Source organism: Euleptes europaea, chromosome 9 (assembly GCF_029931775.1).
Source record: "Euleptes europaea isolate rEulEur1 chromosome 9, rEulEur1.hap1, whole genome shotgun sequence".
Taxonomy (NCBI): Eukaryota; Metazoa; Chordata; class Lepidosauria; order Squamata; family Sphaerodactylidae; genus Euleptes; species Euleptes europaea.
Window position 1 is genome coordinate 52,584,636 of NC_079320.1, and position 55,309 is coordinate 52,639,944.

Consider the following 55,309-nt stretch of genomic DNA (forward strand, 5'->3'; position numbering starts at 1 on the left):
TTAACTCATTACAGAGAGACATGAGGCTATGGCGCTGAGTACAGCTGCTTCTTCCATGTGGCAAGCAAGCACACACACAGGCTCTGTCCTCTGTTATTGTAAGGAATAAAGCTGGCAAAGAGGAGAGAAATGAAATTTGATTTATCTACCTAAGTCATTCATTATCTCCTTTCCGGCAATTTGCCTGTGCTTGGTGGGTAGACAAAGATATTCCATTTGAGCAATGAAGTAAATGGTCTTCATTGGGAGAAGCCCCCCCTTATGTCCTGAAAGTCTGTAATCCTAATCCTCAATATGAGAGGACTCTTTGCCGTCACTTGATGGCTAGGAAATTGCAAATAGTGCTGGCTTAGATGCTTTTTCATCTGCTTTTACTCCATGTATTTCAGGGTCTGGCACTATAAAGTACACAGGTTTTCCCATACCCTATGTGAATCGGCTATGAGCAAACAGAAAACCAAGATCTGTGTGCTTGTACTTCTTGCCAGTGTGGTGTAGTGGTTAAGAGCGGCAGGCTCTAATCTGGAGAACCGGGTTTGATTCCCCACCCCTCCACATGAGCTGCGGACGCTAATCTGGTGAACCGGGTTTGATTCCCCACTCCTCCACATGAAGCCTGCTGGGTGACCTTAGTCACAGTTCTCTCAGAACTGTCTCAATCCCACCTGCCTCACAAGGTGCCTGTTGTTCTATTCCAGCTGATATAAAACGTAGTTAATGGATGGCAGTTCTTGGAAGGCTGGATATACTGTAAGCATGATTTGTGTATGTTTTTCTTCTTGATAATAAATAAAAAAATTATTTTAAAAAAGGTGCCTGTTGTGGGGCGAGGGGAAGGCAATTGTAAGCCGCTTTGAGACTCCTTATGGTAGAGTAAAACAGGGTATAAAAACCAACTCTTCTTCTTCTTTTCTATTACCTGAGGTAATGCCCTAACCAAGTGATAGGAAAATCCAGCATAGCTCAATTCAAAATAAAAGGTAAAGGTCCCCTGTGCAAGCACCGGGTCATTCCTGACCCATGGGGTGGCGTCACATCCCGACATTTCCTAGGCAGACTTTGTTTACAGGGTGGTTTGCCAGTGCCTTCCCCAGTCATCTTCTCTTTACCCCCAACAAGCTGGGTACTTATTTTACCAACCTCGGAAGGATGGAAGGCTGAGTCAACCTTGAGCCAGCTACCTGAAACCAGCTTCCGTCGGGATCAAACTCAGGTCATGAGCAGAGCTTGGATTGAAGTACTGCAGCTTACCTCTCTGCGCCATGGGGCTCTTCCAATTCAAAATAGGCTTGAGGAAAACAATGTCCCCCCTCCCATTTTTTATGAGGCCTATTGGAAGTTTGGTCTTGCCACTTCTACTACCAGTGTTTGGGGAGGGGCCGTGGCTCAGTGGTAGAGCATCTGCTTGGCATGCAGAAGGTCCCAGGTTCTATCCCTGGCATCTCCAGTTAAAGGGACTAGGCAAGCAGGTGATGTGAAAGACCTCTACCTGAGACCCTGGAGAGCTGCTGCCAGTCTGAGTAGGCAATACTGACGTTGATGGACCAAGGGTCCGATTCAGTAGAAGGCAGCTTCATGTATGTTCATGTGTTATCTTTGAGAACACATTGAAGCCTGAGAGGCCCACTCTTCAATTCTTTCTCAAAGCCAACCTCCAGATACTAGCTGGAAATCTCCTGCTATTACAACTGATCTCTAGCCGAAAGAGATCAGTTTCTCTGGAGACAATGGCCGCTTTGGCAATTGGACTCTATGGCATTGAAGACCCTCCCCTCCCCAAACCCCGCCCTCCTCACGCTCTGCCACCAAAATCTCCAGGTATTTCCCAACCCGGATCTGGCAACCTTACTTACCTGGCAGTGGCAAAGACAAAAAGCAGTGGGGAAGAACGGAAGGCTTGTGACAATGCCTCCGTTCACCCCAGATGCACAATGATCAAGCTTCCTAATTGGTGGATGAAACAGTCCTTAAGAAACTTGCACATTATAAAATATAATCAGTTTCATATATAATCTTATATAATCAGAGTGTTATTGTCAATGAGTGTTAGATGAGCTGTATTAGTTTTTCACCAACATGTCTTTCCCATAAAAATAACACTGTTACAATCATAACACTGTAACAATCATAGAGCCCCGTGGCACAGAGTGGTAAGCTGCAGTATTGCAGTTCAAGCTCTGCTCATGACCTGAGTTCGATCCCAACAAGTTGGTTTCAGGTAGCTGGCTCAGGGTTGACTCAGCCTTCAATCCTTCCGAGGTCGGCGAAATGAGTACCCAGCTTGCTGGGGGTAAAGGGAAGATGACTGGGGAAGGCACTGGCAAACCACCCCGTAAACAAAAGTCTGCCTAGAAAATGTCGGGATGTGACGTCACCCCATGGGTCAGGAATGATCCGGTGCTTGCACAAGGGACCTTTACCTTTTACTAACAATAATAAAGCAAGGAGAATAAATATGTAGTTCATAATGTCCCACCGCAAAATTTTGGTGTGTTAAAATGCAATAAACTTCTTGAACAAAATCATCAGTAGTTGACGAATGGTCTTTCTTCCTCCTCCCTATTCTTATAAAATTCTTATAAAATAGATGGCAAGGAGATTTACTGTCGCCTCTATTATCTAGAATTGGTTTTGAAGCAGTTTGTCAGGAATTATTAACTGTAATCTGGTCAAGTTAAAACTTGTGATATAAATAATCAAGAAAGTGAAGCAAATCTCTTTACTAGTGTTTGATGCTGAAGTCAGAATGAGGAAGGCATACTGCAGACTCCCATGATAAAATTAATGAGGCTTGAAAAAGGACACAGCAACTCTTACCTTTCTGGCAGGATGACAGCCAGGAGTAGCAATGTTGGTCAAACTCACCCATCCTGCAATTTGTAACTGTATCAAAAGATGACCATATTATTTCACTCACTTCCATGGGTGTTGCCAAGCCTTAAAGGATGTCTAAACAACTTGGCACATAATACTTGAGACACTCCTTGGTATTGGTTACAACCCTGAAAGATCATCAGGCCTTGGCACCAAGAATCGTTTTTGATTGTATCAACCCTGTTGGCTTTATTACTATACTGAAATCTTCCGGTTGGATCTAACTTTATCCACTATTGGAAACCACTTCTGTCTACAGAATGGAACTTTCTTGCCTGCTCCCTCCTGCTGGAGCCCACTGATCCCCACTCAGGCTGTTCCTGGGGTACAGGAGACCCCCCACCCCCAGACCAACATGAGGGGAAAATTAGGGGTCAGCAAGAAGGGTGAATTGGTGGGAAGTACCCTTCCTGCTCCACTGGCATGAAATTTTACACTGGATCCAACCTTTCAGCGTACGGAACGATAGAGCTAAATAAGTAAGAGCTAAATCTTTAAAAGTAAGAAAATAAAAATATAAAGACTAAAGGGTTCAACTAGATCAGTGTTTTGTTTCCAGCAATAGTCAGCCAAATGCTTCTGGGGAACTCACAGACAGGACATGAATGCCACCGTTCTCTCTTATCATTTGTCCCCCCTAGCAACTGGTATTCAGAAGTTCTAGTAAGACGAGAAAGAACAAATTCTCTGTAGCCATTTTCTCCACATAGTGCATATTTTTATGAGACCTCTATCATGCCAGCCTTAAGTCATCTCTCCCCCCCTAAAATAAAAAGCCCCAAATGCTTGAGCTGTTCCTCTTAGTGAAAGTGCTCTAATCCCTTGCTCGTTGTCAGATGTCCTTTTCTATATACTTTTTAAAGCTCTCCACTTTATCCTTTTTGAACTGGGGTAAGTAGGAGCCCCGCGGAACAGAGGGTTAAGCTGCAGTACTGCAGTCAAAAGCTCTGCTCACAACCTGAGTTCGATCCCGACGGAAGTTGGTTTCAGGTAGCCGGCTCAAGGTTGACTCAGCCTTCCATCCTTTGTAAAATGAGTACCCAGCTTGCTGGGGGTAAAGGGGAGATGACTGGGGAAGGCACTGGCAAACCACCCCATAAAACAAAGTCTGCCTTGGAAATGTCGGGATGTGACGTCACCCCATGGGTCAGGAATGACCCGGTGCTTGCACAGGGGACCTTTACCTTTTTAAGTAGAACTGTACATAGTATTCTGTGACTCCACCATAGATTTACATGATTATGTTACTGGCAGTTTTATTTTTGTTTTGTAATACTCTTAGATTTCACACTGAGTTGATGTTTTCATTGCACTACCACCACCACCCCAAACATAACTTTTCCTGGTTAACCACAGCGACTATATATCTTATCACTGATATAGACAAACTGGCACTTTCTTTCCCCTGGTTCCAGCGCTCGTCAAAGGACCCTAAGATCAATCAGGCAGGGAAACGATTAGCCACTTTGGCACTTGAACAGAACCTGGTCTTTCTGAATGGTGTAGTCTCCCCAGATAAATCAGGGGACTTCACATGTTATACACCAAGAGGCACTAGTGCCATAGACCACTTCTTGATCTCTCACGAATTTTCCCCGCTGGTGCAGGACCTTTATGTGGGGGACTACATGGGGGGTGATCACCTCCCATTGCACCTTACTCTCAAAATATCTGCTAGTGGTAGAACGGGAATGCCGGTGATAAGGCTGGAGGAGGATGACATACGGAGGATTAGAGGAAGTCGCAAAAATCCCCCAGTTATTTCCATGCAGGTGGTTGAAATCCAAGACATTTTAGACGCCGGAAGTTCCTCTTCATTGTCACCTTTGGTGGATTTCACACTGCCTCAATCTACACTTTATCTTGAGCTACTTAATTTTTTTGTGGATTGTTGCACATTAGTAAGAAAAATTACAAAAGATCGCCTGTCAAGACCCAAGAATTGGAGTCGGTCAAATCATTGGTTTGACGCTGACTGTCTCTTGGCTAAGAGGTCTATTCAAGTCAAACTGTAGTGTTACAGGTGCCATAGGAAACGAGAAGATCTGGTGGAATTTTTTCCGCATGAAAAAAGCTTATAAAGACCTAATCAAGAGGAAAAAGGAAGTTGAGGCCATCCAGGATTGGGAAAAGCTTGCTGCCATTGTGGAGGCTGGAGACGTGAAGGCCTTCTGGAGGCTTGTTAATCCGGTGCGCCAACTTGGTTCATCTGCGGCTATCCCCCCAATAAGATGGATGGAACATTTTTCAACTTTATACTGGTCCTCTGAATGCCAAGTAGAGGAGGAGGAAATCAAGGGGTTGCTGGCCTTAGCACCAGATTGGCCACGGGTCTCCCCAAAGTCCGTGCTGGAGCAACTCAACCGGATGAAGCAGCGAGGAAAAGCAGTAGGGCCGGACTTGATCCCCTTAGAGACGTGTTGGCGAACCTATGGCATGCGTGCCGCAGCCGGCACACCGAGCCCTCTCTGTGGGCAAGCGCGGACCCGTCTTGTCTGCCTAGGGCTGTGCCGTGTTGCCATGGTGTTGCGGCCGCAGCTCAGCTGTTTGTCGGGGCGCCCCGCCTGTCTTTAGTTTGGACTGGGAGGCTGTGGCCGAGCACCTTGCCAGCCCCCCCTCTCAGTTGAGCTGCGGGGCAGCTCAGCTGTCTGTCGGGCCCCCTGCCCGTCTTCAGTTTGTCTGGGGCCCCGCCCGTCTAAAAAAGCATTTAGAAAATTCTACAACATTTGCAGACAATCCTACAAGCCATCAGGAAATCTACAAAGAATTTTCTAGCATTGTAGCAGCTGCAAAGGTGAATTTTAGTAACAGATTTTTACAGTTCCGTAAGATGGAGACAACCCTGTGTTTTCTTACTTCTCCAGATAAAGCCAAATTTGAAGAACTTGATCTTTCCTGCCTACACTGGTTAGATTTAGAAAATCTGGAAATGGAGCTAATAGAATTTCAAGAAAGCTCTATCTGGAAAAATAAATTCTATGACCTGCGTGAAACACTTGAGAAGATAGAAGGGATGCCAAAGGACAGCACAGTTAGTTCTGAAAATGAAATCCTTAAAGTGTGGAATTCTCTGCCAAATAATTTTAAGTCAATGAAAGCACTTGGGATCGCTTTCCTTACTTTGTTTGGATCATCTTATGCTTGTGAGCAGCTGTTTTCAGCTTTGAATTATATCAAATCTGACACCAGAAACAGGCTAACAGATGACCTGAGTGCTGCATGTGTTGATCTCAAACTTACAAAGTATGAGCCAAGGGTAGACAAATTATCAGCATGCACACAACAGCAAAAACCACATTAATTGTTCAAAAAATTTGACGACGTCCTCAAAGATGTCACAAAAATGGTGAATTACATCATGACTTGTGCTCTGAAACTGTCGACAGTTTCAAGCACTTCTTGGGGAGGTTCAGGCACAGTATAATTGTTTACTTATGTACAATAATGTCCGGTGGCTGAGCAGAGGACGAGTCCTGGAGAGATGCATGCCAAATGCAAACTTTTACCTTTCAATAAAAAGTTGTTTGTATCATTGAAAGCTCTGTTATTGTGTTTTTCTTTTAACGCAAAATATGTGAATGTATGAGTTGTTTTTTTCTAAACTAAAACCTCAGTATTCAGGTTAAATTGCCATATTGGCACTTGGCGATAAATAAGTGGGTTTTGGGTTGCAGTTTGGGCACTCGGTCTCTAAAAGGTTCGCCATCACTGCCTTAGAGCTTTTCCTAGTTAACCCCGAATGGTGGGCTGCCCGTTTGGCCCCCCTTTTTTCGGATATCAATCAAGCAGCCGCCATTCCGGAGATCTGGAGGACAGCTACACTCGTTCCAATACACAAAAGTGGAGACACCAGCAATCCTGGGAATTATAGGCCGATTAGTCATTCCGGGTAAGATCTATACTGCACTCCTTTTGGAGAGGCTCCAGGAATGGCTTGACGAAGAGGCTTATCTCTACCCTGAGCAGTGTGGCTTTTGACAAGGTTCTTCCACCATAGACCATTGTCTGATCCTCCTCTAGTTGGCCTCTAAGTATCTCTTCGCCCAAGGGGATGCTTATATGCGGCCTTTATGGATCTAAGGGCTGCGTTCGATTCCATCTCCCGACGCAGACTTTGGAGGAAATTGATGAACACTAGTATAGACCGTAGACTTTTGGCTTTGATTATGGCTCTTTACTCTGGAACATCTGCCTCAGTGCGGGTCAATCCTATTGGAACACTGACGGACCCATTCCCAGTTCAAAAGGGGGTAAGACAGGGATGCCTGCTTGCTCCCTCCCTGTTTAACATCTTTATTAACGATCTGGTGCCACGTCTCAAGGAGGGAGCCAAACACTCCCCCTATCTTGCTGGCCATCCCATACCACTTTTACTGTATGCGGATGATGCGGTTTTGTTGGCGACATCTGAAGTGGGATTGAGGTCTACTGTTAATTTCTTTCTAGATTACTGCGAGCAAGAAGAACTTACCGTGAACTACGCTAAGTCAAAGGCCCTTCGTTTTTCTGCCACCAAGAGAAGAGGCTCTCAGTTTCTCAAGGTGAAAAATGGTCAGCTTGAATGGGTTTCCACCTTCCGCTACTTGGGCATTGTCTTCAGTTATAATCTATCTTGGTCTGCCCATCTGGATCATGTGAAGAAGACATCATGATCCACTACTGCAATGGTGGTGAAGTTTTTTCGAACTAAGGGGGCCAAGCGTATTCCATCCGTCATTGAAGTGTATAACACGAAGGTGGTTTCCCAAATTTTGTACGGAGCAGACATTTGGATCTCCGGTGTTGGTGAAAATTGGATTCTTATTTGAATAATTTCCTTAGGAGAATTACCGGAACTCCCAGGTGTGTTGCTGGGACTGCCCTCCACATGGAATTGGCCCAACCCTCGCTTGAGGCATGTGCGTGGAGGAGGGCAATTAAGCTAAGGTTTAAGCTGTCCGATGCCAGTCTTCCGTCCCAAGCGGGGTTTCTCCATCTTATTCTCAAGGATCCTGCCCCTAACCCTTGGCTGACTCTACTAGTGCAAAAATTAAAAGCACTGGGACTCCCAATTTCCGCTCCCACTGATAATCTTGTGTCATCTCAATTAGCGGTAATTTTGAAGAAACTGAAGGAACTAGATTGGGCCAGCACGGTTTCGAGGGCTAGACGTACTTGTTCCGGTTTGGTGCTGGGGCTACCTCCACCAGAGAAGCTTCCAGACTTTCATACTATGATCCCAATTTCTTCACACCGTCGGGCGTTTCTCTTGACCCACCTGAATGCCTTCCCTTCTATGGTTATGTTGGGTAGGTTTAATGGGATACCCTATTCAGGTCGTCTCTGCCCATGTAATATGGGTGAAACTGAAACCTTGGACCATTTGATGCTTTGTTGTCCTTGCTGGTCTCAGGACAGAGAGGCCTTTATTGCTCCAATTCTTACCAACTTGAACCTTCCTTCACATTCCTGGGTGTTATCATTTTTGCTTGGCGATTCAAACAATGGTCTGGTAACATTGAATGTGGCACGCTTTCTGGCCAAGGTTGCTGCTATTAAGAAGAAAGAATTCTCAACGCCTACCTTTGGTAACCTTTAGGCAGTTTGCTCCGCCCCCAGTCTAGCTTAGTTAGGAAATTTTATTCCCCGGGCTGACGCCTGGTTTTTAGCATTGTTAATCTAGCATTGTTTTTATGTTTTATGTTCCTTATGTTTCTTATCCCTTCCCTGTTTCCCTATCCCTCCCTCCTTTCTTGGTCCAAGACTGCGGTCATAGACCTAATAAATAATTTGTTATATATCTTATCACTGTACATTTTAAGATATTATGTACCATCTTAGGTACATCACCATGCATTGAATCTCATTTGCTATTTTGTTGCGCACTCATCAAATTTGAAAAGGTTAATTGGGAGCACTTATCAGACTGCTTAGGTTTCCACCATTGTGAATAATTTAGCATCATTTGCAGACTTGGTTACTTCACTTTATTCACTGAAGCATTTATATCCCACCTCTCAGTCCAAAGGCTTATGAAGCAGTTTGATCAAGAGCTCCTCTGCCTGATCTGGATTGAGTTTCAGTTTATTGGCCCTCAGTCCTGCCCATTACCATCTTCAGACAAAAATTCAGACTGTTTCACCTTACCCACAAAAGGAATGTTAGTCCCAGGATGGTGGTTATTTTGATCTTTATGGTCAAGAGAGGATTTCTTCAAGATGAGCCTCACCAAAGCTGTTGAGACTGCTTTCCTTTAATGATGGGTTGATCACCTCTTGCACCCAGTCAACCAACCCTGATCAATTGGCTTTAACAAATCAGGAAGGGGAAGGGTTGAACAAGCAACTTGTTTACATCCTTGGGTTATAATGACTGAAACTCATCCAAGTAACTGTGATGGGACTGAGCACTGATAAATGATGAATGAAAGTGATGTTATCTACAAAACACTTTGTACCCATGTCCCTTCTCATCCCTGACTCCAAATCATTTATAAGTCAAATAGCATTAGACTCAATACAGATTCTTGGAAGACTCCTTGAAACACATCCATTGCAAAAATAGGACCCCTTTCTCTTACTTCCCATTCTTTAACCAGTTATCCACAAGAGAGCCTATCCCCTTATCCCATGATTGCTAGGTTTACCGAGGAACCTTTGGGGAGGGACTTTGTCAACAGCTTCTTGGAACTCCAATTGTATAATGTTTATATAGTTACCAGCTTGCTGGGGGTAAAGTGTAGATGACTGGAGAAGGCAATGGCAAACCACCCCATAAACATAGTGTGGCTAGTAAACGTCATGATATGATGTCACCCCATGGGTTGGTAATGACCCGGTGCTTGCACACCTTTACCTAGATACTCCTATCTACATGCCTGTACACTCTCAAAGAATACTAAAAGTTTCATGAGCTTGGCCATTATGTTGTGAGTCTTCATGCCATTCCTGGTAAATGCTGAAGAAAGCATGAAGACACACAACTGTGATCAGGAACCACATGGAGGCAGTGTTCAGTGCAATTGCAGAAGCAACTGTAACATGTGTTCTTGCCCGTTGCTGAAGGAAATAGCAATGATTCCTTTCCACCTGTTGGAACAAGCACACTGACGAGACATATAAGTGAAGGATAGAGATAGGAAGGCCAGAAAATTCAAGAGGAAATCAGCACTATTTTTCCAAGCCCCCTCCCCCACACTTTTCCAATAAAAAAATTGGGAAATCTAGGGAAGCACGGGGGGGGGGGGAACTTCCTATGAAATATTTTCTCTTTTCGAACGAGTAAATTGCTTTTCAAAACGAGGTTTTACTCACTGATAATTATGAAGAATGAACATCTTTATGTAAGCCTATTTATAGCATTAGAAAAGAATTCCGATGTATACTATAGACACATTCAACCTATTTTTGACATTCATTTTTAAATGTCAATAATTTTGGCAGCAATTAATATACTATAATGTATTTGGTGATAATACATAATTAAGGAGATTAGTGTTTTCCATGTTGCAAAATAGTACTTGATATTCAAATATGCTCATAGTTCTGTTGTGACTGTATAAGGCTACTTCTGTTGAAATAATACACTTTCTTTTGTTTATGACAGATTTGTTTTCTGATTTTAACTATTATTTTTCCTTCCTCAGATAGCCAAATCTAAGATAACACACTATCATAGCACAGTGTGCAGCAATATGCAGCTCTCTCTCAAGTACCGGGTATATCTTGTAGTAAATTAAGGTTTTAGACTCTCAAATTCCATAAATATGCCAAATGGTACAATTGTATATGCTGAGTTATAAAATATGTATTTTATGTTGTTAAAGCAGTAACACAAAATTTAAGTTTGATAGAAAAGTAAATATTGCATATATCTCCATTTTTCTTTAGAAATTCCACCCACATCCCCAAACCCCTCCCCCCTCCCCCCATGGCTTCAACATTTCAGGAAATCTTACACCTCTAGTGAAGGTTGCTCCCAACACTTTGGTGTCAGGTTGCAATATTTGTCACCCACATTCAATGTTGTGAAAACATCCCGAACTAATTACACTGCTGGGTTTTAATGTCTGCTCCGTTTTTCCAATGTTTATGCACCCATCTACCTCAAATGCTATATTCTACTTTGATTAGGAAGTGAAATTAATTTTTACACATTTCTTTAATTTGTATTCTGTTTCCCAGTTTCTTTTGCACTGATCTTAAAATGCGGAGTTTTCACTATAAATACAGCCCATGAACGTGCAACGAAAAGCAAGGTCATTATTTTGCATGTGCAAATACAGTAGAGCCTCTTTCATCCAAAGGCTAAATGGGCTGGGGGGGAATCCAGCATTTTTGGACAATGAGACCTTTGTACACCAACATACTTTCATCCAGTCCCCAAACATAGTGGTTATTACACTGTAAACAGAATGCTTCTTAGCTCTTTTCAGCACTTATACTGAAGTAGCCACAATGGCTTCTTCACAAGTAGGCTATAATGAGGGCTAAATCAGAATAAAACCACAGCCTTAGCTGATACACCAGGAATACTATATAAGCCTGTTGGTTTTTGTGGACCACTAGAAAAGAGAGATCTGCTGTAACTACTTTCCCTCTCCGTTGCTTTGGCAAGAAACATATGTTAACCCCTTCCCACAGCAAACAAGCACCACTTCTATAACCATTCATCTAACCTACCATCTGATACTTTGGGCATTGTTACTATCAATATATATATCTAATTCCCATATGTGCCCCCTGCCTGTGGATACTTAAATCCGTAGATGTGGGCACACTTCCCCCACTGGTGTGGGAAGGGAAAATGAGGTGCCACTTGCAAGTCCTTGCAGGTTCCCTACTGAGCAACTGGGCTCAACCCGGCAGCTAGCACCACACAACTGGGCCATAGTTTTCCCAGGTAAAGACTGCCAGGGGTAGGAAAGGAGGGAAAACTCAAGACAGAGGTGACTGATAAAGAAAGGTTGGCTGGTGGGTGGGAAGGAGAGAAGGAAGCAGGAAAAGGGGACCTACTATGGGGAAATGTCAGGGAAGGGAAAGAGGAAATAGAGGAGGGGATATGGGGGTGCCTCATGTAAATGCTTGTGAGTCGTCTGCTTGTTCATAACTTCCATCAGCTTTATTCTCAGAAGCACTTTTTTTTCTTTCACAGTTTTCATGGAATGTTGATTTAGTGATAGCTGCTAACATTTTTCAGCACAGACGTAGATAGACAGAGCTGCTGCTTTTCATTCAAATGAGCTTTTATTATTCCATTGGGTTGGATCCAACCAGCTCTTCTGATGATAAAAGGAGGAAAGGTCCCCTTTGACTACCAAAAGGTCTACGCTGAGAATCATAAGACTTGCATGAACTAAAGCCATGTGGGATGGGGGAGAGGGCTGTGGTAAGGAAGGGATTGGCCAAGTGTAAAAGCTGATGGGATCCAACTCATTGCATACATTTAAATGGAACACACTATTAGAATTATACTCTTCCCTATTTCTGCTCACTTTTCCTTTATGAATTACCAGTCTGGTTGAACAACAAAATGTGTCTTATGCCTCTTCAACATTTGTCATATGAAAACAGATATCCAATTAAATATAGGGAAGGAATGGCTTCTTACAACAACAATAATAATTGCAATAATCATGTAATAAAATAAAAGAATGATCTAATTCTAAAAAGGAGGAGATGCTTTCATGGGATTCAGTAGCTGGCACACCCTTTTAAGAATTTCCTCTCCTCAAATCTTGGAAATCAAATCTCATGTACATTGCTAACAACCATCTGATTTGCCTGACCAAGGGGGCAGAAGAGGCAGATGTTGCCAGGAATGGTGTGGGAGTGGCAGCAACTGTACTGGTCCAACTAACGTTGTTAGACAGTTCATCTGCCAGCTGAGTGGGTACATTTGGAAGAACATGTTCTCTAGTATAAGCCATAATAGCTATCGATGCTGCAATGCTAGGAGCACTTTCTTGAGAATACCATGACTTCTGCTTAAGAATGTCACGCTTTGAATATCATAACATCTGAGTAAACCTGCTTAGGATTGCTCCCAAGACAACCTCCGTGTATTCCCCTGATGACCATAGGCTGGTGGAAAATAATAAGTGACGCTTGTTTTGAGCTGGCCCATTAGAACTGAGTACTGGGCTTTAGGAACCTTTGATCTAATTCAATTAAAACAATTATTATTTAGAAAAACAAAATGCCACTTGCCCTGAATATACACCAACAATTGAAACACATACCGAGAAAACAAGTATTGTACCTACAAACTGAATGGATTTGGACATGATTTTGAAGGTGTTGTTCATAATTCATGGATATTCTACATGAAATAAAAGCATTACTAGGCAAGCTATTGTCTAAAGAGGGGATATCAAAAGGCTGCAATGCACCTTCTGAAGGACAAAACCCCATTATTGCCTATTTCTAATTTTATGCTGCAATCCTAAGGACAGTTTCCTGGGAGTCAACCCCACTGGATAGACCTTAGCAGGATCCTTAGTAGACCTGTTTAGGACTGCTCTCTCAGAGTTCCATGTGTATATATGACACAAGAACTAGCAATGAGAGAGTTCAGTGCTCTTGTTGCCTATTTCCTATTGATCACTCTTCATTATAGAGCCTGCATTTCATTGCCAAGTAAGTTAGAAATGTACCATGTAAGATCATTATGAAGATTATAAGTACATGGCTGTTCCTTGTTTCTTTAGGCCATTTCAAGCATCCAGATAAGTATCTCCTGGGACTACTTCAACGAGGAACACTTTCAATTAAAAGTGCTGAAAGATAGCTGGCAGTTTAATTTAAATTCTCAGAACTTTCACAGAATTCTCATTAAAGCAAGTTATTTGCTTACAGTTTTTCTCTTTAGAACAACATGTGACAAATTTAAACACAAAATCAAAATCATCAAGCTGGAAGGGGGTACTAGGTATCAGTAAGGTTTTTTTTAGGCAAGTTCATGGAGTAATGGACTTCTGGATATTGAGTTGTGTAAGAACCCAGCTAGCAAGGCTGGGTAGCATATAAACTGAAGGTAGTCTCCAAAATAATTTTGTGCAATTGGTGACTTCGTTCAGGACTTTAGGACTAATTTCAGGCAAAGATCTTTTCCCAATGCAAATCAGCTAAAGTAGAATTTTGAACTGTGGCTCCATAACTGCAATTGTGAGGGGAAATAATGGGCTGCAAATAGTAATTAAGGGCCATGGTTTACAGCCATGGTAGCCAACCTTTTCTAGCAAGTGTGCCACACATCAAATTCAAAGCAATAATGACATTGAGGTTCATAATTTCCTCCTTGCAATCTGGACTGGGATGAACTTTGGTGATTTGTAGTTTTCCAGTATCATCCGTATGGACATCTGGTGCTCTGGAAACCACAAGTCCAAGTTCACTGGCATTGGCGTTGGTGCCACAGAAGTATACTAATGTGTGCAAGGAGGGAGGGAGGGAGACCTCCAAGGAAGCCTTTCTGTTCCTGTGAGTGACAGGATCTGAACTCAGCTGGGAATCAACCAAGCAGTTTTCCGTTTTTTTTAAACACCTTGGCCAGAGTGGCGTAGTGGTTAAGAGCGGTGGACTCTGATCTGGAGAACCGGGTTTGGTTCCCCACTCCTCCACATGAGCCGCGGAGGCTAATCTGGTGAACTGGATTTGTTTCCCCACTCCTCCACATGAAGCCAGCTGGGTGACCTGGGGCTAGTCACAGCTCTCTCAGCCCCACCTATTTCACAGGGTGTCTGTATTGGGGAGGGGAAGGGAAGGTGATTGTAAGCCGGTTTGATTCTTCCTCAAGTGGTACAGAAAGTCAGCATATAAAAACCAACTCTTCTTCTTGCCAAGCCCTGTTCTGAATCAAACTGTTTGAGGAAATGTTTGCATCACTAATTCAAAATATGAGATCATGCCACCATCATGCATATCCCCCCAAAAATTGTAGGCAGCCATGTTTGTTCATTAGAGGGAAAAAGCCCCACTCTATGGTAATATATTTATTAGGGCCAAATAACCACAAAATAGTGACTGCTGCAAAACTCTAGATGTTAAGAAAAAGAAAAGGGGGCAGTGTGGAGAAGAGAGAGAGAGAGAAAGAAAAAAGCCGTTGCTGGCAGAAAATGCGGTAGAGGCCCATATTGCAATATGTCACAGTTTGAAGATGGTGACTCAGGATGCTCTTTGCAGACTAATTAATTGTGCCTAGTGCAAAATATCACAGGTTGCACCAAAGAATACTGGAACGAAGAAGAAATGGCCTCTGTTCTTTAGAAACATAGAAGCCGGCAGTCACTCAAATCTGTCTCTGACACAACACATACCGCATATTTTCAGACCTTTTCCATCGGCGGCTGCTATCTGGAACTCCCTCCCAAGAGACGTTTGCTCTTTCGCAGCTGACTTTCAGGAGTATATGCCCCCTGCTCCCCCATCTTTATAAAGTAGTTTAGTTAACGACTGGGCTACTGCTTTATTGTTGCTTTAATATTTCGATCGTTTTAGCAGCCAGGCTGTATTGTAGGCTTTGAAGATCCGAGTTAGAACAAAAAACATGATTTACTATTAAAAAACAACACAAGCTTCTGTCATGCAGTTTTGCCCAGTTTACTGAGCTGAGGAGCAGACAGCAGGAAACGAGAGGAAGGCTGAGCTTATGTACACGTGCTTGGAACTTAGCTCCACTGAATTCAGTGGGCCTTCGTTCTGCGTAACTAAACTATGCATTTTGACCAGCCTGAAAGGAGTACATGCCTTTGACTCTTCTGGCACAGCCTGGCCTGCAGGCCTTCCTGCCTCCATTAAGGTGCGCAGCAACCTTATGCGCCGCTTGTAGCACCGGTGCCTTTCATCAAGTGTGGTAATCAAATTCTAAGCAGACAGGTTATGGAACAACAACAGGAAAAAACATAACCAGCATAAAACTGCACACGTCTGTCTGCAATACTCCTCTGGATGTAAATGTAAATGTTTATTGATACGGCACCAGCCAGACAACAATAAATATATACTCTTATAAAATACAAAGTTATAAGGCACCTGGCATACTCATAATAACAATATAAAACATAGCGAGATTAATATTCATTTAAGTTTCCGAGGCCCACTCTACGAGTGTCTTACAAAGTGTGTGTGTAAAGTGCTGTCAAGTCGCAGCCGACTTATGGCGACCCCTTTTGGGGGTTTTGATGGCAAGAGACGAACAGAGGTGGCTTGCCAGTGCTTTCCTCTGCACAGCAACCCTGGTCTTCCTTGGTGGTCTCCCATCCAAATACTAACCAGGGCTGACCCTGCTTAGATTCTGAGATCTGTCGAGATCAGGCTAGCCTGGGCCATCCAGGTCAGGGCGTCTTACAAAGGAATGCACAAAATTTAGCAACCTGCTTTGTGACTGAGGCATCCCCCTCCCAAAGTAAGTACTTGGTTTTTCCCTCTTCAGAGCTAGCGGTAGTTTTTTTAAGTGAGGGAACTATGAACTTATATCTACCTTCTCAAATCGCTGAAGGTAGGGCTGCGCATCTTGCCAGCGTAAAGGCTGCTCCTCTGGATGAACCACCATACTTGAGTCTGAGAGCTACCTTATAGGAGGTTGTTTCCAACCTACGCTTTTGCATTACTTCCGTAACCTTGTTATGCTGTGGAGTTTCACCCAGATTAAAACGAACCTGGACGCCTTCCTGACTCACAACCCCGTGGCCCTACCCACATACAAGTTTGAAAAATTAAATACACTTCCAACCCTGGGCATAAAAATGTGTGGCACTACGTAGTTGCCCCTTTTTATTTCAAGCGAATCACGGCACCCAGGAGGATCGGCCGAACACCAGGATTAGCACCAGCCCTGGTTTTCCAGTTCCAGAATGCCCTTCACTGAAGACAGACTTTTCCTTTCCGTTTTCTTGGCCAGACATATTGACACCTACAAAGTGAAGGCTGTACCTGGACTACACAGCTCAAGGTTACAAATAAGGCCCCTCATCCTCCCTTTCTTCCAAATCCAAAATTTTGAAGCTGGCAAAAAGATCCAACCCTCAGCCCGAGCATGTACTACAAAGGAAATGCAGGCTAACCCCTTTGTCCTCTGGTTAGTCAAGGCCCGGCCCCTTGGAAAGACTCAGTGGCAAATCTCCCTTTGAAGAGAAACCACTGTATCCTAAGCTACCCCGGGACTGCCAACTAAATGCTTGCACCTCACCAAAGACTTCTTAATATTGTAACAGCCCTGTGAACTCGAGCCCTTTAGTCCAGAAACCCTACGGAAGAGGAGTATGGTCACCGAGGGGGAAATATTCATAGAATCATGCAATCCTAGAGTTGGAAGGGACCACCGGGGTCATCTAGTCCAACCCCCTGCCCAATGCAGGGAATTCACAAGCACCTCCCCGCACACCTCCAGCGACGCCCTCCTCCATGCCCAGAAGATGGGCAAGGTGCCCTCCCTCTCGTGATCTGCCGAAGGTCATTCTGCACATGCTCACGCACTCTCTTGTTTAAAATCCCTCCGGGAGACCCAGAGCACAATCCCAACCCCCCCACCCCGGCCACGCTGGTCGCCCCGCCCGAATGCCACCGAAACCCGGCACAAACCGCCGAGGCGTCCACCCGACCTCCCCTCCCGCAGCATCCTCAATCAATCAAACAATCATTTATTTGCAGTCACAGACCATCAAGTCAAGCAAACTCGCCCAGTTCAACAGTACGGGATAGAAACAAACACAACACCATCCAAAGGGTGAAACCGCCGCATCCTCCAAGCCGCCTCCGGACCCCGCCGGCGCGCCGCCCACGCCCCCTTCTCCCTTTCCCGACCTTCCCTAGCACCGCGCGTCCGGGACCCCTGCAGGCCGCCCCCTCCCCTCCCCTCCCCGCCCCGACCAGCCCCGTCCCCCAGCGCGCGCGGCCCCTGCAGCAGCTCACCGCGGGCTGGCTCCCCTCCTCGGCTGCAGCCGCCCTCCTCAGAGCCGGCCGCGGGGCTGCCGGCGGCTGGGGGGGGGGGCGGCCGGGCTCTGCGGCGGGACGCGGGGATGCCGCTCCGCCCCGCCCCGCGCGCGCGCTTCCCCCTCTCCCCCCTTCCGCCGAAATGCGCACCGCACCGTCCCCTCGCGCGGCAGGCGCAGCCGCCCGGCTCCGGCGTGCAGAAGTAGGTCAGGGCGGCACTGAGCATGCTCCGGGCCGAGCCAGCCTGCCGGGCACAATGAGCTGCTTTCCCTGCCAGGGTGCGGCGAAGGGCACCCAGACCTGTGCGGCGGGGGGGGGGCGTGGCGGGGGGGGGAGAGGAGGAGGAGGAGAGGGCCAGCCATGAGGAAACCCTCTTGGGGGGTCGTGGGGGGGGGGGTCGGAGGGAAATCCCAGGAGCGGCTTGCAATGATGTACGGTGGCGCAAAGTTCTTAGCTGGACCAAACGGGGTTGACCTGCTGACGCTTGGAAAGCAGGTTGCAATGTCGTTTGGATTCAGCCCGAGGCGAGAGGTCACCTTCAATACCCCCCCCCCCACCGGTCGTTTCATTTTTGGTTCGCAGGAGTCCTCAAACCTATGGCTCGAATTGCAAACCGCTTGCTGAAACATAGGCCGTTTATAGAAAATAATGTATAGGCCATTTATAGAAAAGAGCAAGAGTCCAGTAGCACCTTCAAGACTTACAAAAATATTTTCTGGCAGGGGATGAGCTTTCGTGAGCCACCGCGTGAGCTGTGGCTCACGAAAGCTCATCCCCTGCCAGAAAATATTTTTGTAAGTCTTGAAGGTGCTCACGCTGTGGCTCACGCGGTGGCTCACGAAAGCTCATCCCCTGCCAGAAAATATTCGTATTAGTCTTTAAGGTGCTCCTGGACTCTTGCCCTTTTCTACTACTGCAGACAGGCTAACACGGCGACCCACTGTGAATAGGCCGTTGATGCATGGGAGGTTTTGCCTTGGATTTGCCACTCTCTAGAGGCCCAGGTTGCCCATCCAAATTCTCCCAACTCAATAATAAGCCCCCCCCCCCGTGCAGAGTAACTCAATAATAAGTCCCCATGCAGGGTTTTGAGAATTCGGATGGGGAAAATGTGCACCTAGAGAGCAGCAAATCCAAGGCAAAAGCCTCCCGTGCATAAATGGCCATAATGAATGGTGAAGCGTTTCTGAAAAGCCACCCTGTTTACTGGGATATTGTCCATGCCGGGATTTCCAGTTTTCCCCTTGTGCCAATTGCTTAAGGGGGGGCAGGGGGAACACAGGCAAAAATCATCAACCACCTGACACCAAATTTGGGGGGACATACTTGTGCCTCACTAATCATTTGGGCGAAAATGCATCGTCGCTTTAGCCTCCTTTATTCCCTGTTTCAGCCAGGATTCAGCCAGGATCGAACACACATTCGGCGAAACACATAAATTAGATCCTGGCTGAATCCTGGCTGAAACAGGGAATAAAGGAGGCTAAAACGACCGTGCGTTTTCACCCTAAGAGAGCAATCCTACACAGGTCTCCTCAAAATCCTCCTCATGTCTGAGTAATGGGCTTACTCCCAATAGAGTATTTTTAGGATTGCACGGGAAGTCTCAGTGGTCCACATTTTGTTATAGTTTGTTGCTGCTGGCTGCTGCCCCTGTAATTCCATTATCCTCCTGTTCCAGCCTTTACCATTACAGACTACCATTTCAGTGGCATTCTCCTTACAGTGCTGCTGCTTTGCTCTGGACAACCCTTTTCTGTTCATTGGGCTATCATCTCTGCCTTTGCATTCTGAGCTGAATGCTCCATTTTACTGCAGCCACCAACCCCCAGTCTTATTCTGAGAACAGTCATTTCATTTCACATGCCATGGTTTTAATAAGAACCGTTAGGCCTAGCCTCTTTGTAATACATTTAACTTAATAACTTCGTCATTTTACTGTAGGCTGCGTAATTACCTTTTAGGGATTGTTCTACTTTCCGTTTCAAGGGGGAGCTGTGTTGTTCTGCAGTAAAACAATAGGGTGCTTTCACACATGTCGAATAATGGACTTTCAATCCACTTTCAATGCACTGTAACAATTGTTGGCGAGTGGATTTTGCCATTTCGTCAAATTCAGCTGCAAAGTCCATTGAAAGTGGATTGAAAGTGCATTATTCGGCATGTGTGAATGTGCCCTTAGACTGAAGTCCAGCAATCACATTTGAGAGCATCAAGACTCATGAAAGCTTATACCCTGAACATTTTGTTGGTCTCTTAGGCCTTTTATGCATGGCTGTTTCCCTCATGGTCACCCCCCACATACACTACTTCGGGTCTTTGTTTTGATTATGCATGCATTTTCTGTCAGGTCACCTCGCTCTCCCCGTGCATTTCTGTGCATCTTTTCTGCTCTGCAGATGTGGTGACTGAACCATCAAGCATGGGGCAGTGCCCCATGGAAGCCTGGCAGCCAGGGGTTCTTTCATGACACATCAAAACAGCTTTTTCAGGGGCTTTGCCGTGTGCTCTTGGATTAATGAGCCCTTAATCCCTTAAATTCAGTCTGCATGGCTGCGCACAAAGGCCTTCTACAAAAGAGACAGGGGGAAGCTGAAGGTGGGGAGGGGCCGTGGCTCAGTGGTAGAGCATGTGCTTGGCATGCAGAAGGTCCCAGGTTCAATCCCCGGCATCTCCAGTTAAAGGGACTAGGCAAGTAGGTGATGTGAAAGACCTCTACCTGAGACCCTGGAGAGCCTCTGCCGGTCTGAGTAGACAATACTGACTTTGATGGACCAAGAGTCTGATTCAGCATAAGGCAGCTTCATGTGTGTTCATGTGTTCAAGATGTATAAATCTAGTGCATTTCAAACCATATGCGTAAGTTTCCATTGTATTTAGAGAAATGGCTGACTGTGTCCTTAGATCACCAGGAAGCATCCCAATAAGTGTCAGGGTGTTACAGCGGCTATTCAGGAAGTGTGAAAGTGTCAACTGTTGTTGCCAGTTGTATGGAAATGGGGCTGCTCCATGTCAGAAGCAAAATTCTATGAAAAGCTTGGGCCTTTCTCTTTCCTTCATAGTCCACAATATATAAATGGAAAATGCAACAAGAGTCCAGTAGCACCTTAAAGACTAAATATGTTTACTCCAGCGTAAGCATTCACATCTTTGAGGTGACTCAGGACTCCCGTTTATTTTGCTGCTTCCTGGCTACCTATTTGGAAGTATAGAAATGTGTAAGAGAAAAAGCAGCTGTTAATAGTAAAAGGATATAAAAAGATTTTGTTGATGTCTCCAGCTTGTTTCTACTGCTCTTCTGTGGTGTATTGTTTACCAGTTAAGAAGGCCACATTAAAAAACGGCAGCCATAGATCATTAGCTTTGGCATCAGGGTTGCTTGCCACATGCGGCATAATCAGAATATTCAACATTATGCTACTTCCATGGAAACAATTTGGTATTGTCTGCCGTCAAGTAAAATAATAGCATACAAAATGCAGTGGTGAACTGCATTAGAACGAGTGAGTGAGATACAGGACATGCTATGTAACCTTCAAAAGAGTCAGTCTTCCTGTTGTCAGGGAAAGCAACCAAATTATTCATGAGTTTGAGGGAGAAAGAGATGAAATGTGTAGACTGGAACTTGTCAAAACAATAGCAGGGGTAAATCATGGCTCCATTCTTTGATATCAGGGTTCTGTCCTGTTAAAAAAAAATCACAGAAGGAGGATTTTAAGAATACCACTACATTATTTGCAGTGTTGCAATTCAGTCCTCCAGTTAAGCCTGATAGGCAGGATAGGATTTCTAGTCAACAATATGCTGATGGGAATAATAATGCTGGCATAGCAAAAACCCTTGCACCAGTGGGAGGCTGCTTCTGAAACCCTGGAACCTGCAGGGCACGTGCAAGGTGGTAAAATTATGGAGGAAAAATGGGCTGCACCGCTCCAGACTATAGGAATTGGACCACAGTTTGGAATGTGTTAATTATCCCTCCAAACAGAAAATCAGCCCAGCAAGCAGAGAATGGAAGCTTTCTCCTTGCTGTGCTAGCTTTCTGTCTGCATGGAGTTATGTTATATATTAAAAAAATCCTAATTGGAACCCACCAGTTTCAGGGATGCAGCCCATATTACATTTTCCTGCATGGGTAAAGCACACTTCAGCCAGTACAAAGAGGAAAACCACTTGGGGGTGTGGAAGGGGAGGAGTGGAAGGTAGTTGGGACCCTATGCTAATTTGGTGGTTGATCCCACCTCCTTGATGGTGTAATATTACACCTGCAAAAGAGATGGTGTACATTAAGAATATTTCCATTGGAATCAGTGGAGAGTATACAACATTTGCCCCTCCCATCTCCTTCATTTCCATTGCCAGCACCACAATGGAGATCATGCAACACACATCTAGGTAACTCTGGGCATATGTGAGAACTTTGGTGATGGGAACTTTGGTGGAAAGAAGTATTTTGCATCAATGGGACTTCCAGGGATCACAGATCACATATAGTAAAATATATAGCACTGGACTACGTCACTCAGCCCCATGTCTAGAAAATGAGGAGCACATAACTGGTGATGGGGAACTGTAGAGATGGGGCAGTTTGTACAAAGGGAGCCCCACCGCAGACAAAAAAAACACATAACACCAAGGAGAACAAAAAACAATGGGTAAAACCTTTATGATTTTTTTAAATCCTTGGGTATCTGGCCCAAAATTCCAGACACCAGTTGTCAACAGAAGGGTTAAATCCAGCCACTGGGCAGCAAGGACAAAGCATTATACACAGGAGAATGTAAAGGAGCAGGGTACACATGAACACATGAAGCTGCCTTACATTGAATCAGACCCTTGGTTCATCAAAGTCAGTATTGTCTACTCAGAACGGCAGTGGCTCTCCAGGGTCTCAGGTAGAGGTCTTTCACATCACCTACTTGCCTAGTCCCTTTAACTGGAGATCTGAAATGTTGGGGAAATCAGAAATGTTGGCAAAAAAACATTGGGGGATTAAAACTCCCCCAAATAACAGAAGCAATACCTGTAGCTTTAAGAAAAGTGTGCTCTCTGAACTCTGTGGCTGTTGGGGATTGCTAAGCAACTACAACAATATTGCCAAGTCTTCCAAGCCTTGGTTTATATGAATTAAAGCCATGGGGAGGGGGGGAGAGCAGGAGTGGACTAGGAAGCTAGAACAGCCCTGAAAAAGGCCCTGCCCCCACCCTCCAGTGTCATGACCCCTGATGGAACAGGATTTAACAAGGACAGGCCCAGTGGCAACTACCAGAAACTCACTACCCATACAACTTAGCCTGGCCCAGTAGTGGAGGTCACCATGCCACTGAGCCCAGGGCTGCATTGGAGGACACTGTGCAACTGGGTGAGACTTTGCCTGGGGAGAAGCTGGCAGGGGGATAGAAAGGAAACTAAAGATAGGGGGAGTGAAGAAAGGCAAGTGGACTGGTGGGTGGGAAAGAGAAAAGGAAGTAGGAAAAAGGAAAGGATCTATAAGGCCATTTATGGCTGGTAATTAGCAGCGCGTTCCAGGCTGAAGTGCCCCGCAGCTTTTTTTGAGTCTTGCACGTTGAACCGTCACATGAAGTGAATGTGAAGCTGGTGCATACCTTATTAGCATTTCTTAAGAGCCCCTTTAACGCGACCTTTTGTGTTTGCTCTGCCCTTGCAGTGAAGAATCCCCTCAAAGAAGCATGCAAAATTCACAGCCGCTCATTAGCTATGCAAACGGAGGTTGCTAATGGAAGGAACAAAGGAGCTGGTGAGTGGGGTGGTGGTGGAATTTCTCCTTTTGCGTAGGACTGTGAATAAGCATTTTAAAGGTCGCATTTAAAAAAACAGCTTTGAGCGAGCATCAAAATTGACCCAGCATAAATGGCCTAAGAGTTTCCAGAGAAGAGAAAGAAGAAATAGTGAGGGAGGAGAAAATGAGATTCCCTCCACAAGTCCTTGAGGGTCCATCACTTGTAAGACTCTAAAACCTTTATATATAACAGGGGTCTCAAAACTGCAGCTCCAGAGCCGCATGCGGCTCTTTGGCCCGTTGAGTGCGGCTCTCCAAACTTGGTTCGGAGCCCCTGCTCTTGTGCCCGCTTGCTCCAGCAGCCGGGCTGCGGAGCCGGCTTGCCTGAGAGAGCGAGAGAGAGCGGGTGAGCAGGCGCGCTGTCTCTCCCCCCCCCCCGGCCGTGGAGAATGGCCGGGTCCCCCTTTCCCTTGCCCTCAATGGTTGGGAGGCTAAAGCCTCCCCTCCCCTCTAGCCGCGCAATTGCTGGGCGGGCGGCTCGGTGGTTCCTGCCCCCCCTCCGCCTATCAGCTGTTGGGCGGGGCAGGCTTCCTTTGGTAGACCTGGCCTCCGGCTGAGTCCCATTGGGAGGCCATGTCTACCCACTGGCTTTCTTGGCGGTAGACCTGGACTCCGAGGAGGGGAAAAAGTCCCCCTTCAGAGGCCAGGTCTACCCATTGGCTTCTATGGGCCTCCGGAGGCCAGGTCTACTGCCAAGAAAGCCAATGGGTAGACCTGGCCTCCCAATGGGACTCAGCCGGAGGCCAGGTCTACCAATAGGTTTTTATGGTGGTAGACCAGGCCTCCAGAGGACGACTCCGGACGGGGAGGGGGAAATGGCAGGGACTTACAATTTAATTTTTATCAATAAATAAGATCACTGTTAAGTATGATATCAAGTTTTATTCAGTGTACCTATAGTTTAATTAAGACTTAAAACTTTAATTAAAGTTTATTAAGTTAATAAACAGTGTACCTACCTATATAGTTTAAGTTTAAGAAATTTGGCTCTCAAGAGAAATCTCAATCATTGTACTGTTGATATTTGGCTCTTTTGACTAATGAGTTTGCCGACCCCTGATATATAACAATCATTCCTTCCAGTGAAATATAGGATTGGATTAAAGGTGCTTTTTGAAAGAAAAAAAAGCAATACTTTTAATATCAAAAAGATTAATTAAAATATTATTCAGTTTTACACTGGAGAGAAATTATAGTTATTGATTTGTATTTCCAGCCAATTTTTGGGTAGTTCTGATGCATTTCTCTTTTTAAAAGATACACCAGACTAGTGTAAACTCTCATTGAAGGACTTGGGCCAGCCTCAGGCCAAGCCTTGATTTTTTAAAATGATATAAGCTTGCCACCTGCTGGTGATGCTATGTAAGGTTTCTTTTTAAAGAAAATTGATTAAAAAATACATTATGAAAACTCTTCTGCCCTCCTGTTCACCATATTAAGGACTTGAGTATGCTTGTCATGTTCACACAGGGACAATGCATGAAACATTAATGTGTACATTTTCAATGCGTACATTTTTAATTTATGCATTGGTTTTATTTTGTTAATGCACTCTTACCTATTTTGTGTCCTTGTAACTTGTCGCATTGAGTCCAAGCCAATAAGGTGGGGGATAAATACTCTAAATAATTAAAACACCCCCAGAAAATGTGGAGCAAGACACTGAGAGAGTGATAGCTGGAGTTCTCCCAGTCAACCCAGAGGGCATGTCCCACACATCTCAATACCCAGATGATGTTTTACAACAACTATCCATCTTGCCCTTCTTGGCAGGTAGATCGAATGGTTAGAAATGCAGCTCTGTTCTCTCTGATCTCTTGGTGCAATTTGCGGCTCTCTTTTCTTTGAAAACAAGTGTCTGTCAGGATCCCAGGGATTCCCTAGTGCTCTTCAAAGCACTTTATATTTCTGGGGCCTGACAAGGGATATGTCTTTTCTGACATTAATCAGAACACCCAGTCCCCTGTAAGGTAGAAAACAAAAGAAAGCAGCATAGGAGTGTATCATGAAGCAGTGGCTTCCATGTTTGAGTATAAGGGGCTTCTCAAAGCACACATTGTTTTTCAGCAAAAAGCACCTACATATCTAGTTAGATGGTTCTACACATGAAATGTTTATTTGTTACAAATAATTAAATGTGCCTATACGCTAAGTATATACATACTTGTTTGTGTGTGTGCAAAGTGCCGTCAAGTCGCAGCCGACTTATGGCGACCCCTTTTGGGGGTTTTCAAGGCAAGAGACTAACAGAGGTGGTTTGCCAGTGCCTTCTTCTGCACAGCAACCCTGGTATTCCTTGGTGGTCTGGTCTCCCATCCAAATACTAACCAGGGCTGACCCTGCTTAGCTTCCAAGATCTGACGAGATCAGGCTAGCCTGGGCCATCCAGGTCAGGGAACTGGAAGCCAGTGTAGCTGTAGAATTGGTGTTATATGTTCATTCAACAGGATCAAGTAAGGACCTTAACTGCTTCCTTTCATTGTATTTATTGAAGCTTCCAAACCATCACATTAACACGTTGCAATTAGGGATGCCGTCAGCTACAGGCAACACTTGCAAAGTATGCTGAACCTGCTCATGAACAGCCAAACTACTCAACCAAAAACCGGCTGCCTGCTCACAATTAGCAAGCAGAATGTGAACCAAACTGCATCCCTGCATTGAGATTCCTTGGTTGTGGCAGTCTAATCTGGATGTTAATGTAGATAGATCAGCTTTCCATAGGATGGACGAGCTACAGTTGGTGAACCAACCAAAGCTGGAAAAAGGTATTCCTACTAAGTTCTGCCACCTGCCTCTGAAAAACAGTGAGGCATCCAGGAGCATTTCAAAACTATCTACCAGCTCCTTTAGGGAAAATGTAAACCCTTTCTAGACTGGGCTATATATCTGTTCCCATATCAGCTTTCTTTCCAACTCACAGCACTTCCATTTTGTATAGATTAATTTACAATTTATTTCTCTACTACCACTCCTTCACTGCCTCCAGATACTAATTCAACTCTTCTGCTGCCTCCCTGGATTTTGTGTGTGTGCCCTCTGCATATTGGTGATATGTGTGTAAAGTGTTGTCAAGTCACAGCTGACTTATGGCAACCAATAGGGTTTTTAAGGCAAGAGACATTCAGAGGCTGTTTGCCATTGCCTGCTTCCACGTCACACCCTTGGTATTCCATGGAGGTCTTTCATCCAAATACTTGCGGAGAGTGTGGGACTGGCCCAAGGTCGCCCAGCAAGTTTCCATAGTGGGGATTCAAACCTGGGTTTCCCAGACCCTAGTTCGGCACCTTAACCATTACACCATTCTGGCTCTCAGCATATTGGTGAAACTGTCTTTCACATCTCTGGCTCTTTCCACTACGAAGAGGAACTGATACAACAAAGTTACAGGTATCCTTAAACTCTTCCTCACAGGTGAAAATCAGCTTGGACAATATGATTCTGAGCTGGAGAGGAAAGTGTTCCACTACTTGTCTCCATTGCTAAGACCACTTAAGACATGGATTCTCAACAAGGGGGGAATTCCCCCGGGGGGGGGGATTTTAGGGTTCCAAGGGGGGGAATTGGGACCACTATTCAGCAAAGTGTGATGTCCTGTAGATTATGTACAATCTGTAAAATTGTAGTTTGTTTTCAATTTAATCTGTGACATTCAATAAAGTTTATGACTATCTTGGAAAGGGGGGAATTATATTCTGAACAATGGTGAAAGGGGGGAATGGAGCAAAAAAGGTTGAGAACCACCGATTTAAGAGCTTAAACCAGTGGCCACCACTTTTTAGAAAGGGCCCACTAGATGGAGCCAGTGCAAAAGTGTAGTGTAAAGAATGCTGTATTCCTACATTTGCAGTGAAAATGTATGGCTCTAGTAACAGTTGCTGTAGAAAAGTGTAAAATAGCAGTCTAGGCTAGGGAGAAAAGATTTTTCCCATTCTTGAGTTTCGGTGACAGCACAACTTTGCATTTTGCCTTAGATAATTCACTTTTTAGATGATTTTCCCTGCTGGAAATAAATTAAGCAGCATTGGCCCAATGCTTGGGAAATTAATTTGTATCCCATGAAAGAGTCAAACTATATTATTCTAAGAAACTGTAGGCCATAGTAACACTGCTTTTACAAAAGTAGCTGTCAAGTGCTGAAAATAATGATCCATTGTGGAAGGGATAAAATCAATGATTTATTTAGCAGCATGCTCGGTGAAATTAAAGGCACAGGTTTTGAATGTCAGTCTCTGAAGATTTTTCCACATGTTCTGCTTTCTCATAGACTTGGTTCAGTTTCTTCCCTTATAAGTTCGGCCAACCTCTGGAACCCCTAAATAAAAGAACAATGAAACATTTTTAAATACTAAAGAAGAGGTGTCATAGGTCATCTTGAGAAGAATGAACTCATAATGCATACACACAGCCTTGTCACTGTCTTCTTTCAGCTTCTTACACTTGAAGATAAATAAAGCCTATTCGTTTTCAAGAAAGAACAGTGAAGGCAAGTTTGTTTTGCTTGGGTGACCAACTAATTTAAATGAGCAATTGAAACTAAAAAAATACATTCCTGTGGTGGTGCTATCAGTTAATTAAACATTCTTTTAAATTGATTAACTCTTTTGATAGTAAAGGAATACAAAGAAGCCAATATGTATTGCAACATTTGCATATTACAAATGAATCCAGTACAGCAAATATTTTAATGCTTTTCAATTAAGTTTCTTTTGATGGAAAAACACAGCCAAAACATTTATTGTTTTGAAGTACTCTGTAAATGCAAAACCTCAAGCATGCAACATCATCTATATAATTTTGATGTGTGCCCCCTGCCTGCGGATACTTAACTCTTCAGATTGGGGGCATACTTACTCCCCCCCAACAGGTTATTCTGCATACCTATGGCAAACAAACTGGGAGGGGGGTTAATTTCCGGGCTGGAAAATTCCTGGTGATTTTTGGGTGGAGCCTGTGGAGGGCAATATTTGGGGAAGGGAGGACCGCAGTAGCCCATAAGCAGCCAGTACCCTCCAAAGCAGCCATTTTCTCCAGAGGAACTGATCTCTGTAATGAAGAGATCAGTTGTAATTAATTCCAGGAGATCTCCAAGCTCCACCAGGAGGTTGGCAAGTCTACCTCCCCAGAGCTGGTGTTTGCCCCACTGAGGGGCAACAAAGGGCAGACTGTATGTTCCCTAAACAGATCAAATAAGAGGGCTTGTGTAGGGCATTTAAGGTCAGAAAATGACAAACAGGGAAAGCATTATTCACCCTCTCCACACATTACATCCCAGATCCAAACTGAGGTCTCCCTGGCTGCTATTTACCACTTAAAAATACTGTGGAGATCTATTAATGAAACCCCCAGTTTCTCATCTAGCTTGGCTTTAACTGTGGCCCGTGTTCAGACGTTAAGATAAAATCTTTCTTCTTTATGACCACTGATGGAACAAACTGTACTTGCCTGGTCCATTTGATCCGGAGAAGCAAAAGAAAAGGAAGCCCTGATGCAAGGGCTTGGTTTTGAAGAATCAATCATAAAAGCTCTCCCAGGAAGCAAAACCACCTAAAAATATTAAAAACGTTTAGTATTAGTGTACATCTAGCTTTTAAAATACCTATTCAAGCATAAACATGACACACTAGATTTATTATTATCTCTGTTTATCATCATATGTTCACCTACTGAAGGGGATGGAAGGTAGAAGGTGTACAGAAATACACATCACAGACGTAAGATAATCAGGCATGCATATTTAACTAGGCAAGTGCAAAACCCTTAAGAGAAAAATTACTATGTCGTCTTTTTCCTCTTCTTTATACGCCTTTTGCTAATATAAGTCATGGGGCAAACATATTTATTATTCTTTCTATAAAATGTGGTGGAAAGAAATTAGGACTGAAATGATGCAATCAAGAGCCATTCCTACAACATCCTATGCAGTTGTCTTAGGATTTCAGGCCATGTGTTTAGATTTTTCAGGTGAATTATTACTTTTCTTGCAGAATTTCTGCAAACCTAGTTTTGAGTATTTGAACCTTGATTTTATTTTTCAGTCATCATCAGCAATGAAACCCTTTTCTTCTTGAACGTACTAGCAATACTACGACAGTAAAAATGCTAGAAGTCCAGGCCAACACAAATCCCTGGATTTATTTTTTGTTTGCCTTACCTTGCCTTTATCAGTTTATGCAGATCACCAGACACTTTCAGCCTAAGAGCTAGCCTTGCCAGGTCCCTCTTCACCACAGGCGGGAGGTTTTGGGGGTGGAATCTGAGGAGGGCGGGGTTTGGGGAGGGGAGGGATTTCAATGCCATAGAGTCCAATTGCCAAAGCGGCCATTTTCCCCAGGTGAACTGATCTCTATCAGCTGGAGATCAGTTGTAATAGCAGGAGATATCCAGCTACTACTAGGAGGTTGGCAACCCTACTAAGAGCTGATCCATCTAACACAATAGTGCAGCCTCCTGGCTTCTTCATGCCCTCTCCCATCAACAGCCCACAGTCCTAACTCCAAGAGAACCTTTTGTGTTTTGGGTTGAATTCAAAAGTGCTTGTCCTTTGGTGGAGGACTCTTCTGTTGACTTTTGGGTTCAACCCATTAATAAAACTAACAATGTCATTTTTTTCTTTCTAAGATCCTTCTCTATGAATGCTGTGCTAAAAACAGCAATATAGTGGCCAGTTGCATGAACTCACTGTGGGACGAAGCACTCACATGAACATGAAGGACTGCAGCCTTTCCCATTACCAAACAGGACAAACTTTTTCTTACAAGCAAAAACACATTTATTTTAAACCTAGTAATAAAATTTCCCTACCCCCTTCTCCAGTGCTTTTATTGTTATCATCTCCTGTGTATCAGAAATCCCCTTAACTTTAATCCATAAAAATAGTCCAGCTTTAGGAGTATACCATTCTGCTAAACCTGGAAGAGAAAGTGGGAAACCTGTGAAAGTACTCTAATGAGATTATTAAGCATTTGAGTTGGCAGAGAAACACTTTGGCACGAACCACTCTTCAACCAGGTGTTTAAACAGTTTCTTAGGTAGGTAGGTAGGTACAGATTTATTGCATATAGCCAAAGGCCGTTACAATCAAGTAGACAAAATCAAATCAGATTCAACAAGAAAACAGTTAAAATCAAGCAAAAAAATAAATGTAAAATACAAATGTTGTCCGGTTTAACTGCAATGCTGGCTCGAATTTTCCTGGCTGCTAGGGCAAAAGGAGACATATTGTAAGTGACAGCAGAGTCAGTATCGGACAGGAGAAAAGAGAGCTTCTCCTGATCATTAGAACAGCTAATCTTGGATAAAAAAAGACAAGAAATTTAGACCTGGGTTCATGGTACATAGAGCAGTTCAGCACGTAATGGGGAAGGTCCTCGAGTTCTAAGGATCTGCAGTTTCATAAAAGAGAGGCCATTGGGATTTGGGCATAGCGTCCAGCTAACATGGCTGTTGGCATGGTCTGAAATCTTAATGACGTAAACGCTGCTCTGAGCTTGAATGCAGAAATTTTGGATAAATAGGGAGATAGTTTCTTATGTCAGAATTCTGGTTCTCATCGTAAGCCAATTAGTAGCTGTTTGAGATAATTCTACATATGTATTTATTTTTAGCACACCCTGTTCTGGACCACTTCACCTGATGTGAGCTGCTGTTCACATGGGGTCAAGTGGACATACCGCAGCTGGGTTTGAGGTTGTCACTTACTATCCTACTTCTGCTCTATTTGCCTAGAGCAGGGGTGGGGAACCTTTTTCCTGCCAAGGGCCATTTGCACATTTATAACATCATCCGGGGGCCATAACCAGGTGTAGATCTCCCGGCGGGGGGGAGGCTAGGGTTGCCAGGTCTCCAGCCACCACCTGGAGGTTGGCAACTCCAGGGGAAGCAAGGCAGAGAAGGCCTGGAGGGCGCCCCCGCTCCCCCCGTCCTCCCCCCCTCCCAGGTGGGAGGGCAGCCAGCGGTGGGGCCGAGCAAACGAGGCTCCAGGGGGATGCAGCCCACAGTTGATACACAGGGAAGGAAGGAAAACAGAGAAAGGAAAAGGGAGGGAGGGAGGGAGAAAGAGAGAGAAAGGGAGAAAGAAATGGAGGGAGGGGGAGAAAGAAAGAAAAGTACGGAGGGAGATAGACAAAGAGACAGAAAAAGAGGGAGAGGGAGAGAAAGGAGAGTGACAGAAAAAGAGGAAGAAAAGAAAGAAAAGCCTTCCCCTACACACACACACACCCGCGCACGCCAGCCCCACGCGACCAGGCCCCAGCCTCCACGCCTCCCCCCCCACACACACACCCCTGGCCCCGGAGCTCCCAAGGGCCAAGGAAAATGTCCTCGGGGGCCGCATACGCCCCCCGGGCCTGAGGTTCCCCATCCCTGGCCTAGAGGATTATTTAGCACACTCCCACTGAAACTGCTGAAGGTTCTCAGCACTGGTTTTGTGAACTGGCCTAGAATTTTAGCTTTACAAAACCCCCACAAAACACAGTATCAGATGGGTCTCTAATGCTGCAGTAATACTTTGAGTATCCTCTTGAAAATTAAACAGAAGAGGTCAGGGTAATCTTGTAATTATTGATTAACTGAACTCCTGGCAGCCATTCTGTTGCACCCTGCCAGGGTCTCTGTCTGTCTAGGAGGAGAAATCTATTACAGCTTGATCAGAATGCTAATCTAAGTGCCAGGCTTTCCTTAGAATCTCAAATGATGTCTGGTACAAATGAGTGCCTCTAGTACCTTCATCCCATATGACTCATAGTTTCTCTAACCCAGCATGCTCTTTCAAAACTCCTCTCTGCAGAGTCATAGAAGCCTATATAGACAGAATACTGATTTTTTGACAATAAACTGCAGATTGTGTGAGCTGATCTGTAAAAGCTGGTTGGTTTTACTTTACTTTGGACCCTTCAGCCTCTATGCTGTAGCCATTTTTGAGTCAACATTAACTCTGCTCATAATAAAATGATTTATAAGTTAACCCTGTAGTGATCTACACACCCTGCTCTCTTTGCCCATGAGTATCCAAGAGGGAGTGGGGGATCTGTATATGAGTGAGGGGGCTAGCGCACTTGCCCCCCTCCCTCCTATCTTACAGGCTGGGTCCCTGCCACGCCTCAAACATATGCTCTCTTCAATTGTTTGAGGCACTGACAGCGGCATTCTGCATGCATGCACATGCTTGCTGCTACACGCTACCCTTCCCTCTGCCCTGCTGGCCCTTTAGCCCTGTCATGTGTTTGGTTTATGTGAGGATACATGGACAGGTGCTTGGGTAAGAACTTTTTGGTCACAGTCTGAAAAGATCTTTATTTACTAACATATGGCTCTAGTTTCTAGAAGCACAAGGGCACAGGAAGCTAGTGCCAGAGCATTAGCAGAAATGCTACAGAAGCTAATATAACAGAAACAAAGCCAAGGGCTAATTAAGTTGTACAAGTCACTGGGTTTACCGTGACATTCCTTCCCAAGGAATGGAAACAAGCTATGCTGGGACTTTGAAACAAAGGCTGTTGATGTAGATGTCACTCCATTTCTCCCCATTCCCCAGTCCTTGGCTTGAACACTTTTTATACAATGTGTTAATACTTTTAACTGTTTCTCTCCCAGCTGGGAGTGTTTCTCTTTGACCTATCCTGAAACTGGAGTTGAGTTCCCATGTTTGATGTCTTGCAACTTTACACAATCATAACAAAGTGCACCCCACAACTTTTATGGCCCTAATTCAGCATAGCCAAAGAGTGATCTACCATGCTCCCTCCTGGCAGGTGGGCACATGGTCATCTCCATCCTGCCCATTTGTCTCCATAAAGTGAAATCTTCTGCTCTGCCTGAAATCTGGTGAGTTTTTTGCTTTGATCCCAGGAAAGAGGGTGACCTCTCTAGGGACCAGTGTTTCTCATGGGTTAAACAAGGTATTCTGCATTTACTAATGACAGCAAGCCCACTCACCTAAATAGACATGGACCATATCTACCTGTACATTTCATACAATTTTACTCACCTCTTTTCATTAATTTTTCCAGACCTAACCCATGTGGAAAATATTTACATCTCATCTTCTAGCTAATGCTATCAGAAGGGTCTCTAAAGGCTCCTGGATAATTAAATTGTTCTTTTAATGGAGCAGAGAAGGCTTTTGGTTAAGCTTCCAATTAGCAAAGTCTTGTTCTTATTGATAAAAGACAAGCCTAGATACTACTACAGTGGTGCCCTATTAAGTACATTAATAAATATATCCTTTGTAGTTTTACTTGGGAGTAAGACCCACACACACAATAGGATTGTATGGTGTGATTGTGATTATAATTAATATTTTATGCACATTTGATGCTATTGGTCTTCAAAGCATGATTTAACCCTTCATAAAATTCATTTCTGATGACTGCAGCTAAAAGGCTTCTAATAAAACCAGGTCATTTTCTAAGGGCACATCCAAATGGTGCTTTCTCATACAAATTCAGCTGAAGAGATTTTCTTTAAGCAGACCGACTGAGATGAGAGTGTTTGGAGTCGTTAGACTATATGTATCTGACTAGGACCAAGGGAGAAATTCCCCACTGAACCATGAAATTCACTGGATGATGGCGAGCCATTCAGTTTAACCTACCTCACAGGGTCCCTGTGAGGAGGAAAAGGGGGAAACTATGCACCCCATCCTGAGCTAATAATAATAATAAAAATTGTGATGACTTCTACTTACAGACTGCATTGTCTTTTGCTAGTCATGTACCAGTCCTGATCAGCTCTTTAATTCTAATGGAGACCAGAACAGTTTGAAATATCTAATGTGTCTGGACTCTGGGGATCAGGAGTGCTGAGTCCCCAGAACCTTGAACTGGAGACGTTGGCAAACGCCATGTCAAGGGCCAATAAAATCTCTCCTTTGTACAGCAAATACTACTAGAAATAATCCTATGTGATGTCTTCCTGAAGCCACTGCAGTCTTGCTAAATTCCAACCAAGTCCAAAAACAAGAATAAAAAGCCACCTAATATCCCACAATGTAGAAGATTATATGTTTTCCTGACCTGGCTTAGAGAGCTTTCATCCACCCTCTCTTGGGGGTGTCTGGTGCTGACACAATACATTATTTTTGAAGTAGACAACTTGATAAGGAGTATACAACAGAGGGGGTATATAGGAGATACACTGCAGATGTTGTTTTAAGTGGCCTCTGCCTGATAAAGGGGCCAAAGGCCACCCCAAGACTCACTCCCACATAGTGAAAATCATCTTGGCCTTTGTGTTGTTTCTTTAAATCTGGGTAGAGACTTTTGAGAGTTTTTAAAAATCTGGAGTCATTGTTATAGCTAATAGCCTGTGGGATCGGGTTCACTGACCTTTCAGCCATTTGTCGGCTGCAGCTAGCATCGAGTCCCTCTGTTTTCTGTACAATGTTGCCACTCTGGAAGTAAACAATCAATGTATACATTCTTAGAGAACAAAAGTGAGGGTTGTGAGTCCATCTTAGTGCTTCCATTACATTTTACCCTGCAAGTCACGCACAACACTAATATAATAGGAAAGCATTACAGACAGAACTCTCTTATCTGTACCTTAGATGACTACCATGGGCATGTTAGATGAAAGCCAGTAACACTTTACCAGAGAAGCAATGGCTAAATCTATTGCTTCTACTGTCCATTTCATTTCTCAGACAAAATGCATTTACACCGATGAGATCAGAAGCTAGGGAACACAACTGATATTTGTGCTACAATTGTATGATTTTTTTTTCTAATTCATGTAATTTGTTCGGTATGGATTCTGATATTTATCGCAAGGTGGGATTTTCCTTTTCTTTTGCATATACATTATTTTTCAGTTTGTTTGAAAATAGGGTTGGAGAATGCACCATCCATCTAAAATTAAGCACCCTCTATAATCTATAGTTAAGCCTGCTTGAGTGGAATGCAATCAGTAGGTTTAAGCGTGCTTAATTCTTCTTTGGATTGTGGTCTCTAAAATCTAGTGACAATGTGCTTAACAGTGCCACCTTAATCACATACAGCTTTCTAAGTTAGTCGAAGTCAACTGGTTTAGAAAGATGTAACTATGCTTAGGACGGCACTGTAACTTTCTCCACCTGAAATATAAGGAATGTAAAAGTGCAGTGGTTAGAACATTGTATATAGCAGAAGAGCAAATATTCATAATCCCATTACCTTTGAAGGCATATTTTTTTCATACGAATCTTTAAATGAAAACAACTGGGCTAAGAGCATGGAAGCAGGGAGAAGATACAGGCCATAGCCCCCCATGAGCAGACATTGAAACATTATGGACCCGAAGTTTACATAATATGCATAAGTAGCAATGTCTGTTTTGTCAAAATGTTCTGAGTCAAACTGCACCAACAAGATGCCATCTGAAAACACACAGTGCACAAATAGTTATCTGGTTGGATTAAGTGGTTTAAGGACACTGGAATTCATATTCAAAGCCCAGGTTTTTTTTTGGCTGCACATAACCTTAGACTGCCCATCTCCTCTGTGACATCACAGAAACTAAGGTAATAAGTAAGTTCTTACCAAGTTGAACTGTGAGATCTGAGCAATTCAACCAGTGCCATCCACAGAGGATGTCAGAGGTCAAGAAGATAATAAAAGTGAGCATTTCAAGAAGAAATCAGAGACTGCAGGATCAGTGAGAGAGGTTCCGAACACAGTTACCCAAGATGCTTTCTATCATTCGGCACTGTGTGATATGATACATGTAGTCAGCAGTGTACTTTTTCAGGTTTTAAAAACAACAACAATGTTCCTTGTTTGGTTTTAAAAAATATCCCTACGCCTTTCGAATGTCTCTTTGAAATATATGTTCATGCTTTGGCATGTATCAATTTGTTTTAAATTATTGCTGGTGAGTACTTCAGTGCCAGTAAATTTCAATTTTTAATTTTATTGCTTTTTTATTTTAAATGGTATTCTATTGTTCTGAGGCTGCTAAGAATGTTTGTTGTTGTGACTGCTATTTTAGTGGGAGGTCTGTTTTAATGCAGCTTGTTTTTATGTATGATTATTTTGTGCTGATATTTATGTTGTTTTAATTTCTCATAAGTTACCGCAATCACATTTAACACAGAAATAAGCACAGAAAGGATTTAATTTTTAAAAATATATATTTATTTACTGTATTTATTGCCCGCCTTTCTCTCTGAGATTCATGGCAGATCACATGATAATCAGACAGCTTAAGATATAGGGCTGCCAACCTCCAGGTACTAGCTGGAGATCTCCTGGTATTACAACTGATCTCCAGCCGATAGAGAACACCTGGAGTTCACCTGGAGAAAATGGCCGCTTTGGCAATTGGACTCTATGGCATTAAAGTCCCTCCCTTCCCCAAACCCCACCCTCCTCAGGCTTTGCCCCCAAAGTCTCCAGGTATTTCCCATCCTGGAGCTGGCAACCTTATGCAATAGGATTTAAATAAATAAATACCTTTGTTGATGGGATTGATATAGACAATACTTTCAGGCTTGGCCTTTGCACATCTAGTATTTTTACAAATCCCTTACCTATCTGTATGGTCCAGGAAACCCTTTTGTCCCCATTTCTTAAAGAGTTGTAATAGGAGGACCTGCAAGAGGAAGTAAGAAACATCTAAATCAATACCATAAATACATCTGTAGAACCTGTTCTGTAAGATATGGGACATCATTGAACATTCCAGTTTGCCATACACTGTTTTAAGTGGTACATTATAATTACCATTGTAATCATACAACTTATGGTTTAAATTCCATGAGAAAAAAATACAACGAGAATGCAGAGCATGCAATATCAGTGGAGACTTTAATGTCCACTTAGCTGGGTGAGCTCTTTTACCCCCTCCCCCACAATCATGTATATCAATATTTTCAAGTAGATCTACATGTTATGGGAGCCACAAGGCTGCTGCTGAAACTGATATCCCCATGTCAAACTCTCCATTCTCCTCCATGACATGTAGTAACAATTACCATGAGTTCTGTGTACATTGTTTCATTGACCACATTATCAGCTGCCTCCAGTGGGGCAGGAAAATGAAGAAGATCATAGGGCGAAAACGCATGGTCGCTTTAGCCTCCTTTATTCCCTGTTTCAGCCAGGATTCAGCCAGGATTGAACTCATGTTTGGTGAAAACGCATGCTTTCGATCCTGGCTGAATCCTGGCTGAAACAGGAAGTAAAGGAGGCTAAAGCGACCATGCGTTTTCACCCATAGTATCATAATAATGGGTATTACACACATTATGGAGTGGGAGGGGAAGAACTGGCCACAGGGATGTTGTTTTCAGTGCCACCTCCATATCTCTTGACACCTGCAGTGCAACTCGCAAAGTGAACATTCTTAAATCCTACAATCTTTTTATTTTGGAAGAAATCCCATTAACTACAACGGTCCACATAAACAAGCTTAGATTTGCAGCCCAATTCTATCTATGTTCAGAAAAAAAAACATTAAAAATGACAAGCTCTTTCCCTGAAAAGAAGAAGAGTTGGTTTTTATATGCTGACTTGCTCTACCACTTAAGGAAGAATCAAACCAGTTTACAATCTCCTTCCCTTCCCCTCCCCACAACCTGTGAGGTAGGTGGGGCTGAAAGAGCTCTAAGAGCTGTGACTAGCCCAGGGTCACCCAGCTGGCTTCATGTGTAGGAGTGAGGAAACCAACCCAGTTCACCAGATTAGCATCCGCTGCTCCTGTGGAGGAGTGAGGAATAAAAAAATTTTTGCACTGAGATAGACTGCATCCCTTAATAAGCATGCACAGGAATGCAACTTTAGTTCTGAAAATCAATCACACATATGACTAATGTTTACCTGTGTAAAAGTGCTATTCTGCATTGTTGAGACCTGGGTGTGTTGAATAATCTTGTCAATAAGTGGTGAGGGTCCTGTTACAAAGCCTATTCTGAATCTGAAGAGAGTACAAGAATCAGCTCAACACATATAGCCCTGTAATGTATGTTACATAAATCATTACTGCTTTGTAATCTGACAAATAGAATTTTTCAGGAATATGACATCTGAGATGTTTGAACTGTTATTACTTGCAACAACTGCAGTTTCCATGCATGTGTTGTGAATGTATCATCAGTGAATGATGCCACAGATAATGGATTCATGACATCTAATGACTGAGAAGCATATTACATTATGGCATACCGTGGACTTCAACAGCTGTTGCAGAGATGAAGTCAAGGTCATTTAACTGGGGCATGTGCTTATTTGTTACGCTAGATTCGAGTCCAGTAGTAGCACTTTAAAGACCAATACGTTTTTCGGGGTATAAGCTTTTGAGAGTCAAAGCTTCTTTAGATACGAGTTGGAATGGAGATCTCTGAGTCCTTATATCTCAGTCAGAAGGTGGGAGGGGTGTTTCAAAGAAGGAACTCAGGATACAGAGGTCCAATGCACATTGTAATCAGCTTGATTAGAGCAGAGGGTAGCCACTAAGGGGGGCTCCACTTTCAAAATGCCACCAGACGGTTCACTGCCACATGTCACTTCTCTCCCCCTTTTTTAGCTCTTTTAGGAGATTTCCTCTCCAATTTTCCTTGCTGGGCCATACTGTAGTATTTCGGCGTGGCTCTGTGGGGAAAGGGGGGTGCTTCTGAGCAATGGGGGGGTGGCGGTCCCAGCAAAATTTCTATCATGTGGGGGGCAAAGGTGTGGCAGTGGGGCAATGAGTGGTGTGAAAATGGGGTGGTGGTGGATAGCATTCTCACCACCTGAGAATGGTAGTGGATAGCATTCTCACATTGCATGCTGCTGTGGCGGGAGGCACATTTTCATGCCCACATCCGGAAGCAGCCTCCAAAGTTGTGCTAGGCAGATTAGTGGAGAATTCTGTGTACTTTAAAAGAATGCACATCCTTACACCCCAGAGATGGGTTTAATTCACCATGCTGTATTTTAACGTTCACTGTCTTGTATTTTATTTTGTCTTTTTTTTTACTTTGCTCAATACCTCTGGTCCAAGGAGTGTAATAATAAACGGAATCTAATTAGAGCAGAGGAGAAATGCTTGGAGGTAGAAAATTAGCATCTGTAGTGAGATAAGAATTCTATGTCCCTCTTCATCCCTAGGGAGTCCAATGTTTTGAAGTTGTGAATGAACTGAGATTCAGCAATCTAGTATTGTAGTCTCCCCTGAAGCTTTTCTGTTTGAGGACTACCAGTTTTAGGTCAGCAGTGGAACGACCTGGATGATTAAAATGTTCTCTCACTGGTTTTTGAGTGTTGTGGTTTTTAATTTCGGATTTCTGTCCATTTACTCTTTACATAGGGACTGCACTGTTTGTCAAATGTAGAGAATGGAAGGGCAATGCTGACATTTGATATCATATATAATGTTGGAAGATGAACAGAGAAGCTTCAAGGGGAGATTACAATGTGAGACTACTGAACTTGAGTTCATTCACAACTTCAGAGCAATGTATAGCTTCTCCAGCTCTTGAGTTTTGCTATGCAAGATGCCTGGAGAACATGGAGCAAAGGAGTGTTAGTGTTCTAGCACCCAGGTAGGGTGTGGAGCCATAGGAGTGAGCTGATGGCAGCAGCAGCAGCAGAGACTGTTGCCCACCCAATATACCTCACCTCACCTCACAGTAAAGCTGGCCATGACTGTAGCATTAGTCTGGCTACTCATAAATTTACTGACTCAGTTGTTTTATTAACTAATGTTTGACAGTTTTGTTTGGTAAAATACCCTCTGGAGGTTACTTACAAGGCTGTGAATTCATTAGAAACTCTATAGTTATCTGTGGGCCATTACAATTAGCAACACCTGATAGATGCAAGGTACTCTGTTCAGTTGTTTCAAAAGGGTGATGAGTCTGTTGATGTTGGTGAGCATGTTCAATATTTTAATGCTTCACTCACCCAGAAGAGATAACTTTAGAGAAAGTATCACATCTGATGACTCGACCATCAACGTCCAGGGAAAGAAATGATGGTGCTATTGTCTGAGAAGACAAAAGATACCTTATGACTAAAACAAAACAAAACTCCCATTAATAAACAAATGTTTTGGTTCCTTAGCTTTCATATTAAAAAGTGACAAGCTCTTTCCTTGAAAAGAAGAGATGGTTTTTATATGCCGACTTGCTCTACCACTTAAGGAAGAATCAAACCTGTTTACAATCTCCTTCCCCTCCCCACAACCTGTGAGGTAGGTGGGGCTGAAAGAGCTCTTTAATTTCCATCTGTTGGAAGGTATATAAAAATTCATTGGGTTCAATCCTAAGCCTTGTTTCCATTTGCATCCTTCTTCATCTGTAGCAGAAGTAATCCTCTATTGTGCATCATGTTCCTCCAGTGCCAGGTGCTTTTGGACTCTGAAAGATGCCAGTCTTGCATGAATTGAGGCTCCTGGTGTTGGAGGCACATGTTAAGCAGCAGAGGATCATTTCTGCCATGAACAATTAAGCAGCGCCAACAGAAGCAAGACTCAGGATCCAAACCATAGGTTTATGGAAGCAAGTTTAACATTCCTCCAACATAAAAAGCAACTCAATGGGCACCATAAGGCTTGAACTGGGGACCGTGAGGATCAAGCACCACAGGGCTGCAGGTTAGAAGAGTGCATGACAGGTGGAACATTAACACAACAGCCCATAATCTTACTAGTCAGGTAACATTAGATAGCCAGTCCAGTGTCTGTTGCTGATCTAAAGTTGGTCAGATCAGCTGACTTCTTTCTTTCTAGGAAAATTGTTATTAAGCAGATTACCATGTCTACCCCTTGCACCTCCCAACTACTGGACTTCATCCAGCCAGCTTCTAAGATACTCTTCTGCCTTTGCTCCTGAGTCCCAGATAAGATTTAAAATCTAAACTCTGAAAGTGCTTTCCTTTTCATCATGGTAAAAAAAAGCATACGACGCAACATACAAAGTAGGGAATGGGTGTGTTTTTACCTTTTCATACTGGAGAAAATAGTATGGGTCATCTTCTATTATAAGGAAGTTGTATTCTTTAGCAAGCTAAAAAAAAACCCAACAATAACAACAACAGAAAGGTATTGTGTGAAAAATATCAGCGCATTCAAGAGATTCCATCAACAAGTTAACAACACCTTTATTGGCATATGAATCAACAAGTCAAAGAGATAATGATTCCATCAAAATGTCGATAATGCCTGTGGAATGTCTATGTGTTAGGGTTGTCCAAAATTTCACATCCCACATCTTTAAAATTACATTTTATTTTTAGTGCCTCCTCAGTGGTGGATGGTACCTATTGGGGCTGGTGGAACAGAGGGCAGAGTAGTCAATGGTAGGCAGAGCCAGAGATGGGTGGTAAGCTGAGAAAAGGCCTTCTATATAATGGCACCAAAATTAGGGAATTCCTTCCTCAGGGAAATGCCATCTTTGCTTCTGCTTGCAAGTGATGATTATTTCTAGTCCCATGGATTACCTGGTAAATCTTCTTTTTGCGTTCTGCTGTCAAGGAGCTTCCAGAAGGATTGCCACCATTTGGAACGGTGTACAGGCACTTTGGGATCTTGCTATTTTCGGGTCTCCATCTGGAAAGAATATCCTTCAAAGCGTTTGGAATAATGCCGTGCTCATCACTAGGGATGCTGATAATGTTACAACCCAATGGCCGGAGCTGTTTGTGAAAAGAAAGAAGGCATCACACACAACTCAATATCCATGCAATGGCAACTGAAAAATTTTCTGCCATAGCTTAAGATTGATTCTGAAATGTAACATGTAAGTGGCAGGCAAAAACATGTTGGTGACAGTGGCAGGCATGCAAAAACACATGCAGGAGTACTCAAGGGAAGCAGCAGCTGACAAGAGAGAATGGTGGCTGGGATGGGACCCAGTTCCTGAACCTCTTTTGAGAAGTTTAGGAATTCAAATCTGAGATTCTAACTGGCCACACTAGGCTTGTTGTCCTGTTTGTCAAGACCTTTGCCCAGCCCCAAACCAACATTCACCATACCCTATTTACAACTCAAAATAAACAAACAAACATAGAAAGTTCCTGGCTCAGTACAGCTTACTGAAAATAGGGCCCTGCCGTGGAATTTTACATCATTTAATGTGTCATGTTAATTCTTTTGCTTTTCAGTTCTGTTTTTAGACTTCTGGTTGGTTGTACAACCCTAATCCTATTGCATTGTTTATTGAATGTCCCATCCATCAATTGTATTGACTCACTCTGTGTAATCCACCTTGAGTCCAAGTGAGAAAGGCGGACTATAAATAACTTATATAAATTTAAAAAATACAAAAAAACAAAATCTCTTGTTGAAAGATCCCGAGTCACAGATGTTGGGAAAGTATTTCTCTGCCTGAGATCCTGGAGAGTCATAACTAGTTGCAGTACACAGTAGATAGATGAATGGTCTGAACTGTTATAAGGCACCATAGATTCATCCAGGCACTTTTGCATATGTATGGAGCCTTAAAAATTACTTACCCCTGTCAGGGTCGCAACGTAGTTTGGCTCATCCATAAGGACATTATCTCCTGGGTTGATAAGCATATCAAAAATCTATAAGATACGAATGAAAGGCTTCATAAAAATGATGCCAATTTGCCTTACTGACAGAACCATTTGTGTTCAAGATTTTAGTTAGGGCTTCCCTCATCACGTTTTGCTATTCTAGCCCAACAATTCATGAATTATGACGTAGAACAAATGTCGTTTCAGAGGTTATAACTGTGCCGATATCTGACAAAGGGAGCTTTGACTCTCAAAAAAGTATACTCTAACTATCTTGTTGGCACTACTGAAAACAAATGTAATAATTGTCAAAAGCACAGTCCATCATATTGAAGAACTCTTTTTTCTTCAATGTGAATGTATTGCTTAGAAAAGAGAGCTACTATTAATTACTAGAACATTGGCAAATGCTGAAAAATATTGAGGAATAGCAAGACTTCAACCCCAAAGAAACAGGGAGAGTAGTCTTCTGTTCTTGTACATTTTTGCCCAGCTAGGTTTAGATGTTTGGGTGGAATTTCCATAATCTCCTTGTTGATCATGGGTGATTTAATTGCCAAAGCACAAATTTTCTGTTAAGATATACATTTGCCCAGACCTTATGAAGTCCATCCTGGCTCCCAACAGTGACACATATCTTCATTTGACCATTCTCAGGAGCATACTTGGCTGTTGGTGGGTCATGGATTTTCATTTGTAAGTCTTCTAACCATGACACTAGTTCTTGAATTCTGGTAAACAAAAAAAATAATGTATTCATCTTTTCAGTATCCTCGCCACATAATATAGACCTTCAATGCAGCGTGACATTTCTGGAATAAAAATGTGATGAACACAGGAATCTGTCTTATACCTGAGTCAGATCACTGGTCTGTCAAGGTCAGTACTATCCACTCTGTATGGCAGTGGCCCTCCAGGGTCTCCATCTTTCGTTTTACCTACAATTTAAACCTTTTTACTGGAGACGCCAGGGACTGAATTCAAAACCATCTGCATGCAAAGCAGATACTTTACCACTGAGCCACAGCCCCTCCCTAATCAAGATGAATAATCAAGCAGAAATAGATGCTGAAGGCTTTTCTTAGAAATAGATATGAGAAACACTTATTTATGTGCAGTAGGAATGTCTTCACTAAAATTATTTGGCAGAACAAAGTTCGGTAATTTGGGTAATGAATTGGAGGGCCAGGCTTTTAGAGACTAATTCCCTCTGATACCAAAGATTCACTAATTGTTTTATATTTGCCTGACTTGCTATGAGACAGGGTGCGATATATTTCTGTACTCATTTATACTTGTCATGTAAATGTACAGGTTGATCGTCTGAGATGCTGTATTCACCTCGGGCCAAAATAGAAATACTATGGCTCTCTCTTAGTCTGTATATGATAAATTGCACATGCAGCCACAATCTGGATCAAGACCAGGGAGTTTAACCTTCCAAGCTCCACTCAGTTTTGCTAATTGAAACAGCCCCCCCCACATTGTTAGAAACAGTTTTTTAAAAATGTGCCTGTTGAGAGGTGGGATTGCTGCCCCACACTCCTGCATCTCCTTGTTCAGAGCCACAAAACCCCTAAGGCCTCAGAAGTGAGAAGGGAGGGGTTTTTGCTCAACACCTTGATCCTTAAGGTTGTCAGGTCCCTCTTCACCACCAGCAGGAGGTTTTTGGGGCAGAGCCTGAGGGTGGGGTTTGGGAAGGGACTTCAATTAGGGTTGCCAACCTCCAGGTAGTAGCTGGAGATATCCTGCTATTATGACTGATCTCCAGCTGATAGAGATCAGTTCACCTGGAGAAAATGGCCACTTTGGCAATTTGACTCTATGGCATTGAAGTCCCTCCCCAACCCCACTTTACTCAGGCTCCGCCCCAAAAATCTGGTGGCAAAGAGGGACCTGGCAACCCAAACTTCAATGCTGTAGAGTCCTATTGCCAAAGCGGCCATTTTCTCCAGGTAAACTGATCTCTATCGACTGGAGATCAGTTGTAATAGCAGGAGATCTCCAGCTAGTACCTGGAGGTTGGCAACCCTACTGATCCTCCTCCTAGCCTTCCTCCTTGCTGGGTCAGGAGCAAAGGGCTGGCATGTCCTTATGGTTCTGCTTCCTCCCTCTTATAAAGGCCTCCACCCTGTCTGCACAGGCTTGATAGGTTGCTTTGGTTCCTTGCAAGGGGTGGACCTCCTTCCCATGGTCTAATCCTGTTTGCCCTGCAGGGCCTGTCTGTTTCCATCCCACCTGCCAGCAGTACAACTGTTTGGGTGTTAAAGGGCCACAAGCCTGGTGGCAATCTTGAGATATGTATTGGACTCAGCTGATTGTCTGGCCAGTGGTGATTAGACCCTTGTCCACCCCATCTGCCTCTGCCTCAGATGGGGCCATTGTTGGACAGTTACCGAGCCTGCTTTCTGATCCAGCCCTATGGGTGATCCCAGAGAAGGGTTGCCAAGTGTCCGGTGGCAGCGGGCAAAATCCCGCCAATCCACCCAGTTGCCCCCTGACCATCTGAGGGTCGGCATGCACACCCGCACGCCCACGTCACTTCTGGGTTTACCCGGAAACGACGCAGACGCTCTAGCAACCTCCACCGAAACTCTATGAAAACCATAACGTTTTAGCGGAGATTGCTAGAGTGTCTGTGTTGTTCCGGGTTTACCCGGAAGCAATGTAGGAGTGCTTCCTGCCTCATGTATCGCCCACGCTACATAATATACATTGAGAAAAATTTCATTATAACTTTGGAGCAAGCCTTCAGGGAAAATTTTTACCACAATGGCTTAGGACATGACCATTTCAGGATTCAAATATATGTTGGACTAAAAGGGCTCTTGGTCTTATCTGGTAGGACTGTTGCATTCTTATGCAGAGTCCCTGGTTTCATGTTCTAGGCCCAGGAACGGAAGTCTTTATTCTTTTGAGAATAAAGTGAGTTTAGAAAACATGAAACAAAGTATTGTATGATTTTGATTAATACCCTTCTGCAGAATTATACTGGAGAGCAATCTTCATCAGCTCCTCGCCTATTTCAATGGTGGTTCCGTCATCAAGTGTGATACTTGCTGTTTTTATTGGGAAATAGTCAGCATTCGGCAAACCCCCAGCAAGCATGATTAAGGAGGATATCCTCTTTGCCAGCTCATCTATTATTAACAAAAATAAGAAAGGATTTGTTGAATAATTAAGAAATTGCAAGAACTCTTATTGTTTTTTGAACTTAATAGGTACAAACTTAATTTGTGAGGCATAGGAGAACAATAAACATGGTAATCATTATCGATGGCTATAGCGCACCCATGTTTACTGTTTTGTCACATAAAGACATATGTTCGGACTCTCTAGTTGGTAGGGTTGCCAACTGCCAGGTAGTAGCAGGAGATCTCCTGCTAATTCAACTGATCTCCAGCCGATAGAGATCAGATCACCTGGAGAAAATGTCCACTTTGGCAATTGGACACTATGGCATTGAAGTTCCTCCCCTCCCCAAATCCTGCCCTCTTTAGGCTCCGCCCCCAAAATCTCCCGCAGGTTAAGAAGAGGGACCTGGCAACCCTACTAGTTGGAGAGCCTACAACATGGCTGTTGAAGGAAGAACTTGTGCAAAGCTCAAACATGAGGCGGATGGGTACACTTCATCAGGATCTGGGGTCCTGCAAGGCGATTACTGTGGTATGGTCTATTTGCATCATTTCTTGATATACTTGAAAGATTGCCTCCTCCCATATTGTTCAGCCCCTGTGTAAGATCTGCCTTACAAGCCCTGCTCTCTGTGCCCCTGCCTACAGAGGGGAGACAGATGGGAACCAAAGACAGGGCTTTTTCAGTAGAGGCTTCTCACTTATTGAATGCTCTTACCCTTACAGCTTGCATAGTGCCTACGTTGCTTTTTTTAGGCTCCAGGCCAACATGTTTCTGCCCTCCCAGGCTTAAGGGGTTGACTTTAACATTATTTTAGTCTAGAAATTGTTTTTAAGCTGTCAATGGTCTTTTTCTGGTTTATTTTTTTATGCTGGGCTGAGTTTTTAATACTGGATTTTAATATCTTTTAATGTTTTTATTTTATTTTATTTCGTAAGCTACCTCAGACATGTTCCCAGAGACGGAGCATAACATTTTTTTCTAAATAAATACATAATTGAAAAACGAACAGAAAAATGTTACTTTCATGATGCATGAGATTAGATATATGGGCTTAGATCATGTATATATATATGTGAAAGTTGATGTTATAAGTTTGTTCCAGGCCCACAGAAAATATGCTTGGGCCTTGAGATTGTTAGGGTTGCCAGGCCCTTCTTCGCCACCGGCAGGAGGTTTTTGGCGCGGAGCCTGATGAGGGCGGGGTTTGGGGAGGAAAGGGACTTCAATGCCATAGAGTCCAATTGGCAAAGCAGCCATTTTCTCCAAGTAAACTGATCTCTATTGGTTAGAGATCAGTTGTAATAGCAAGAGATCTCCAGCTAGTATCTGGTGGTTGGCAACCCGAGAGACTATATACTTATATTGGGATGATACATGAAGAAATGAGGGATTCCATTAAATTAAAAATCTTTTCTGACACTGAAACATACACATTTTACTTTGTCTTATTTTGTTTTGTGGCTGTTTTATATTCCATGGGCAAATGTTCAAAAATGATCAAAGAGAATATTATAGACAAATAGACAAAAGTCTAGAGAAAGATGTTTTAGCAGCATAAAAGATATCCTTACAATGAGAGACAGTTGTTTTTCCTGGTTTTGAGTATTTTGAATCTGAACTCCATATTTACGTCAGTTAACATTTGATAGTAAACTGTTGCAGCAAATCTGTTGTTTCAAACGGCCATCTCAACACTTTTCAGTGCCTTAATAGTAGGGATGCATGGAAGCTACATCGAATCAGGCAAATGCTGTGGAAAATACAACTACTCACTGGTCAGTCTTGCGGGATTCGTTTGCCTTGCTGCACTTATTTTGGACAGGAAACGGGAGTAATCCATGTTGGTCAGGCATGCAACTGTTGGCTTCCAAAACGTCATCAGAAAACGGGAGTAGAACTTGGGAGCAAATGGAGAAACCTTTAATTTTTATGACATTTCTGACATCTCTTTCTTAACACAGAGAATGTTTTAATACTTTAGACTCATCTGTTCTACTTCATAAGTCACTAGATTTCTTTGAAGATGAAATGTTAACTCTGGAGGGTAATACACAAATGTCGTGTAACTTTGTAGAATCCTTTTAAAAAGGGAAAGATATAATATACTCCTAGGCAGAGTTACTCCAGCCTAAGCCTTGAGAACCATAATGTCAAAAGAGCTTTTCATATTTGACACAGGATGGACAAAATCTAAATCCAAAGGTCTTACAAAGCAACAAAGGGCCCTAGTTTAGTGTTTTAATCTAGGATTGTGGTCTATAGTTTAACAGTGCAATCCTATTCAGAAGTAATTTACACTATGTTCAATGTGGCTTATTCCCAGGTAGTTACAGAAGTGTGATGGTCTGGAGTGGGGGCAGAAAAACTCAGGAAAAAAGATCCCCTCTAAAAAATTTCAAAGGAAATATTAGGAATTTGGGGGAGCACAATTTTTAATGAAATATTTTATACGTTGGAATGAGTGACAGTATTTTCAGATGACGCTCTATTCACCTAAAAATGTGGACACACTATGAATATTTTCATGTAAGAAGAAGAGTTGGTTTTTCTCTACCGTAAAGAGTCCCAAAGCGGCTTACAATCACCTTCCCTTCCCCTCCCCACAACAAAAACCTTGTGAGGTAGGTGGGGCTGAGAGAGTTCTGAGAGAACTATGACTAGCTCAAGGTCACCAAGCAGACTTCATGTGGAGAAGTGGGGAATCAAACCTGTTTCTCCAGATAGTGCTGGTTGCTCTCTTTGTGAGCAAGTCATGCTTGTACACTGTTGATTGACTTCCACTGTTGACATTCAAAACTGAGAGCCAATGTCATTGTGACATTTGTCAAGTGTTCTCCGCAGGGACTTGCAGCCACATGTTAGCTACCAGTCCCCATGGAGAACTCTCTCTAAAAGTGCTGTGGGGCTCCAATTCTAGTTGGGACCATGGCTTGGGGGAAAGGAAGGACTCTTGCTCCCACCATTTCCCCAACCTGAAATGATGCCTGGGGGCATTATTGGCCCCATTCAGACGATTGGATTTTTTCTCCTCAAGGCTTCACAAAATTCCAGGAAAAGCTTCATCTGCAGGTAACTGTGCATAGGACTACAGTCTAAGGCACTTAACTAGACCTCTTCACAGTCCTGTAAGAAATGTACAGTCCAGTTATAAAACAAAATTATAAAACAAAAATACCACCAACAGACCAAAACACAAGTATCAACTTAGTACCATGTTCAGAGCTGCAATATCCTTATTTATGTAGAGTCAGCCCAAGGATAGATTAAAAAACTACCCTTGCTTAGTAGATGAGAGATGTTAACGTCCAAACACTTACTGGCAGAGTCCCATGTCCATGGACAGTTCAAAGAGATGATCACATTGACTGCTTTTACAGAGCATACTTACTAGGCAGTGATCACTTCCTAGTCAAGAGTGATCTTGTTCATTCATTCATGTTCCCGGTAGCTCTTAGAAGAAAATGGATCTTCTCAGGGCATAAACATTGTAGGGCAAGGGGGAACGTGACTGAGCCCTTCACTGCAGTGCTTTCCTGAAGCTGCTGGTATTCAGATTCTGGGGAAGGCTGTGGATTTATAGCCTAGCCCAGAGTGTGACTACTAAGCTCCAATGAAACACTTTCTAAGTAAGGGGTGGGTCCCATCGTCTCAGCCATTCTGGGCAGTCCATGTCCCTGGCAGGTCTTTGTAGGAGGTCTCCTTGGATCTAAAATAGTGTGGGGGTGGGGGTGGAGCTATAGTGGATGACAGAGCCTTTCCCTCCACTGGCCAGTAAAAATAAAACCACTATTGCTGTTTCTGAAGAAGTCCTTAGAAATTTAAATATGGAATTTAGGAACTGGAATCTGATATAAAAGAGAGAGCAGAAAAGCTCTAGTTATTTCATCGTTTTTTCACCATCTTCCAGATCACAAAGAAAACTGAATTATTATAACAATACAGAAATGTTCCTCTCCAATGGTGTGCACCTTTGGCATTATAAAACGACCATTTATCTCTTCTTGCATTTTCTTCTTCCCAAACCATCCATTTCCAGCAGACTTTGCCCGAATAGTTAATAATTTACCACGGTAAGAGTTGAATTACAAACATTCTCACAGGAGAAAACAAACAGTTCTGAGTTGCAAGACAGAGGGCTGTTTCACATGTTACATTTTCACTTGTTATATTGCCATATAATTTTTTTTTCACGTTCTGCATCTGTCTGGCTCCATCCGGGTTTAGTTCGGGGTCCCTTTGGCCTTTTATGCAGGGACGTTTCCCCGTAGCCACCCTCGCTGACTGCTTTGGGCCTTCCTTTTGATTTTGCATGCCTTTTCCACCCATCAGAGGTTGCCTTGTTCTCCCTATGCCTTTTTCCCGTGTTTTCTGGATGCTGTTTTAGCCAGAGTCAGAAAATGCAGGTAAAACACATGGGAAGAGTGAGGCGACCTCTGACAGTTGGAAAAGGCATGCATAATCACAAGGAAGCCCCAAAGCAGTCGGCGGGGGTGACCGCGAGGAAACATCCCTGCATAAAAGCCCATCGTGTTTCTCCCAGGTTTTCCCTGAGTGCTAATATGGTGATTATTCCATTTAATGGGTTAGTGGATCAGCTTGACTGTCTGCGCACAATTCTTTTTCTGAATTTGTTCTCTCCGAGAATCCACACCCCCTGCTATGCACTGTGAGCATCCACACCCCCTACCATCTCTCCTCCTCCTCCCCCCCACCCTCCCTTGCCTACATGCCCCTACATTCCCCTCTACACAAAGCACTAGTGATACTTCATAAATGATAATGGGCAGGCTACAAAGTATTAACAATCGGATGGTCATTTAAGCGTGAGTGATTCCCCCCCACAAGTGAAGCAACATTGCTAGCAGAGTGCCCTCTCCGTAAATCATATCTCCCTTCCCATTAATGTCCTGCTTTTCCCTACATATAAAAGTACTATTTTTTTAATTTCCAAGGAAATAAACACCCCCCTTTAATGCTTATCTAGGAAAGCCACACAGAAAATGCCGATATGGCATTTAAATCCCTCTCACCAGCAATGCTCCTAATGTAAAGCTAGGTGGTGGCAGTTTTGCTAGTGCGCCTGTGAAATCAAAAAAGGGTTGGCTTTTTGACGCTGCCACCACCGACATTGGTGATGTCTTCAGTGATATATACACAGCAATGAAGATCTGTGCCAGGGTGCCTGCGCTTGTGCAGAACAGAAAAAGACCAACTGTAATGCAGGACAGATACAGAGAAACAATATAGGTGTGTAACATTCATCACGCTCTGACCTGGATGGCCCAGGCTAGCCTGATCTCATCAGATCTCAGAGGTTAAGCAGGGTCAGCCCTGGTTAGTATTTGGATGGGAGACCACCAAGGAATACCAGGGTTGCTGTGCAGAGGAAGGCACTGGCAAACCACCTCTGTTAGTCTCTTGCCATGAAAACCCCAAAAAAGGGGTGGCCATAAGTCGGCTGCGACTTGACGGCACTACACACACACACACACACACACACACACACACACACACACACACACACACACACACACACACACAACATTAAACACAAAGCCGATATTTAAACTTGCTGCTCAACCGCACACAAAATAAAGGGTAAGAGCAGCATGAAGAACGGGCCATAGAAAGCATACTTTGGAAGCTTAGATCTACAACAAACAAGTAACTGTTTCTGTATACAAGTTCTCCAGAACAGAAATAACATATTTTTTTCCATCTGAAATGGTGATTTTTAAAATCTGAACAGGTGATTAAAAAAATATACAAGAATAGAACTGAATGTGAGAGATGGCACCCTATTTTGTAATGAGAAGATTTCTATCTAGCAAAGACGTGCTTCTGTGATTACTGTTTTACTAAAATGTTTTACTAACACGCTTGACCAGTAACCTAGTATCAACTCTAAAATATTCTCCCTTCTCTGAATAGTTTACTAAGTTGCAATCAGCGGTGTTATTTAACACAGTGGTGGTTTGCCAGTGCCTTCCTCTGCGCAGCAATCCTTGGTGGTCTCCCATCCAAATACTAACCAGGGCTGACCCTGCTTAGCTTCTGAGATCTGATGAGATCAGACTAGCCTGGGCCATCCAGGTCAGGGCTTTCCTCTACTAGGGATGTACTAAAATAAAAGACAGGATTGCATGTTGGGAAAATGGGAGCCAGGAATGCCAATTGATCTGCATGGTCTCCATTAAAATACATTACAGCACAAAAAAAGTTGCAATGAAAATGTGGAATGGATTTTGGATGATGGTTCCTGGGCCCAGATAGGCAGTTCTGGAACTGGAATGGCAGCCCGCAGAGTGGCATGAATTGGAACTGTAGTTTGATCTAATAAATTCTGTGCATATGCAGGGTTGCCAGCTCTGGGATGAGAAATTCCTGGAGATTTGGGGGTAGAGCCTGGGGAGGGTGGAATTTAGGGAGGGGAAGGAACTCATCAGGGATGTGATGCCATAGCGTCCACCCTCCAAAGCTGCCATTTTCTCCAGGGGAGCTCCAAGAAGTCTGGAGATCCACTGCAATTCCACAACTCTATCCCCCATCTTGAGGTTGGCAACCCTAGCATGTGCCTGCATGGAGAATGCTGCCAACTGATGAATGCTACTGATGGCACCAGTGGGGAAAAAGTAGCTATTGAAGATCTATGATCAGATTATCCACCTTTTAAAGGCAGCCACAGAGGGTGTGTAAATTCAATTAGGTTTGCCACATATTGGAGGAACCGTTTTTTCTTTATGTGTATTCCTAGGCCGTTAACGCATGGCCCTTTTGTCTGGCGATTGTACCGCAACACACATTCTTCCCTCCCTCCCGTGGGATCACCCCATCTCCTTCCGGCACTTCCACAGGATTAACAAGTCCTGCATTAACCTGATTTTAAAGTGTTGACTCGCTGCAGGTAGACGCCGATACGTTTGCACACCTGGGTCGACTCCCCGCCGGGTAGAAGCCACCGCCCAGCCCCGGCGGCAGCTGCAGCGGCACCTCTTCCCCCACTGCTGACCCCATGCCTGTCTCTTGCCTTCTCCCAATCCCATGTCTCTCTCTTGCCTTCCCCCCACTCCCGTGCCCTCCTCTGCCTCCCCCCAGCACCAGCCAGGGGTTTAAGCACACCTTAATGAAGCCTGCAGCCTGGAGCCCCACCATCAGAAGTGAAGGTGTGGCAGGTGTGGCTCCTTCCAGCGCCAATGCCACACACTGCCTTGGAGGTGGTGGCGCGTGGAAGCACTGCATTGGTGCTGGAAGGAGCCACCACACCTCCACTTCTGATGGTGGGGCTCCAGACTGCAGGCTTTGTTAAGGTGTGCTTAAACCCCCAGCTGGTGCTGAGGGGAGGCGTAGGAAGGCGTGGGAGGGGGTGAGGGAAAGAGAGAGGCGCTGGGTCGTGCTTAAACCCCTGGCTGGTGCTGGGGGTAGGCGTAGGAGAGCACGGGACGGGGGAGGGAAAGAGAGAGGTGCTGGGTCAGGGATGGGCAGGAGCTTCTCCCGGCTTGGAAGGCACCCCTTTTCTATTTGTTTGTCCCTGTCCATGTCCCCAGGTGTTCAATTTTTGAATGCGGGAAAGGAAAGCATGGGACAGAGCAAGGACAAATAAGAAACTTGCCATGCGTTGATGGCTTTAGTTGTCCTCCATTTATCCCCCCCCCGTCTCCGTGCATGTGAGTGTGAGAGAGACCCAAGGTCACCTAGTCAGCTTCATAGTTGAGAGGGATTTCAGCCTGAATTTTCCCATTCCTAGTTTGACACCTTGAGTTGTATGTTACTCTGCTTTTCCATGAAGAGATTAGATTACGGAGATCACAGCTTCCCAGCATCTCATCAACTTTAGCCCTTAGACATGAGTGGTATGGATTCCACCCTGGTGCCTCAAAAGAGAAATGGGCTTGCTTCATGTAGTGTCCTGATGTCCTTTCCCCCCGAAAATAATTCAACAGCAAGAGCAGGGTTTTTTGTGAGCAGGGCGGTTGCAAATATATATGTATTTGTATATGTGTATGTTTCAAAAATAAAAAGATTGGGTTATTTGTTAATAGGAGCCCCGTGGCACAGAGTGGTAAGCTGCAGTACTGCAGTCCAGGCTCTGCTCACGACCTGAGTTCGATCCCAATGGAAGTTGGTTTCAGGTAGCCGGCTCTAGGTTGACTCAGCCTTCCATCCTTCTGAAGTCAGTAAAATGAGTACCCAGCTTGCTGGGGGTAAAGGGAAGATGACTGAGGAAGGCACTGGCAAACCACCCCATAAACAAAGTCTGCATTGGAAACGTCGGGATGTGACGTCACCCCATGGGTCAGGAATGACCCGGTGCTTGCACAGGGGACCTTTACCTTTACCTTTTTATTTGTTAATGCTTTTATAGCTCACTGTCTTAACAGGGAAATTATAGTCAACAAGTCAAGTTTAATATTAGGTGTCATTTTTCTTCCTGTTTTAAAGCTAGAGTCTGCCTTTTAAACTCCAATGTAAAAAGTCTAAATAGATAGATGGAACAGGAACTGCAGTCACAGAGAATCTTACAATTTTAAGATTTTATTGTAAAATACTTGTACTCCTTCTATTCCTGAAGGGCTGAGTTGCACATCACAGAAGTAAAATTACATAAAACCAGTTCAGACAAAAAACTCAGATATATAAAAAATAAATCCTTTCTCCAGACCCTGCGAACAAATAACATACCCACAAAGTCTTTTTCCTCTCAAAAAGAGATACACCCCAAATCGCTGAAAAGCAATAATTTACAGAATGCTCTTTGACAAAGGAATGTTTTACAGGTTCTCCTAAAAGACACTAAGGAAGAAGTCTGCCACTCAGTCTCAGACTGACGAAACAAGAAAATATTGGGTTTCTGGTGAAAGCCAGGGGGAAAAAGCAGGAGGAACAACAACAGAGAACATGAGACAGATCATGTTGAAGCCAGGAGAGATGATCCACCAGGTCTGAGAGTCCCAGGCCAGAGAAGCCTTGAAAAGGAAGAACCTTGAACTGAACCCAGGAACTAATAGGGAACGGGTACAATAGTTTAAGCACAGCGGTTGTGTGTTCACAGTAGTTACAGCTTGTTGTAATTGAGCACCCAGTTTTTACCAGCTGAGGCTTCTGAGTTGTCTTGAAAGACAGCCTATTTTACATATTGTATGGTTAGATCTGAG

The 55,309-nt window shown here is 43.7% G+C and overlaps 1 protein-coding gene across 1 annotated transcript; it reads right to left on the reverse strand.

The window, feature by feature from the left end:
* Window positions 1–28,968: 28,968 nt before the first annotated feature.
* On the reverse strand, window positions 28,969–47,997 carry LOC130482353 (kynurenine/alpha-aminoadipate aminotransferase, mitochondrial-like). Its single transcript, XM_056855063.1, has 12 exons — window positions 47,931–47,997; window positions 45,994–46,159; window positions 43,618–43,750; window positions 42,993–43,067; window positions 41,979–42,173; window positions 41,480–41,545; window positions 40,443–40,525; window positions 38,379–38,475; window positions 37,091–37,152; window positions 34,911–34,975; window positions 30,388–30,494; window positions 28,969–29,130 (listed from the first exon to the last, which is right to left on the reverse strand). Exons 1-12 carry the CDS (start codon window positions 47,995–47,997, stop codon window positions 28,969–28,971), a joined length of 1,278 nt encoding a protein of 425 aa, XP_056711041.1.
* Between the last annotated feature and the right edge of the window lie 7,312 nt (window positions 47,998–55,309).

What these genes read in the sequence shown, in the direction of transcription:
- LOC130482353 (XM_056855063.1), bottom strand. Translation starts at nt 47,997, where the DNA reads ATGGATTACTCCCGTTTCCTGTCCAAAATAAGTGCAGCAAGGCAAACG. An exon ending in ACGTTGCGACCCTGACAGGG is followed by an intron (nt 42,174 to 42,992) that starts GTAAGTAATTTT and finishes TTTCACAAACAG; the next exon opens with CTCCGGCCATTGGGTTGTAA. An exon ending in AGCCGACAAATGGCTGAAAG is followed by an intron (nt 30,495 to 34,910) that starts GTCAGTGAACCC and finishes TTTCTCTTCCAG; the next exon opens with GTTTAGCAGAATGGTATACT.